The sequence below is a fragment of the Vanellus vanellus genome (assembly GCF_965231255.1).
Source record: "Vanellus vanellus genome assembly, chromosome: 2".
Classification (NCBI taxonomy): Eukaryota; Metazoa; Chordata; class Aves; order Charadriiformes; family Charadriidae; genus Vanellus; species Vanellus vanellus.
Genome location: NC_138906.1, coordinates 84,701,388 through 84,773,476, shown reverse-complemented (window position 1 = coordinate 84,773,476; position 72,089 = coordinate 84,701,388).

Below are 72,089 nucleotides of genomic sequence, written 5' to 3'. Positions count from 1 at the left end.
TCTCACCAGGGCAGAGAAGAGGGGCAGAATCACATCCCTTGATCTGCTGGCCACGCTTCTTTTGATGCAGGTCAGGACACGGTTGGCTTTCTGGGCTGCGAGTGCACATTGTCAGCTCATGTCCAGCTTTTCATCTACCAGTACCCCCACATCCTCCTCGGCAGGGTTGCTCTCAATCCCTTCATCCCCCAGCCTGTATTGATACAGGGTGTTGCCCCAACCCAGGTGCAGGACCTTGCACTTGGCCTTGTTGAACCTCATGAGGTTCAAATGGGCCCTACCTCTCAAGCCTATCCAGGTCCTTCTGGATGGCATCCCATCCCTCAGGCACATGAACTGCAACACTCAGCTTGGTGTTGTCGGCAAACTTGCTGAGGGTGCACTCAATCCCACTGTTTATATTGTTGATGAATATATTGAACAGTCCTGGTCCCAATACGGACCCCTGAGGGACACCACTTGTCACCGATCCCTATCTGGACATTGAGCCATTGACCACTACCCTCTGGGTTCAATCATCAAACCAATTCCTCATCCACTGAACAGTCCATTCATCAAATCCATATCTCTCCAATTTAGAGAGAAGGATGTTGTGGAAGATCACGTCAAAGGCCTTACAGAAGTCCAGACAGATGACATCCACAGCAAGGGCTTCATATACCCACATATATGTCCGAGTATAGCTATCACATTTTTCAAAAGAAATGTTGGACCTTTGCTTTATGGCTTTTAACATAGAAGACAATAACCTGACATGCCATAGCCAAATAAGAGTCAAGTTTTTGCCATACATTTCTGTGGATGCATAGAACAGGCAGCCACTGCATTGTGCTGTTATGCTCAGAGATCAGCACTGTTGAATTGGTCAGCCATGTAAGCTCATCCTTAGAAAGATTAATGTGACACTGAAAACATTGACAGAGCCTGCTGAACCAATGTATACAACCATACTGCACTCTGGCCAAGAGTGAAGAGGGAACACAGTCACACTGAACTACCTGAGAAAGTGATGAGGGTGCTTATGAGGGAAAGCAAAGCTAGATTTAGCAGTACTTTATTAGGTGCTCAGTTCTTTCATTTTGCTAGGTACTCTCCTACAGAGAATTTTTTCCCTATTGCTCAGAGTGCTTCCTTATCCTTCAACAAATCATCCATCACAACTGGCCAGATATTTAATCATATGGGTACCAGCATAGATGCACTGTCTATAGTTATGATATTGCCTGCCTTCTCAGCTTGTAAATTCAGGGGAAAAAAAAAAAAAAAAAAAAAGTAGTTATTCTCTTCTAAAAGGTGTCTGCAGTGCCAACTAGCACAATAATACACATCTAGTATTATATATATATACAAAGAGGAGGAGGTTTAATATATACATAGTACTTATAGATTCCCAGATTTAAGCATATACTTGTGAACAAATGTGTATGCACATGTAAACTTCCAGTTAAGAAGTCTGACAGGCAACAAATCCTTTTCGTACCAGTTATTCAGGCTCCAACCATTCAGCAATATTACCAATGCATAAAAATGCCAATACCACTATTACAACAAACGAAGACGCATGGCTATTGATCGTGGCAACCATAGTTCTATGTTGTTGTCAGTGCAAACGTGCCTTTCTTATCCTTTTACCACCAAGAACCACAAGACCAACAGAGCTGGTTACAGTCACCCAAGCTACGTGAAACCCTGTTCAAACAGTGTAGTTCTGTAATATAGCCACAGTATAACCACTGTGAACTACTAACTATATGTTATGCGTATGTTTAATAACATTCATACACTACATGTATCAAGATAGAGACCAGGCTTTTTTTCCATGAAATGAGGAACAAGCGGGCTAGGTCCTATATCAAGTCAGAGAGTTTTGATGATGGATGATCTTTTGGATCTTTTCTATTGAAGCATAGCATAGAAAAATATGGAAAAGTGCTTGTTGGAAAAACAAGTGTAATAAATGAGTGATGAAGGTTGTCATCCATAGCATTATGTTCACAAACGTGTAGCTGTATACATTAATGTATCCTAGCTATATTAATATACCATAGGTATATTAGGTACGTACCTTGATTATGTCAAGACAGGCTTCGGACAGACCTTATAATATTTGATCTGTGAGCAGAAGTGATGTAGTCTCTGTTTTGGTTTTGTGTTGTTTTTTGGTTTGTTTTTTTTTTTTTTTTTTTTATTATAAGTCTGACTACGAACTGTAGGCCAGGTTCATGGTACAAATACCTGCATCAAGGAGCTAATAAGGTGCATATGGCTACTCTATCACAGCATCTTTCAGCATTCTGTAATCATCTATTAGGTCCTTCTTGAGAATTACTTATATAAAAAAAAAAAATTAGTTTACCTCTGGTTTCCCTACAGTAGAAAATTATTTACCAAACCTACTTCTTACCATAAGTTTAAGGGAAATAAAGGAAACTAAGGTGATGTTTTTAAACTGGTCTTCATGGGCAGTTTTGAGTACAAATCCATATATGCTCCTAGGAAACCATTCACAGGAAAAAGCTGATATTTTCAGTAAAAAAAAAAATTAAAAAATCCTAAGGGTCTGCACTGCATAATATTAAAAAAAAAAAAAAAAAGAACTAAATGTATTGAATGAACACTGATCAAATGATTTTGAAGACTGGCAGTTACTTCTAGCTTGATTCCTGCTAAGCCTGCAAACACATTTACACAACTTATTCTGAAACGCTTTCCTCACTAACAGATCTGAAAAATTCCACCCACTCTAAAGCAATCTTCTTAAATGGCAAGACAGGGCAGAATTTGTTTTCTTCATATTTATAACCATGGTAAATAGTTGATGATAAAATTTTGTTCTTGAGCTTTCACAATAATTTTGCAAGGTGGTCATGAAGCATGTAAGCACACAATGAAAATGTCAGAGAACATGATTTTTCCCTCTGAAATAAAACATATGGCATTTAATTTTACCTAGTGCGCCTTTTGAAACAAGTGTATAAATTCTTGGGTGTATGTGCAAATTGTAATACAAATATAAAGACACTATTTTTAGTAACGTTTATGTTCTTGTGCATTTAGCACATATGTACAGCACCTGTAGGCAGATAAGCCAGGCATGGTTAAGCCAGGCATGGTTATCACCATGCAAATTAGCAGAATTTTCTTTCTACATTAAGATTAATCTTAATTCTTATTATTATGCAGGAACAGGAGTATTTAAATTCTGTCTACAAAAAGATTAATTATTTTCCAGTTATTTGCGTTCGTTTCAGCAGCTCTCAGTTTACCCCACGTAATTACTTCATAAACAGGAAATTCAATACATTTGTATCAATTATTACTGTGAAGATGAAATATTACTTATTCTCAGTTACACTTCATGAGGCAATGCTTTTCACTCTACATAATTATTAGCAGTTTGACAATAATTACGTAACTTCAGTGAACAGTGCAGAAGTCAGTTTAATTCCTTTATCTTCTCTTTTTAGCATACGATAGAATTCTGTCTTGAACGATGACCTGTATAGTTCAATATGTAATATTGCCTACATAAGCAACTTAATGTGCTGAAAAATGCCTCTCTAATTTTATCCATTGTATGGTTTTCCACATCCACCATCAAATGTATTGATTAGTATTTAGATTAAGAGAACAAGTGGCTTACAAAACCACAAAAATATTTACTCATCTGTTGTGCCAACTGATTTTTTTTTTAAACTTCACATAGGATTTTCAAAACTTTTATTTACATCAAAAGTGAAAATAAGTGAAAATAACGTAGCTTCCCAAGTCCAAAGTACATGAAGCAGTCCAAGACTACACAGTTACTCGAATCGTACCATGCAAACATCGTGGTTTCCAATTCACTCTCATAAAATTTATTTTAAAACTTTACCATGTAATCATAGCAAGAAAGTGTTATTCTGGCAGTTTAATACTCGAGAAAGAAAATATCTTGCCAACTGACTGATCGTTTACACCTGTGAGTAAGCAGTGCACTGGCAAAGAGAGAGGTAACGCTGGTCATAATGCTGTAAGCATTGATCGCCGACTCTCACAGGGACAGGCATCAAAACTGCATGTAGTCTTTTCAAGCATTTTAGTCAGCTGTCAGTGACATTTGACCAGACTGGGGCCCTAGCAATAGCAACCACCACCACAAGTCTGAATATAAAGCAGCTTTTATTAAGGGAACATGCAAGAAAAACATATGCAGCCCAGGATTATAAGTAGAAAATGTATAGTTGCAGGTAAAAGAGGAAACATTAGTTATACAAAAAATTGTAAATTAGTTAAGTGATAAAAATTTAAGACTATGAGCACCTGGTATAGCACTGACACGGTATTTCTACTTCTGAAGTCATGATTAGACACTGTTCCTGGACTAGGGGAAACTTTCTGAATTAGAATTTGGTTGTATTGGAACTCCATCAGTTGTGTTTTGGAGTCACATAAAAACACCTTATGTGCTTTACAAATACGCTCCCTGAAGCAGTCATCAAGCGTTGATTATTGTATTTTTCCTTTTAATTTAATTAGGAACCATAAGGAACATGAACAGCACTTGAGTGGTTAGCTTAAAAACCAACATTAACAGTCGAATAAAACTTAGCACTTTGCAAAGAAACATGATCCAGCACAACTGCCAGTAGCAAGAATATCTCATAAACAAAACCAAACTTACAAACAAAAAAAGTAGTTTCCAATTCGCGGGGGGGGAGAACCCACAACACTAAAAGCCTCTCAAAATCCAATGCCTTGAATAGTTTCTAGAACCTTAAAACCTGTAAAGTAGCCTAAATTGTTGGACTCTCTGTTTCAATATCAATATTCCTAAACTAGCTCTGTAATTGTGTATTACCTCCCCTGCCACTTCACTTGAGCTTGAACATTACCACCATGCTCTACATACTTCGGTGTTTTCTTGTATCACAGATGAGTGTCACTAATTAGTAGTCTCATCTTTGAGAGTTGCAGAGTATTTCAATATTGGGTTTTTGTGAGCAGCAAGGAAAGGTGTAGGGCAAAAGAATCTGATACAACGAACAGATGTCATGGTTTAACCCCAGCTGGCAACCAAGCACCATGCAGCCACTCCATCACTCCTCCCAGTTGGGATGGGGGAGAGAATCAGAAGAGTAAAAGTAAGAAAAAAACCTCATGGGTTGAGATAAAGGCAGTTTAATAAGTAAAGGAGGAGCCCTGCACGCAAGCAAAGCAAAACAAGGAATTCATTCACTACTTCCCATCAGCAGGCAGGTGTTCAGAGATCTGCGGGAAAGCACGGCTCCATCACACATAATGAGTTTGGGAAGACAAGATGCAGTAACTTTGAATGTATTCACCCTTCCTTCTTCTTACCCCAACCGTATATAATGTGCATGACATCATATGGTACAGAATATCCCTTTGATCAGTTGAGGTCAGCTGTCCCAGCTGTGTCTCCTCCCAACTTTCCGTGCATTCCCAGCCCACTTGCTGGTGGGGTGGTGTGAGGAGCAGAAAAGGCCTTGACTGCTCAGCAACAACCAAAACCATCAGTGTGCTATCAACACCATTCTCATCCCAAATCCAAAACATAGCACTATACCAAATGCTAGTAAGAAAGTCAACTCCATCCCAGCTGAAACCACGACAACAACGTTCCTTTATATGGGAGTGTGATTACACACAGGAATTCTAGAATTTATTCTGTTTTAATAAAAGTTCCTCTTGTAGTTCCTCTTATATTTCTCATATATTTGCCACTTCACAACAGGTGAAGGTAGACAGATACGCCGGAGGAAACCAAGCCTTAAGTATAAAAGTCTTGACAGAGCAAGACAGAAAAATGCAAGCAGATCTCAAGGCTAAAAATATGCAAAATAAATACTGTACAGATACAGTAAAAATGCAGATAAAAACAATATTGCCTCTTTTTTCCCTTGAAATCTAATTTCAGGTCATCTACACTAAAAGTTTTAGACAAACTACAGTAAAATTACAGCAGGATTCCAAAATTAGGCCTCTATGAAAGGCAAAGTATTAGAAAAGATCCTGTGGGATTAGAAGTTTTATGTATTTCTCTCTCCAATTCTAACAACATCATCTCATTTCACCAGAAAAGAAGAAAACTTGGAAGTAAAAGATTCAAGGTAAATTACCAAAATCCATTGTCAATGGTTTTTGGCTCTTTCAGAAGTCCAAGGTAGGCAAAATTTGTCATTTAAACATGGTTATGTAAAAGCACCTGGCTCCCTGATAAAGGGCAGCAATTTTACAAGTAATTTTTCCACCACTTAATGATTTATAATTACTGGTAGGAAGAAGAGAAGAACCATCAGAAATTCAAAAGAAAATATAATTAATAAGAAGGATGAGGCATACTAGCATAAATGCAACTGTCAAAAGAAGTCACTATGAATGTAGGGATTTATGAAGAGATATTAAATGCAAAATGAAAACAGTTTTACAAGTAGATTTAGCAAGTGATGATTTTTATCACTTAAAATCATGAACGGAATATCTGGTTCAACAACCACTAGTGAAGTGCAATTCAGATTAAACCATTGTTTTGCGTATAAATTTTGTTCTTTAGCAAATTGCTAGAGTAATATACAGCCCTTTTAATTTAAGCGATAATCTCTTACAAATGCCACGTTATAAATGCCCTTGTTGTTTTGGGCTCAGGAAGTTTAAGAGAGAAATTATACTGACATGATATTTGTTGGTTGAGCTGATAAGACAAAAGACCCAAAACTATATATAGAGAGAGTCTTCTTCCTAAACAATTATTCCTGCCTTTGCCCAAGTTTCTTTTACGGTAATAGATTAGATGTGTTACAAGTAGAAACCTGAAAGGGGCCAAGTAGCCTTAAAAGTAGCAAAAAGCGCTTTCTTGTTGGTTATTATGAACAAAGTCTTTAAAAAGCACTTTGTTTTTAGCATATTCTACAGACTGTTACTGAAAAGTATTGGTCTATATTCTTTACCAAAGCAATTAAAAAAATTGTCAGGAATAACCTCATTTTCTGATGGATTCCTAAAGCAAAGACCTTCCGTTTACCTCTGATTAAATGTTAGAGGACTCTTCCATGAGCTTGAAGCTATTTCAAATAAATATTTCCAAGTATGGATATAACTTCAAAGGTAGATGCATCATATCCCTAAAGATACCATTCAACCGAAAGAGTTAGATACTTGCCCAAGTGTCTTTTTTTCTCCTTGATATATTTTTATTGTATTTAACATCTGAGGTAGAAAGAAGTGCAACATATATTTTTTGGTAGTGATGAAAAAAAGTCAAAGATCCAGTTTATAAAAGCCAGTATCACTTTGTCCTCAGTAAAGTAGCTGTGAGAAGTCAACAATAACATTCATATATCCAAAAAGAGCCTTTTTTCTTTACAGATTGGCCGGAACACCCACGCATCAGGCAGCAACTTGGTCAGAGCATCATGGTCTTTCCTACTTTCACCTGAAATACTGCACACTGCTTAATTCCAAAGAAATGATTCCGACCTTACTGTCTGAGCCAGCATGGCAAACTGTACATTCCCGAGGGATTAACACAGAAGCATGTTTATACTTCAGCAGCACGAGGTGGTAGCAAGTGTTAACCGGAGCACACCCAGGAGGCTGAGGGAAGGGATTAGTCCCCCTTACTCAGTGCTAGTGAAACAACATTTGGAATACTCCGTCCAGTTTTTGACCCCCAGTACAAGGCAGATGTTGAGCAACTGGGTCACATTCGGTGGGGGAGACTAAGTCAAGCTCATGCCCTGTGGGAAGGAGCTCTTTGCAGAGGTGGAAGATGAGAGACAATGAACGTAAATGGAAACAAAAAAGATCGTGATTTTATATAAGGGGGGATGGGGGTGGGGGGGAATTCGCTATGGGGTTAATTAAGCAGCAGAACAAGTTTCACAAAGAGATTGTGCAGTTTCCATCATTGTAGGTTTTCAAGACCTGGTCTCAATTCTGTGTTGATCCTGCTTTGAGCAAGAAGTTGGACTAGGTGACCTCCTGAGGCCCCTCTGAACCCAAATTATTCTATGTGTCTAATGCAGAATTATATACATGTATTTTGGCAGAAATAAAGCCTTTGATTTTGGTGGTTATCTTAACCAATCTAATCATTCATTTTAACAGAAAAATAAGCACACATACAGTCTCCCATTACAAACTGCCTCCAACCAATAAGTGCAGAAAATAGGAGAAAAACTTCAGGGCAAACAGCACATGTGACTGGAATCTCAACCGACTCCCAGTGTGGTGCTGCTAAACTACAAGGGGACTTTGTTGGTTTCTTAGTTATAGCTGTTTCTTTTAAACCTGTGCACGTGCACATGCACACGCATATCTACTAGCGTTTGAAATGAAGCGACACAAGGAGTTACACACACACACACACACACACGCGTGTTACTAGCTAGGTTCCATTTTGCAAGAGATCCAGACACGCCACTACATACTACGTTTTCACTCCAGGTTTACTTCTCTTATATTTTTCCCCTGTCACTTGTATTCAAGTCTATCCTCACCAACAACAGGATTCAGCAGTATAGCCATATTATTTCTCCATTATTGAAGGGGATGAACGTCTTGATGAACCAGTCAGTTCATCAGGCTGTTTACAGTACTGTCAATAAAGCAAGTTGGTGAATTAAGTTCATATAAAGAGGGGTGGATAACTCAACCCTGAAGTTCAGGCTCAGGATACTGAGTCAATTCATTATAAAAACAAAAGCAATTTCAATTTGGATCAAGGATTCAATCTTCACTTTTGATATCTATTCCACTTCCAAATTTGAGAGTATGCCATGAACCCGAGACACCCACACACTTTTCTACAAATTAAATATAATTTGAGCATCATGATAAAGCATAAATACTAATTTAGGTGTTCATTTTCAACTCTGGAATCATGAGAAGTTATAGGCAATTTTGTAGTTAAAATAAGTAGACATTCACTTAGACTAGAGTTCAACAGAAGCATATATTAGTACAACTACAAGATCAAATTAGCTCATCTAACTCCCTTTAGACTCCTGCTAAAAAAAGATATTTAATTCTGCATAGAATTAGCCCATGTGCAGATACGAGTAGTGAAAAAAAAAAAAGGAATCATTCATGTTGAGTTATAATTTCATATAAGCATCCTTATCGATAACAAGGATGGAACCCTCTCAACAGGCAAACAAGGTTTGGCATCCTGGTTGTAAAGCAGTAAGTTATGTGCTACAAAAGCTCTGAAGTCAAATAAACCAATCCCAGAAGGTAAGTGGGGGGAAAAGTCATTATTAGAGGGAAGGGCTACACGGATGACACCGAATAAGTCGTCTAATCATGCATGCCTTATTGATAAAGGGACAATTACGGTCAGATGAAAGATATCAACACTAGATTGTTTAATTTTACAGCATAAGATTTATATAAGTCTATTGATATAAGAAATCCCAAATCTGATTTCTTCCATTTTCTATTGCATGGGTTGAAATTGAGAAGGAGTTAACTTATTCTCATTTACAGTCAAATATTGGGATCATGTTATATGTCAAGAGTGCAGCTGACAGTAAGTCTCCCTAAAGCTGTAGCTACCACCTCATCCTGACATTAAGTAGACAGAGATGTCAGATTTGAGCAACTAAACAACAAAAAAGATTTGTGAGAAGCACTGATTTTTCAGGAAGTCACTAGTGAGGTAGGATAGACGAGTTTGACTATAGCAAACAAAAAAAAAATCCAAAATAATATTTTTAACAGAAAAAATGAAAAAGTCTTAATTGTTACATCAGGCAGAAAGCAAGTGAAAGAGAATTGCTACTTTCTTTAAAGATGCTTTCTCTTTTTTAGCATAAGACTCAGCTTTGTATCCTGTCTTCAGTTTAGTTCTGTATTTTTCTGTGTATGCATCCACTATTTATTGTGCTCATAATCCCCATTGATTTGCATGGAATGCCCTCTTCTTCTCACCTTGCGTAGCTTATCATATACGCCTGGAATAGGTTCTTCATTATCATATGCCTATTTCTTTCTCTTTGACAAGCAAGAGTTTTTTCTTAGTTTCATATAATTGTTATTCTAGGTAAATTATGGTTGTTTTCTTAATGCTGTGTTACAAATATGCTTATGGAAAACATAGAAAAAAGTTTGGACTCCTAACAGTTTGTTCATTTCCTCTTTTCAGGTAGGGCTGTTTCAGAGCCTAATCATACACTAGTTTCATTTGTTTGCTGTTCATTATGCTTACAGACTATAGACTGTCGCACAGTAACATAAAGAAAGTGGGAAGCAAAAAAAATAATCCACATTAAAAAAAGCTAGATACTAATCCTGAAATGAAAATATTTTATGAAAACAGATATATCATCAGCAAAATGTAAAACTAATTCTTACATGATTTATTTCTAATAAAAGCATTACAAGAATTTGCAAAACACAATCAATCCTAAGACCAAACCACTTAAAACAGCAAGTCATGATTTTTCACGCCATATCAACTGGCTTGTTGGAAGAATTCATTGACTAAGTAACGGTTCCCAGGAGTCTGGTATCCATTTTCTGGACTATTCAGCTATTTTTTAGAAATACCATAAGTGCAATACAGATATAATGGTCTAATCACTTTCTAATGCATTGCCATGTTAACGATGCAATTTGAAAACCAGCATTATGAACAGATTTATGTGATGTATGCAAAAATTAACTTATACCACTGCTTCACTTAGAAAAACTGCTACCAGCCCATTATGAGAATTGCTGGCTCTGCATGGTACCTCCTGGATGCCATTGGACAAGCAGTAACTTAGGAACTGGGCAATCAACAATATTAATGTACTTCCAAAAACCTAGTTTTTTACTGAAAATTCTACAAAGTGTTAGAGGAAATCTAGGTAAGAAACAGGTAGCTGCTTAAGTCTCCAGTAAGGCTTAGACCACAAAAGATAAAAGCACTATGTTTTGTGGATGAGTTCTTAGGAAAAGAATTGTTGCCTGAACAGCAGTAGAAAGATTTTGCAATTTTTAGCCCAGCAATTTAAGGAAAGCTTCCTTTCTTCTGCTGGCATCCTCCACATCTTTGAAATGGATTCATGTGGCTGGAGGAAACGTACACAAGAAATATACAACTAGTTAAAATGTGTGTTATTTTAATAGGCTTGCCTGGTTTCTAAAGCCAACACAAGGTTACAAGAACTTGTATTTTTTGCTACTTAAACGCTACCTTCTCAGCAGATGAGTTTCCAATTGCTTACCAATTGACCTTATAGCATGATTAGATTATCTATCTATTTTCCAAATCATAAAAGAAGAAACTATAATCGACATAGTTTAATTCAGAAAGATTTTCGAATCACAGAATAGCTTGGGTTGGAAGACACCTTTAAAGATCATCTAGTCCAACCCCTCTGTAATGAGCAGGGACATCTTCAACTAGATCAGGTTGCTCAGAGCCCCATCCAGCCTGACCCTGAATGTCCCCAGGGATGGGGCATCTACCACCTCTCTGGGCAGCCTGTGACAGTGTTTCACCACACTTATTGTAAACTTTAATATTTTTAAAATTTAAATTTATATATTATAAATATCTATAAATATATTATGGATTTTAATATTTAAATATTAAAAAAATGGTGCTGGGAAAGATGTCAAAGAAAGAGGAAAAAAAGCTCTCCTCTTTCACAATGCACTACATGTACACATGCCCAAGTGGTATTCATTCTTGTCTCATCTATAAGAAATCTTAAATAATTGCAAAGGGAAACAGAAAAACCTATTCTAATCCATGTTATGGAATGAAAACATTTTTTAAACCAAACGCATCAATAGCAATGGCAGGGGGACGTTTTATCTCTATCATTACAGCTATGAAAGGCTGGACAAGTCATAAGAGATGATCCCATTCAATTCTGTGCATTCCCTAGCACTGAAGCAGATTTATGTATCCTGCATACTTCAGTTTTGCTAACCTTAATACAAGGGTTTTTCCATTGACTGATAACGTGAATCTTACTACGTGGAGAGAACTGCCGTCTATGACTGCTTCACATCCAAACGCAACATTGCTTTGCCAGTCTTTTTGTTTACCTCTGGGAAGGCAGAGCTGCTTCTGTTTCCCCAGCACTCACTGTAAGTAGCAAACAGTGGCACAACTGCAGCCGTCCCTCACCGTCAGAGCATAGCTTATTTCTGAAAGCAAGTGCTGCTGCTTGAAGCAGGCCCTATGCTGACTTACAAGCCACTCAGTGCATAAAACAGACCAGGGGAAGAAACAAAAAGGTCATAGTGAGAACTGTTTCAAAATTTAAGACTGTCGTGGTTTGGCCTCAGCCAGCAACCAAGAACCACGCAGCCGCTCGCTCGACTCCCACAACCGTGGGAAAAATCAGCAGAAAAAGGCAAAACTCGTGGGTTGAAATGGTGCAATTTAACAGAACAGACAAAGGGAAGAAGAAAGAAAAATAATAACACCGGTAAAGGAATATAAGGACGCGATTACAGTACCGCCGCGCAGCGCACCGACCGGACCCGCACCGCCGCAGCCCGCCCCCAAGTGGCGACTGCCCCCCTCTCCCCGGCTCGCGCCTCTTATAGCGGGGCATGGGTCACGTGGTATGGAATAACTGCCCCCCCTGCCGGCTCCCTGGGGAAATTAACCCCATCCTTGCCGGAACCAGGACAAAGACTCAGAATGTTAAAACCCCATTTTTACAGGATTAAAGCTCATACCCAAGGGAAGGCAAACGGTGGAGAGTTCGAAAGCTGCGTACCAGGTATGAGATGTGCTCTCTCAGCAGAGAAAGGGAGAGGTAGAGAAAGAGGAATCTCTGGAGACTACGTAAATTTGTTATGACCATACAAGTCCATACAAGAATCAAAGCAGAAAACAACATAAAGCACTTACATGTTTTTATAAACTATCATTAAAGCTTGTAATTACATTTGTACTACACGTTTTCCTATGCTGTTATCTTTGAAGTATATTAACACTAATTATTGGAATTTGTGTGCTACATTGCATAGCTAATACAAGATTTCAACTAAAAAAAAAAAATACATACATGCTGCAAGTGGCTATTTGAATATCCAAGTGCAACGCATCTCGGATTTGAATGACTGAGCAGGGAGATTGACAATATGGCCTTCTGAGATCTCTTCAACATTCTTTCTACAGGGATCTCACTTCCCTTTCACGATAGGTATAATATCATCTTAAAATAAGTTTCTGAAAGAGTTTTCAAAGTATTTAATGAGTTACGAGCAGAAAAAAAAAAAGAAAGTATTTTAAAGGGATATAATAGTGTGTTTTGATTTAAACAATTTCCAGAAAACTCTAAAAAAACATATCTAAATATACTAATAATGTTCCCTGTAAAATTAAGTGCTGCAAGAATTTTACAACTTCCAATTTTTATAAAACCACTAGCAGCTGTAATATGTTCAAGAAGGCACCATTTCTTCCTTTCTAACTATGTTCTCAAAGACAGAGTTTATTCTTACTCATTTAATACTTGGAAGATGGCAGGACTGCCACCTTATAAGCTGAGTTCCTGAAAACGCTGCATCTACACAGATGTAACCACTAATAACTAACCCTAATGCTAACCCTAACCCTATAGCCATAGATACATCTATTATATCTAATTGACAGCAAATCTTTGTCAGATCTGTTTTTAGTACAGTAACTCACTCAAATATAGGGGATGTTTGCTTTTGGGTGGACTAGTTCTCTAGTCATATAGAAACAACTTTATAACTAAGCACTGAAAGAGACTTTGGTGAAGCTAAACTCAATTAATTAAACCTAACTTCAAAAGACAATATGACAACTTTTTAGAAAGAAGACAAGAGCAATATAACCATCAAGTTGAGGAAAAATAACGGCCTGTATACTGTATGGGTAGTCACAGATTGCCTATGCACAAGCTAAAATGCTAACAAGACAACCTATAAAGGTGCTGGAATAATGGCTAATTTGCAGTCAGTTAAGCTTGAAAGAGATACATTTTGCTTCCATAAAGCTGTAGAAAAAGAGAGCGCCATAAAAATCCTTTGATCTGAACATTGAGCTCTTTGCTCAATCCTCATTTTGCAACACCCATCACTACCTCTCATCCCTGCTTGTTGACGAATTCTTATAACAGTTAAGAAACCCATTAATCAGCAGCTACCAGAATATATGAACGCTAAAATTACACCAAGACTCCAACTTTTTGTTGAAGTGAGATCTTAAAACATTGAAAAGGTACTAAATATTATCATCTGTGAGGATTTAAATAGGATAACAAGTAGTGATTCCAACAACTCTTTTTCCTCCCTCTGTAAAAATTCCAGAATACCTCCTAGGAGACCTGGGAAACAATTATAAAGGGATTTAATTCAGGTACATGCTGGCTTTCTCAAGGCCTTTACCATGCTTTCTCACACCAATGGTGAGATGTAGATAGTTTGAACAGAGGCACTTCCATGCATCCTCAAAGCTACTGAAACACATATCGCAGAGACCCGGCAGCCACCAGTGAAAGCTTCACATCTCTACTTCCCCCCAACCAGCTAAATCCAATTATTTAAGATCAGCACATAAAGTGCTTCCAGCAGGTACTTCCGAGTACTTCTTTTGGCTTCCACATACCTTATAAAATTATGTGCTTCCTTGTGGGTAGCCAACAACCAATCAACCATACACCAACTCGTAGGTAAATTCTTACGCCCATCCCAAAAAGACAAGAGAAAGTGAGAAGACAGCTCAACATTTACAGTTAAAGTAATGTGAGAGCACACCAGCTGACTGGTTTAGCTTTTCTGAATCTAGAAGCACTGTTTTGTTTGGGGTTTTGTTGTTGTTTTTTTTTTTTTTTGCTTGTTTTTTTGTTTGTTTGTTTGTTTTTTTAAAATACTGCATTAACCAAAAGGGCATTTAAGTAATGAGCTCCTTTTCCAGTGACTATTACCCCGTCACTGACCTCGGAGAGCAAATACAACACAGTAAGGCAGGTTCCATCTGCAGGGCATACATCCTCATGCTATATTTCCCCAATCGGTTGACACCTTTCAGAAAGGTCTACGTTCCCTGATAAAGAACATCTATCCCTCTCTCACAGCCCATTCAGCTTCATCTTGCTCAGACAGTGACAGGCAGTTTTGTGCACTGGAGACTGATCCCTTGTAAGCTCTGAATCATGGGGCTGTCTGAACTTGTTTTCCTGCTGACATTATCCCAGGCAAAACTTCCCCGTAAAACAATACTGTCATGCCAGAATAACTCAACAATTAGAGAAACACAGCGTGGCCTTGTAAATAACCAACATGACAGACAGCTAGGGAAGAATAAAGAGAACCATGTAAATTTAATTCCTCTTTTCCGTGCTCATCTGTGGAAGACAAGAACATGTCAGCTGCTTCATATGAGCCTGCGACAGTTTGCCTTCTGAAAAACAATCCTTAAAAACAAAAATCAAAAGGATCACTTATGAAGAGTATTTTAAAGACAAAGCAAAGGCAAACAAGATAATATTCTCAGCAAAACAATCTAACAGTAACTTACAGTTATTTCAACTCTGCACATCTTCCTTTCTGGAGACTTGCACACGTTACAATCGGGTAACAGTAATTCTCCATTTTGACTAAGAACTAGTAAACACAGCCATGAGACATTACATTACATCCTTATTACTAGGTCATGGGATAAAGCTGAACCACAGACCCACAGAGGAGTTCAGAGACACAATGGCAGGAGTGGAAGCCCAAATAATACCCTGCCCAAGCTGCTCCCAGGCCCATCCCAGGAGCCATCAGCCCATCAAAGGCCCAAATCCACAAGCCCCGAGGAGCACGGGGATGCACAAATGCAGGTGGGAACCCAAACAGAGGACTCCCAAGGAACAAACACTCTGTGTGGGCCTCTCTCAGGGCTGTCCCAGCAGAGCCTCAGCCTCATTGTCCAGGCACAAAACCCACTGCGAGAAATCAATAGGAGCAGCTCTGGAAATCACCTTTCAGACTGAGAGGGTTGCTGCCCAGGGGACACACTGTAGGACGCAGGGGAAAAAGCAGTTCAGGGCCACAGGAGTTATTATAGGATGTTTACAGGAGGAACCAAAGGTGGGAAAAAGCAATGAGTTTAGCTGATTTGGATAGGAACAAGAGTGGGAAAATAGAGGGGCAAGAGGATGTAAAGGCCTGGTCATATATAAATAGTTGGTTGGCCAGGACACTGATCTAGCCATGCCCTGTGACCGAGTAGCTCAGCCTGTCCTGTCTTCTTATTAAACTGCTTTCTACCTCTTTCCTGAGTGAGGAGGCTCTATGCTATGTGCACAGGTGTGTATGGGGATGTGAGTGCAGCAACTGGGGTTGGAGATCCTGTCTGTGATGCCTGTGACTGGAGCAAGCTGGGTACACGAGTGAGCGTGTGATCATTAACAAAGATCAAGCCAGATGAGCTGGTGAGTGGGTGAAGTGACCTGGGAGGGAGGAGGTGAGGGCAGCTCTGGGTGCGAAAGCATCTGTGTGTCTAGGGGCTAAAGCAGAGGCAGGTCAGCTACGGGACCAGGGGAGTCCTGGCCAGCTCAGGGTGGGGGGAAGGTGGTGCATGCACACATGTGTACATACATCTGCAGTCTGTACCAGCAACTGCAATAGGGCTGCAGCCTCAAGGTGCTAGCAACTGGCAAGACTGGGATCCGGGGATAGCTACCAGAAAAACTGAGTGAGCCAAGCTGCTGGAGGGATCCACCTTGTGCGTACATATGCTTTCACCCATGGACTTCCATCCTGTCCAGCAAGAGAGGGAAGCAGGATGAGACAGTTGGTGCTCTGAGTGTCTGTCTGACCTGCGTGGCTGGCCATGGATATGTAGTGTGTGCTGTGTGTGCCCTTGTGGGAATACATCTTCAGCCTTGCCCCTAGCTGAACCTGGGGATGTGGAGTTGCAGCAGCCTCTCAACTCTCAGGCTGTTGGATCCTGAATAAAGTATTTTCCTTTAACAGTTCTCAGTTGCTCTCTTTGAGATTACTACACACCTCACCTCATTAACTTAATGATAAAAATTAGGGTGTTTCACAAAATCCATCATATCTAGAAATCAGAAGGAAAATATTCCAAGTATATAATTGTATTAAAGTCCAAGGATTGTTAAATGACATGATCCCACCACCAGGAGGTACACACTGCAGTCGTTGTTCCTCGAAGAACTTTTCAGAAAAAACACTGTTCGGTGCTCATCATACCAAAGGTATAAGTTTAGCTGGTAGCATACTGAGTTCATTTTATTTTACTTTTTTTTTTCCAGCTCCTGTAGACCACAGATGTCATTTCTTTAACAACAAAATAACCTGCTCACACACTCTTAATACTTTCAGCACTACAGCCACCTGTTTTCAGTTAGTCTGAAGATCACTTTAAGCTCAGTTTAAGGTAGTAATTTCTAGTAAAACAGGGTTTTCATTATTTAATACGAAGACAAGTTTTCATTAGGTCAACAAAAAAACCTGAAAGCACGAGCAGCTTAGGGAAGTTTTTATATCATCTAGCATCCTAGACTACAGGCAGTATTTACAAGAGGAAATTCATCCTAATGTGACTGACAAGTAACAACAAAAGGAAACCATACTCTCCCAAAGTCAGGCATTTAGTAATATTTTGTCTAGAGCAAAAAGGCAAAACACTTCTGCTCTGAAGAGCCAATTAACTTCAAGATATCCATATGCAATGCTTCATAAGAGTACATACCATCCTTACCAGGATAATATGCAATATCAGCTTGACTCCCTAGGTTTTGTGTATATGCTGCCATTTGAGAAAGTGTTAACAGGGGGTAGCTCAGTAGACTAAAGCTTTGAAGACAGACCTTCAAACCTTAATTTGGTTTTTCTTGCCAATTAAAACCAAAAGTTCTACATAACAGAAGCAACCTTTTACTGCGTACGTGTATGTCAGTATCTGGCAGGAAGGAAGTGAGATGCTGGTTGTGGCTTGAAGACTTTACTGTAGTTCTAATACCACTAATACTCTTGAAGATCTGAAGTTTCAGCTATCTATTGCTACTTCCAACTCTTCTAATTTGATTTCCAAAATATTTCACCCTAACTGAAAATACTTAGATCTTTCCAGGGACCATTCTTCACCTTTCAAGTCAGTTGCCGAGGGGAGCTGCTCTGGAGCCAGCCTGACCCACAGCGGAGCGGCAGAGCTCTCAGCGCACAGGCAGTTTTCCTGAGGTAGGGAAACACCAGGGCAACAGAGAGACCCACCAGGAGCCAGCAGTTCTCATGGGAGACCCTGAGGAGGCCTGGGCATTGCCAGAGCGACCATGACCATCCCCACACCAACAAAAAGCAGCCTAGGGAGAGTGAGCAACCAAGAGCACTGCCGACATAGCATGAGGTGTCAGCCAAGGCATGGCACCGCAGTTTGCGCAGCAGGGCAGGTGGCAGGGCATGGTCACCTGGTCTCTGCCAGGATGGTGGGTGTCCTTTCTAATATTTTTTTTTTTTAGGCTTTGCAACAAGATAGTGATTGAAGACTGCTTATCTGATACCTTAAAATGGTCCCTGAAACATTCTTGTTGCTGAACCGTGCGTGAATGAGAAATGTTTGGAGGAACACCAGTGAGAACAGGCTTAACACCAAGTGGATGGTTTGGTATGTGTCCCTCCTGTCCCACTCCCCCCTCCTCACAATAAAGTTAATTTAGTTCCAGAACTCAGAAAATTTCCCAGGCAATGTTATAAGCCACCACTGTAAAGATCTCAGAGTTAATCATTCGCTGCTGTTTGCTGTTTAGCTTAAGACTGTCTCCAACTGCTTTCTAGGTTGTAACAATAGCAAGTAGCAGCTATTTCTTTGGGATGACTTTTAGGATAATAAGTACATATTTGTCTTCAGGATAAGGAATCTACAGGAAAAAAAATTAGGATTCCTACCCAGCTCTAGGGATTCCCAGATCCCAGGTGGTAAGAATTCAACGCTTTCAGAGACGACAAGTATTCTCCCCACCCCTCACCCTTCCAGAAAGGTTCCTAGCACTTAACTACTAATAGATACATATACAGATAGATGGATGAAAATGCTCTAACCAGAGATGAAATACAATACAGGTATCAAGTAGAACATTACTCTCAACAACCTAGCAATAAAGCAGAAGAAAAAAAATATAAAGATTAAAACCCCCCAAAATTTAAGATGCATAAGAATGTCTGTACACACAGAAGTCCTTCTAATAGTCAGTGATAACTATCTACACATTACATAGCAGTATATTTCCCTGCTCCTGTTGGCCTATTTTAGAATGAATTCCTGCCCTTAAAAGAAGTTGCACACTATGTTATCAGTGAGCAGCAGTAGAGGCTGTCTATACATGAGGCTCTTGGATTTTCTGCTGTGTTCAAGGTACAAATTCCTGCTGAAGCTGCTTCCAGTATTACCAGGCATGACAATTTCCTATTTTTACAGTAGGTAATTACAGTCCAGCCCAGTGATTCTGAAACACAGTTAACTGAATCTTGGCATTTGCTGTAGTTCAGTCATAACCCCTGCTGCCAGCGTGCGCCACTGGAATGGGATTCATCCAATAAAACATTTATCTGAAAGGTTTCAGATGTGCCCATAACACTTTCTAAAAAATAGGGCTTTTTTTAATATGCAGTCCTTCAGAGACATCTTGAAGCATGGGGGCTTCTTACCAGTTCTTTTCCCACTAGTTCTCTCTCAATTAAATTGCTTGTTCTACTGAGCTTCTTTGTATATTTTGATAGAGAAGCATTTGCTCTTTGTAGATTTTTCAAATAATTTTATCTGTATGTTGGCAGGAATGTATCTTGAGAAAAACAGGAGAGAGAAAAAAAAACATTTCCTGGTAAATAGTTTTTTACATACACTCTAATAAATGAAGAAATAATCGTCCCTTTTCCATGTTAACAAACCAAAAATGTTCTCAGCAGAAAAACATCATTGTGGACAGACTTTTTAGCAGGGTCTGTTGCAATAGCACAAGGAATAATGGTTTTAAAATAGAGGGTAGATTCACATTTGGTAAGGAAGAAATTTTTTTTTATAATGAAGGTGGTGAAACAGTGGGACAGGTTGCCGGGAGGGGTGGTAGATGTCCCATCCCTGGAAACATTCGAGGTCAGGCTGGACAGAGCTCTGAGCAACCTGATCTAGTTGAAGATGTCTGTGCTCATTGCAAGGGGGTCAGACTAGATGACCTTTAAAGGTCCCTTCCAACCCAAACTATTCTGATTCTATGACTTGCAATATAGAGACTTGATTTGAGCGGTTTCCCATTATTTCACTTCCATAGTTTTAAGACACTTTTGTTTGCCCTCCATTACAAAGTATATGCTCATAGCTAAAAATTGCCATTTATGAAGAGCAGAAGGTGATACTATAATCCACTGAAAAAAGCCCAGATTGCTTTTTACTTAAACTCGAATCTTACTCTATGAATGCTGCAAGCGTCCTGCTAGTGTAAGTCTCCACAGATCTCAAATATGCTTCAAGACAAGGCTGTTAGTTTTTTCCTCATTTGCCACACTGGGGGACACAACTGCTTCTTTCTATATCCATCTCTGGCATATAGATCCATCCCACGCTTCTTAAGGATTTCAGAATCCATTATAAGTTATATTTCCACAGTCACAGTGAGTATTCTGGGAAGAAAAATATTCTATTAAATAGATTGGAAATTGGGATACAGGAAAGCTAAATAACTTACCCAGAACCACATGGGAAATTTATGGCAGAGCACGGAATTGAGTGTAGGTGCTTAACCTGTGTTCCCAGCTGAATGTATTATGTAGTGAATATTAATGAAATACTCAAGACCCCAAATGGTACAAGTTTAAAAGGATGAACTATTTTGAAAAATCTGATGTTTGGGCATTTTCAATAATGAAAGCTAACATTTTAACAGAAGTGGGTCAGAAAGTTAACACGATCACACTACAAACTTGCTAGTTACTGTGTCTGAAATTGAAGGTTTTTCACAATAGACAAGGATGCTGGAGTACTAGTAGGTCCTTCACTCTGGTCACCCTACAGGACACTGCTATGATGACTTCAAACATAGTTTGTTGTTAAACGTTAAACTGGACCTCAAATTAAGGAAGTGTCAGTGTAAACATTTGCATGCTTTAATCTTTCTCTGTTGAATTTTTCCACAAGCCTAGCACATATTTCCAAGCTTTACATTGGAGTCAACGTCTCATATTTTTTTCACGCCAAAGGATACAGACTTTCAACACAGAGTAGAAGAATAAATAGCTTGAAAAGAACACCATGATTCACTACACAGAAATCATTATTGCAGTAAGAAACAAAAGTGTATCAAAGGTTAAAGAAAAATAAACCCCCTATAATTTCCAGAGCAGGAGTTTTGCTATTTCTGTGAGAAAGAAAAAACGTATAAGGATTACAATTTGAGAATGTTTTTTGCCTCTAGAGATTATCATATTCCAGACATGTTACTGACAACAGATGCAGACTGTATGCTCCTATACTTATTTAATATTCATTTTCATCTTTGTGCAAGATTTAAAACAAAAGCTTTATACAAGGATTTAAACATCTAATTATTGATATTCTGTAAGAGAAGACTGCAAAAATCATACTTTTGTATTAATACATCATACTTCCAAAAACCCCGAAAGGTAACAAACACAAGCTATTACAAGCACCTTTGAACCAGAATTATGGCCACTGCAATCTCAGTATCTCTTATGACACAGAGTCTCAGGGAAAAATAACAGCTATGGGAGAAGGACTCATTGTTCAAGAGCGAGTGGAGCCTTTGCAAGTTACAAACTAATCAGAATAATTCCCAGACAACATGCTGTGATATTTGCATTGTCAGCTGGTTATTATGATTTATTGGAAAAGTGGGACACGGACATAGCAGTACAATGGAATCACACTGTGATAGCTGTAGTAATCTCATTACACAGCTTTTGCTTTTTCAACCCAAACTCTGCACAGCCATTGTTTTCCTTTTCTCAAAGCACACAGGGCAAAAGAAAAAAAAAAAAACCAAACTGAAGTCCCATGTGTTTGCATCCATAGCTTTGTGTAGTCACTGCTTTCTTCCTCTTTTTCTGTTTTTAAAAAGAGGAATGCTTTAGCAAATCCACCATATCTTAATACTGCCTTTGGAGCAGTTATGATAGTGAAATCATTAATAAAGCTAAAGTATTATGTATTTTTCCCATTCTAACTTCCACATTCTCTCTAACCACAGTCAATGCACCAGAGCACTTCTTTTAATTCAACATACATGATAACTCCTCATGTCTCACCATCTATTTAGGCTTTCATTAATGAAAAATGTGATCCACTTTTTAAAGGCTAAGCCTTATTTGACTTTATCTCATCATCACAAAATAAAGGTGTCCTTCACAGGTTTTCAGTTAGCCTGATATCAGATATTCTTAAAGGTGGAGGTGGTTTTGTTTTTCAAACTCGGTTCTGCTAGAATTAGAAGAATTCTACAATAAAAAACAGCAGCCGGGAGACTATAATACTATATACACAAAATAACTATTTATATGGCAATAGTACCTACAGATTCTGATTCATATTCAGGGTTTTCTTATATCAGTCACTGAAGAGTCATAAAAAAAGGGCTTTACACCAAGAGAATCTAAAAATAACAGAGCTGATGGAAAATACTTTAAAGATATTAATGTGAATTTTATTTGGTTTTTTTTTTATGTTTGTAACTCATTGCCATCGTAACCATTACATTCTGTGAATCTGAATACATGTTCTTACAGATGTAAACACCACAGGGTACAGAACTGGTCTCGAGTTTTGAAAGTTACTAATTTTAGCAGCAGTCTGCTTTCAGGAGTAGTCCCAGAAGCTGCTTCCACCTCAAACCCTGTGGACCAGGATGCATAAAAAAATGCTGAAGCAGAGATAAATCTCTTTTCTCTTCCCTCTGTAACAAACCAGGTGTTGATCACCTACAGATTGGTGCTTCGCCTATCCTTGTGCAATCACCATGCCACTAGGTATCAGTAAATACCATCAGAAATAGGTGCTACCAATAGATGACACTTGTACCTTTTCACTGGAGGGATGTAACCAAGCATTTAGGCAACATATAAACTGAAGCCTGTAAGAGCAACTGCAAAAAACTGCACGCATGAAATAATTGGTAATTAAAATTCAATTTTTTTCAGCTGAGTTACACTATAAAGTTCTGACAACAATGTTTTGTTTGTAAGTTTTTTTGTGACTTAGATGTGGAAGGGACAGTCTATAGGCTTCACATCCTATGCATTTTACTATGCATAGAAAATGCCACGAACAGCTAAGCCCTCAGGCAGGAAAGGAGTCACCGGTCTACTGACTGCTTTTGGGGCTTCTAATGAAGAGTGCTAGCAGTCAAGCACAACTACATCAGCATGGTTGCAGAACTCAGTACTGAGTAAAACAAAAAAAAGTGGTCAGAACAGAGGATGTCCATCAGGGATGAGGCTACAGCGTGAGCCTGGGATAGTGTAAGACACTATACTCTCCTTCACACATACATACAGCCTTTCCTTGAGGGAATGGGCTGTCTCTCCTTGCATTCGTAACTAAACAAATATTACAGATGTGGAAAGTATTTCCATTTGTGAAAAAAAAAAATGGCCACAACACTTCAGAACCTGTACTTTTAAAGGCATGTTCATGCACTGTGGCAGCAGATAAGCATTTGGTGTGGGGTGTTGCTTTTCATTTTTTTGAGACAGCCAGTCACAGCTTTTAGATCGCTCCCTAGAAAAAGCAGCTTTCAGATATAACGATTCTCTGAAAAGCATAGTACTTACAAAACATACCTTGCAGCAATCCTATCTCTAACCACGTCCGCAGCCCCTCGTATGTTTCTGTGCATCAGCAGCAGAAAGCACATGCTCTCCATTCACTCAATTTGGGATGAACACTTAAAAAAAAACTTCTGAATACAGCAGACTCCAGATGTTTCAGATTGCTGCGTGGGCACAGAGTGGGGCTATTCAGTTTCACAGCAAGAAAATAAAATACAGTAAATTACCTTGCCAGGACATCAAAGTAGCACAGATTACTGCTCTTCTTCCATAATCATCAGATGATTAAAGAGCATTTACCTCATTAAAACCTCTTACAAGGGATCACCATTATCCAACTCTTCATTTACTCATTAAGCTACATCTAGGTTTTTACTTCTATAATTGCAATTTGATACAAGCTCTTTAGTCCTAAAATGTTTTGCTTTTTTTTTTTTTTTAAGAAAGGAAAAGGGCTTTATCACCTACCGAGTAAAAACATTGTTTTCATTGAAGAGACCTTGAATTTAAAGCTGTATAATTGCAACGTGAGTTGTGTTTAAAACAGACCAACAGTTTGTAAAAAAAAAAACAACAAAACTGATCAAAACAAACAAACCAAGATAGAAAAAAAAGCTCACCAGAGACAGAAGTTGGGCACAGCAACCCAAATCCTCCTCTGCAGTCGCTCGGAGCCGGCAGAAGCGCTGCCAGAAAGCGGTGGTAGCGCGGGTACAGAGCACTACTGCTGCTTTCTCCCTCGCTGGAGTAAAAGCTCTCCAATATAATACAAAGATAACTAAACCTCTGAAGAAGGAAGTGTTATTTGCCCTACCAAAAAAAAAAAAAAAAAAAAAAAAGAAGTAAAAAATAAGTGTATTAAGCCACACGATCCACAAAGTCGGGTAAACACACAAAGTCTGCGGGACACGTAACAGTACAATCTGGTGTACTGGTGCGGACAGCAAGTGCTGCCCCTGTGAGGCACAGCCACATGTAAGCTATGACCAGTTGTTTTACCTGATGAAGGCATCCAAAATCGTCTCTGGAAGACTGAAATATACCCTTGAAGCGCAGGCAAACAAAAACACGGAGAAAAGGGAAGAAGAAAGGACGTGATGTCCACATCCAACATTATTTCTAAAAATTTATACTAAACCTAATCTGCAACTACAGATGGATTTTAACGGTTTCTATATTAAAGAAGCATTTTACGGGGAGCGCGTGCCCCGGCGGTGTCGGCACCGGCGGTCGGTGCGGGGCGGCCCCTGTGTGTGGGGGCCGGGGCCGCCCCGTGCCGGACACAGCCGGTTCCCGCCGGCTCCAACGGCCCCACCGCAGGGCACAGCTGAGCCCCTCAGCCGCGGGCGGGCGCCGCGGGGAAAGCCTGTGTCAGAAAGGGCAAAATGCTGCCCGGCAGCCGGGGCTGAGGGAAACCGGGGGAGAAACGGCCCTGCGAGCCCCGAGGGGAGAGCGGGAGGAGAGCAGGAGGTGCTCCAGGCGCCCCCGCAGAGGTGCCCCGGCAGGGAGAGACCCCGGCGGGGCGGGTGTTTCCCTGCAGCCCCTGGGAAGGGCTCGGGCTGGAGCGGGGGAGGAGCGAGAGGGGGCGGCAGAGGGGAGCTGCCACAGACTGACCGCAGCCCCCCACTCTTCCCCAGTGCCACCTGGGGACAGGTAGAAGAGCCTGGAGTTGAGCCCAGGAATGGGCTGAGGAGGAAAAGTCTGTCTTTAAAGTCTGTCTTTGTTTCTTACTGTTCAAACCTATTTTAATTGTCAATATATTACTCTTCTCCAAATCGTCTGTTTTGCCCATTATGCTAACTGATAAGGGATTCCCCCCTCTATCTCAGCCCACGGGCTTTTCCATCATACTGCCTCCTCCCAGAGGGGGGATGAGAGTGCAGCTGGGTGGGCATCTGGCAGCCAGCCAACAACAAGGACCTGCATCTGAATGCCCTGTTGATACAACCCAAAATATCTCTTTTTCCTCCAGAACTGTAGGACAGAACAGAGATATTCTGGCCAGCAGGTCAAGGGAGGTGATTCTGCCCCTCTACTCTGCTCTCATGAGACCCCACCTGGAGTACTGCATCCAGCTCTGGAGCCCCCAACATAAGGGCATGGACCTGTTGGAGCACATCCAGAGGAGAGCCACAAGGATGATCTGAGGGCTGGAGCACCTCTCCTGTGAAGAGAGGCTGAGAGAGTTGGGGTTGTTCAGCCTGGAGAAGACGAGGCTCCAGGGAGACCTTATAAGTGGCCTTCCAGTACTTAAAGGGGGCCTACAGGAGAGCTGGGGAGGAACTCTTTATCAGAGAGCACAGTGATAGGACGAGGGGTAACAGTTTTAAACTGGAAGAGGGTAGGTTGACATTAGATTTAGGAAGAAGTTTTTCACTGTGAGAGCAGAGAAAGACTGGAAGAGGCTGCCCAGAGAAGTTGTAGAAGCTCGATCCCTGAAAGTGTTCAAGGCCAGGCTGGATGGGGCTTTGAGCAACCTGGTTTAGTGGAAGGTGTCCCTAACCATGGCAGGGGAGTTGGAACTAGGTGATCTTCAAGGTCCCTTCCAACCTAAACCATTCTATGATTTAGCATCATGCCTCGGGCATAGCCAGGAATCCTAAAATTCAAGAGTTCTGGTCCATATATAGGTAAAAGTAGTCATTTCACACAGCCAAATTGTTTGCCTTTCATTGCAGTTAACTTCCATTTTCACTGTATTCAGGCACTGAGTATTAATCAAATGGTGTTAATATGTTTATCTATATATTTAATCTGATTTTCATGATTGAGACAAAATGCAAGATCTTAAGCAAAACCATTAAGTTAAAGTGCCTTTATTTCCAGTAAAAGACTGTGTATGACATAGTTGTGTTAACTTTTTAAATGCAAGTACTTGCGGTAGAGTGATGCGAACCACTTCAGTTGAAACCAAGCTGAAATACTAACTCTACCAAAACATATCCCCATTTTTTTTTTAAATAAAAATATTGCTTCAAGATTAATTTGCCAAAATTACTTTGCAAATAAAATTTTAATAAGTAGCTAGTGTGGAAGTGCTTTTGAGTCAATGTGAAATATTTTTCCTAGTATGCACATGAATGAGGCTATATACGACTAAAGTTGTTAAGTAAATCAGATCATTTACATTGCTCCTTTTGTATTAAAATGTTAAATTCTGGCCTTGCACTTAATTACCCTCCATTTCATCTTTATTTGACTGTATTCACATTGCATTTAGTTTTCCAAATGGATGCATACTCTAAATGCACAATTACCTCTAAAGTGCAGAGGCCAGGAAAAGAGAGAAGTTGCCGAAGACAGTTATTTTCAACGCCTTTGCCAGAGTGCAGGCTCGCCGTGTTTCTACAATAGAACACTAAGCCTTCCATTGTGAATTTCAGATGCTGGCCAAGACTACTTTTCTTAAGTATTCCTTATTGGGCATGCATGCTAATCTTCAAGTCACTACTTTAAAAACCAATGACTTGGTATCAGACAAAAACGTTTGACCTACAGGAAAAGAGGGTTAAAGATGAGCAATACTCAGGAAAAGGTTGAGAACAAATTGCAGTATCAAACAAACAAACAGAGTGCTGAAAACAAATCTGCAGAACGTCCTTACAGAAATACTTAAGCTACTGCTGAATAGTGGGGAAAATAATAATGCGGTACCTATTTTTAAATAGTGCTGCTAAAAAAGAACCTAGAATTTACAGCCTGGTGAGATTTGTCCCATTACTGAGAAAACTGATAGAGAATCTAATTAAAGATAGGATGGCAGAACAGTTGGATAAATATAACTTGATAGACTCAAGCCAGCATGGCTCCAGTAAGGGGAGGAGGGGGACAGGGGAAAGGAATCTCACTCCTTTAAGCCAATAGAGATACTCTTTGCAAACACACACAAACAGGGGAGGGGGAGTAGAGGAAGGTGGGCTTAATTAACTTCAATTTTCAAAAATAAATAATTAAATCTTTCCTAAAGGACTATTAATTTTTTTAATTACACATAAGAATATTAATTATTTAGCTTTATGTCACCAGCTGTGTATTATGTAGTTTTCTAAGGGGCAAATATCTTGATTTAGAAACTAATTAAGCAATCGGAAATAAGGTTTAAAAGTTATTCCTCAAAACAACCACAGATATTTTTAAGTAGAAAAATCTCATGGGTCTGTGCAGTTAATGATTTGGAAGAGGAAATAGCTAGCAAACGGATGACATTTTCCAGTGACACCACACTGTTTCCGTTATAAAACATTACGGTGATCTGGGAGAAAACCAAGATAGAATTGCACACTTATACCCGGGGACTGAGCAAGATGATGGCAGATGAAATCTAACTTGTCTGTTACCAAGTGTGAAGATGTTCCCAGTGAACAGAGGATCAGAAATACCCAGACTCATGAAGAACCAAGAACAAGAGGATTTTTGTTAAAAAAAAAAAAACAAAACAAAACAAAAAAAACAAACAAACAAAAAAAACCCCACAAAAACATCAACTTGAGACTTAGAGTTGGCCATAAACTTGCTGAGGTTAGTTGTTGGATATTAGGAATGCAAACAGAATGCTTGGGTACATTGAAAAGGTTAGCTCTACACAGAGTGAACCCAGAAGAAATAGGCGAACATAAGCAAAAGAAGGTGTCAGAACAACTGTCTGATATTTTCAAAATCATAAGTGAAATTTAAGATAACCATTCTTATTGAACATATGGAAACTAGGCATCCGAAGAGCTGAAAGCTTAGCAGTCTCCACCTTGATATTTCATCTATTCCACGTAATGACTGGAATTTATTATCTGAAGTCTCCTCCTTCCTATACTGACGTCTAAGTCATTTTTGAGCACAGCCAGAAATGCAGCATATTCATGGACACTGTAGAATGGTTTATCATTGCTAGCTCTGGCAGTTTGCCAAACTTTAATCTAGCACAGATATGCCTAAACTGCATTATGATGACTGTAGGAGGACACAGAAGAGATCTGGAGGAAAGAGAAAGCCATTCATTGGTCTTAAAACATTTATTTCCCAGAAATAATAAACACTTTAACTGCACATATGGCTACATTTTAAACCTAAAAGTTTGCACACAGTGAAGCAGGAACAAAGAGTATTCTTCCAAAATTTCTGTAGAGATTGGCGAGGTAAAACAAAGGAGAGAAAGCTACTGGGTAAAGGTTCCAAATAATCTGGAGTTGTTGCCACTGTCAACCAAGCAACTTGGGTATGAGAGTAATTCCTCTCCTCTACATCCACCAAAGAAAGCAGGAAAGCAGCAGAGACTCTGGCTGATGAGTTTTTTGGGGTAGTGAGGGAGCAGGAAGGGTAACCCTTCAAAAGAACCACAAGCCTAACCAAATTTGGAGAAATAACCAACCAACAAGTAGAAACCTCAACTAAGGTTAGGGAGAACATCCTTAACAGTTAGAATACCATGGGAGGAACCACAAACACATTCAACAGATAATGATTTCCAATGTCCCCCACCAAATGTAGATGACACCTTGCAAAGCGTTTGGCAGCCCTGAGTAGCCCGTGACCCAGAGGGTCAGGCTTGGTCTGGTACCCTGCTGCACTCAAGCAGTGGGTACAAGGACCTTCGCAGTGCTATTTGACTGGTTGCATCCACATGCACATTTTGCACAGCACTCACTGGGATGCCACCCTTCTTTCAGATCTCAGCAAGATCCCCTTTCACAATTCACAAGCTGCCACTCCAAGATCTTGTCAAGCCATAGGAGCTTTTCCTCAAACTCCTCCCCAGCTCTGGCCCAGACAGTCACAGGGAGCTTAAACAAGAGGAAGGTGGGATAGAATCTGCTCCTGTTCTCAGATGCCTGGGGCAGCATCTCTCTGGATGCGTTTGGGATCACAGGCTGGGGAAGCTCTGTTTATTCCCCCTTTATTTTACTTATTCTACATAAAAAAAAAAAAAAAAAAAAAAAAAAAAAAAAGGAATAAACAAGTTCCCAGGAAAGTTAAAATAGCCCATGCTGGAAATGAAGCAATGCTGTAAGTTCAAACAAGCTTGGAACCGAATTAAATAAGCTATCTGTGTCAACAATTAGCACTGAGAACACACATAAAAATTCAATAACAAAGAGAATAATTAGGGAATTCAGTCTTCATTACCAATTGCCTGAAGGTTGTCAGGGAGTTCCCAAATATTCATAGGTCTACTTTTACCTGCATGGTTATGCCTCTGGACAGAGCATATTGGCTTCTTGGATGCCTTCAGCAAGTACTGGAGGCTTTTAGTTTTTTTTTTTTATTTATTATTGTTGTTTTTTTTTTTTTCCCCAGTTTCCCTACCTGGTTACCTCAGAAGTTTTTTTGGTTTGTTTGTTTGTTTTTTTAACCCTTTGGACATACTCTTCTCCCTATCTCCCGTCACCCTCCCTTTCTATTCCTAGTTTGTCTTCTACAATATTTGTTTGTTGGGTATCTGTAATCTCAGAAGGAATTTCCATTTTCTTTACCTAATTGGAGCCATCTGGTCTGACTGAAGAACTTGGCAGGTATACCAAAGAGTACGATCAGCGCAAGAAAACAAACTTGGAAACACCCCTTTCTGAGATATGTTAACTTACAGTTTCTGGATCTTTTAAACTAGAGTTAGTGTCTTCGTCTTGGTGTGTGATAGCTCTTGAAGAACTTATTTCATGAATTTGTCTAATCATTCTGTGCAGTTATACTTTGCTGTTCCACAATGACTGCTGGCAAGAGGATCCCACAGTTAAGTTGTACTTTGTGTGACAGATACACCTTTCTGTTTGTTCTATACCTGCTGGTTTTTTTGTTTTTGTTTTTTTAATATATCCTTCATTCTTGTATCATGAGACATGAAAAAAGAACAAAGTGATTAATGCAAGGTCATTCTTCATACCAGACAATCTTTCTTCCCTGAGTTAAAGATTTAGTTACTTGATCTTTTCTCATACTGAATTAATTGAAAAAATCTCCAATTATGCTTGCTGTTGCTATCGATAGCTAGGGGACTGAATTATGAAATTCAGTGGCAAACATTAACTTCTTTCTTTTGCTTGCCGTAGGAAGAAAAGTAGTTTTAAACTCCAGTTAGACACAAGTCAACATTCTCAACCAAACAGCTAACTCAAATTAGCCAGGGTAGGTTAACAGCACATATTTTGCTGTACAGACATGTGCCAGAAAAGCAAATTCTTCTGTTCTGAACTCTTTTAAAAGCTTTCCCTTTGAAAGGATGATGGTAGTTATAATTAAGATTTTTAAACAGAGATGACAATGTTAACATGCTTCTAAAAACCTATTTTTTTAAACAATGTCACTGAGTAAACCCACTTTAACTATATGTTTATAATGATCATGCATTATACATAAACAAAATCACAAAATCACAGAATTTTCAGAGTTGGAAGAGACCTCTAGAGATCATCTAGTCCAACTCCCCTGCTAAAGCAGGATTGCCCAGAGCACATTACTCAGGACTGCATCCAGGCGGGTCTTGAAAATCTCCAGAGAAGGGGACTCCACAACCTCCCTGGGCAGCCTGTGCCAGTGCTCTGTCACCCTCACCGTAAAGAAGTTTTCCCGTGTATTTGAACGGAACTTCCCGTGTTCTAACTTGTGTCCATTGCCCCTCGTCCTGTCACTGGGAACCACTGAAAAGAGCCTGGCTCCATCCTCCTTCAACCCACCCTTTAGATACTTGTACGCCATAATAAGGTCTCCCCTCAGCCTTCTCTTCTCCAGGCTAAAGAGTCCCAGCTCTCTCAGCCTTTCCTCATAAGGCAGATGCTCCAAGCCCTTAATCATCTTAGTTGCCCTTCGCTGGACTCGCTCCAGCAGTTCCCTGTCCCTCTTGAACTGGGGAGCCCAAAACTGGACACAGTATTCCAGTTGTGGCCTCACCAGTGCCGAGTAGAGGAGGAGAATGACCTCCCTCGACCTACTGGCCACACTCTTCCCTATGCAGCCCAGGATTCCATTGGCCTTTTTGGCAACAAGGGCACATTGCTGGGCCATGGATAATTTACTGTCTACCACAACCCCCAGATCCTTCTCCTCTGAGCTACTTCCCAGCAGGTTCACCCCTAACCTGTACTGGTGCCTAGCATTCTTCCTCCCCAGGTGCAGGACCTTGCACTTGCTTTTGTTGAACCTCATTAGGTTCTTCTCTGCCCAGCTCTCCAGCCTGTCCAGGTCACGCTGGATGGCAGCACGGCCCTCTGGGGTGTCAGCCACTCCACCCAGTTTGGTATCATCAGCGAACTTGCTGAGGATACACTCTGTCCCCTCAGCCAGGTCATTAATGAATATATTAAACAAAATTGGACCGAGTATTGACCCCTGGGGGACACCACTGGTTACAGGCCTCCAACTAGACTCTGTGCCGCTGATCACAACCCTCTGAGTCCTGTCCCGCAGCCAACTCTCAATCCACCTCACTGTCACCTCATCTAGCCCATACTTCCTCAGCTTCCTAATGAGGATGTCATGGGAGACAGTGTCAAAAGCCTTGCTAAAGTCAAGGTAGATGACATCCACGACTGTCCCCTCATCCAGCCAACCAGTTATAACATCATAGAAAGCTATCAGATTGGTCAAGTATGATTTACCCTTGGTAAATCCATGTTGACCACTTCCAATAACTTCCTGTTCCTCAATGTGTTTGGAGATGACATCCAGAATGAGTCGCTCCATTACCTTCCCGGGGACAGAGGTGAGACTAACTGGTCTGTAATTCCCTGGGTCCTCCTTCTTGCCTTTTTTGAAGATCGGAGTGATGTCAGCCTTCCTCCAGTCCTCAGGCACCTCTCCTGTTCTCCATGAGCGTTCAAAGACAATGGAGAGTGGTCTAGCAATAACATCCGCCAGCTCTCTCAGCACTCGCGGATGCATGCCATCAGGGCCCATGGACTGATGATCAGATAATTAGGTGGACTGCGAACTGGCTGAAGGAGAGAAGCCAGAGAGTCGTAGTCAATGGGGCAGAGTCCAGTTGGAGGCCGGTAACCAGTGGAGTGCCTCAAGGGTCGGTACTGGGGCCCATATTATTCAATATATTCATCAATGATTTAGATGAGGGAATTGAGTGTACTATCAGCAAGTTTGCTGATGACACTAAGCTAGGAGGAGTGGCTGACACGCCAGAGGGCTGTGCTGCCATCCAGAGAGACTTGGACAGGCTGGAGATTTGGGCAGGGAATAACTTCATGAAATACAACAAGGGAAAGTGTAGGGTCCTACATCTGGGCAGAAACAACCCCAGATTCCAGTATAGGATGGGGAGCTACCTGTTAGAGAGCAGTGTAGAGGAAAGGGACCTGGGGGTCCGGGTGGACAGCAGGATGACCATGAGCCAGCACTGTGCCCTTGTGGCCAAGAAGGCCAATGGCATCCTGGGCTGTATTAGAAGGGGGGTGGTTAGTAGATCGAGAGAGGTCCTCCTTCCCCTCTACTCTGCCCTGGTGAGACCGCATCTGGAATATTGTGTCCAGTTCTGGGCCCCTCAGTTCAAGAAGGACAGAGAGCTGCTGGAGAGAGTCCAGCATAGGGCAACTAAGATGATTAAGGGAGTGGAGCATCTTCCTTATGAGGAAAGACTGAGGGAGCTGGGTCTCTTTAGTTTGGAGAAGAGGAGACTGAGGGGTGATCTTATTAGTGTTTATAAATATATAAAGGGGGAATGTCATGAGGATGGAGCCAGGCTCTTCTCAGTAGCAACCAATGATAGGACAAGGGGTAATGGATTCAAGCTGGAACACAAGAGGTTCCACTTAAATTTGAGAAGAAACTTCTTCTCAGTGAGGGTGACAGAGCACTGGAACAGGCTGCCCAGGGAGGTTGTGGAGTCTCCTTCTCTGGAGACATTCAAAACTCGCCTGGACGCCTTCCTGTGCAACCTCATCTAGGTGTTCCTGCTCCGACAGGGGGATTGGACTAGATGATCTTTTGAGGTCCCTTCCAATCCCTAGCATACTGTGGTACTGTGACTTGTGAATGTCCAGCTTGGCCAAGTGGTCTCTGACGCGGTCCTCCTCAACTGAAGGAAAATCTTCCTCTCTCCAGACTTTCCCCTTTGCCTTCAGAGTATGGGATTCATGAGGGACAGCTTTAGCAGTGAAGACCGAAGAAAAGAAGGCATTCAGTAACTCTGCCTTCTCTGTGTCTTCCACCACTAGGGCACCCGTCTCATTCACCAGTGGGCCTACATTTTCCCTAGTCTTCCTTTTTCTATTGATATACTCAAAGTATCTCTTCTTATTGTCTTTAACTGCAGTGGCCAAGCTGAGTTCTGATTGAGCTTTGGCCCTTCTCATTTTCCCCCTACATAGCTTTGTTATATCTTGATAGTCCTCATAAGTTGCCAGTATAATTCCAAACAACAGTATAGTTCCAAACAATCTGCAGTTTACTGTCTAGATTAGGTAACTTCCAGATGGAAACACCTCTTAGTTAGAAGATTTATGAACAGACTAATGAAAGATGAACTGAATTGACCTATACCACAAGAAACCTCAGCTGAGCTGAAACCAGTAGTCAGCTCTCATATTTCCCACTATTTCCTCAATTTCAAGTCAATTAAAAAGGTTAGCATTTGTTGTTTTTTTTTCTTCTGTATATGTGAACAGATTCTTCTTTTTCTTATAAAACCACACTGATTTGTTGCGGAAATAATATGTATCATTTAGTACTGTTTGTATTTTGTGTATAAACCAGTGAACTGAATTCAATTTAACAATCTAAAAACGTCCAGTATCAGACCATAGTACACTTCTAACCATCAGAAAACTATTTTACTTTACAAAATAATGGAATTTGATTTTTTTTTTTAATAGAATAGTCAATTCTGCATTTCCAAAGGCCTGTTACTCTAATCCATTTCAAGTGCAAAACTAATTGGCTGGGGGTGGAAGGGGTGCCTTCATGCCCTCCGAGAGTACAGAAACCCAAGAAGCATTTACTGCAGAGGATGAACTGTGAGGAGAAAAAAATGAGGGGGGAAAGAGAAGAGCATGTCAAAATTTTACAGAATTCTGAATCATAGAGTGGTTTAGGTTGGAAAGGACCTTGAAGATCATCGAGTTCCAACCCCCCGCCATAGGCAGGGACACCTCCCACTAGACCAGGTTGCCCAAAGCCCCACCCAGGCTGGCCTTGAACACCTCCAGGGATGGGGCCTCAACAATCTCTCTGGGCAACCTGTTCCAGTGCCTTACCACCCTCAGATTGAAAATCTACGTAATGTTTAATCTGAACCTGCCATCTTCCAGTTAAAGCCGTTCCCCCTCATCCTATCGCTACGTGCCCTAGTAAAAAGTCCTTCCCCAGCTCTCCTGTAGGCCCCCCGAAAGTACTGGAAGGCCGCAATAAGATCTCCCTGGAGCCTTCTCTTCTCCAGGTTGAACAGCCCCAACTCTTTCAGCCTCTCCTCATAGGAGAGGTGCTCCAGCCCTTGGATCATCCTCATAGCTCTCCTCTAGACACGCTCCAGCAGGTCCATGTCCTTCTTATGTTGGGGACTCCAGAGCTGGATACAGTACTCCAGGTGGGGTCTCATGAGAGCAGAGGGGAAAATCACCTCCTTTGACCTGCTGGCCACACTTCTTTTGATGCAGCCCAGGATACGGTTGGCCTTCTGGGCTATGATCGCACATTGCTGGCTCATGTTGAGCTTCTCATCAATCAGCACACCCAGGTCCTTCTCCTCAGGGCTGCTCTCCAGCCATTCCCCGCCGAGCCTGTATTTGTGCTTGGGATTGCCCCGACCCAGGTGTAGGACCTTGCACTTGGCCTTGTTGAACTGCATGAGGTTGGCTGGGGCCCACCTCTGCAGCCCGTCCAGGTCCCTCTGGATGGCATCCCTTCCCTCCAGCGTGTCTACCTCACCAAACAGCTTGGTGTCACCGGCAAACTTGCTGAGGGTGCACTTGACCCCACTGTCCATGTCGCTGACAAAGATGTTGAACAGTACAGGTCCCAGTACCGACCCCTGAGGAACACCACTTGTCACTGGTCTCCACTTGGACATCGAGCCGTTGACCGCATCTCTTTGAGTGCCACTGTCCAGCCAGTTCTTTATCCACCGAGTGGTCCATTTGTCGAATCCACGTCTCTTCAATTTAGAGACCAAGATATCGTGTGGGACAGTGTCAAACGCTTTGGACAAGTCCAAGTAGATGACATCATTTGGTCTTCCCTTGTCCACTGCTGCTGTAACCCCTTCGTAGAAGGCCACCAAATTTGTCAGGCATGACTTGCTCTTGGTCAAGCCATGCTGGCTGTCACCAAGCACCTCCCTGTTGTCTATGTACCTCAGCAGAGTTTCCAGGAGGATCTGCTCCATGATCTTGCCAGGCACAGAGGTGAGACTGACGGGCCTGCAATTGCCTGTGTCTTCCTTGTTTCCCTTTTTGAAAATAAGGGTTATGTTTCCCTTTTTCCAGTCAGCAGGAACCTCACCAGACCGCCACAACTTCTCAAATATGATGGCTAGTGGCTTAGCGACTTCATCTGCCAGTTCCCTCAGGACCCATGGATGTATCTGATCAGGTCCCATGGACTTGTGCACCTTCAGGTTCCTCAGGGGGTCTCACACGTGATCTTCACCTACAGTGGGCAGTTTCCCATTTTCCCCAATCCTCTCCTTTGCATTCTGCGTCATGGGCAGTGTGGCTGCAGTCCTTGCCAGTGAAGACTGAGGCAAAAAAGTCACTGAGTACCTCAGCTCTGTCTCTGTCCCAGGTAACCAGTTCTTAAGCTTCCTTCCAGAGAGGGCCCACAGTTTCCCTAGTCTTTCTTTTCTCGCTGACATACTTAAAGAAGGATTTTTTGTTTGTCTTAATGTCCCTGGCCAGATTTACTTCTATCTGGGCTTTAGTTTGTCTAACCCGATCCCTGGCTGCTCGAATGATTCCTCTGGCCTAAACCACGACAACCTCCCAAGCTACCTGCCCCTGTTTCCACTCCCTATAAGCCTCCTTTTTCCTTTTGGTCATGTCCAGGAGCTCCTTGTTCATCCATGAAGGCCTTCTGGCTTTTCTGCTTGCCTTCCTCTTTGTAGGGATGCATCGCTCCTGAGCTTGGAGGAGGTGGTCCTTGAATATTAACCAACTTCCTTGGACCCCCCCTTCCCTCCAGTGCTTCATCCCATAGCACCATACCTAGCAGGTTCTTCAAGAGGCCAAAGTCAGCTCTCCCAAAGTCAAGGGTGGTCAGCCTGCTGCATACCTTCCTTGCTGCCTCAAGGATCTTGAACTCGACCATTTCATAGTCACTGCAGCCCAGGCTACCCTTGAGTTTGACATTGTCTACCAGTCCCTCCTTGTTGGTAAGAACAAGGTCCAGCATAGCTCCTCTCCTCATTGGCTCCTCAACCACTTGGAGAGGGAAGTTGTCCTCAATGCAATCTAAGAACCTCCTAGATTGCCTATGCCTGGCTGTGTTACCCTTATGAATGAGGTAGCCAGATAGGGGAACTAAAAAGAACAGACCTAAAACCTCCAGCACTTGCTGAAGGCGTCCAAGAATGATGCCTTCAGATCCCCCACAACCTGAAGGGTTGAATACAGCCATCTCTTTCCTGTCTTCTTCCAAATTATGAAGTTGCTTCACTTTTTAAATCACTAGATAGTTCTGGAAAAAAGGTAAGTCTGCATAAGTAAAGTCTAATCCCCACCTCCCAAAACAAATCCATCATATCACACCAGTAATCTAACAGAACCTAAGTGGATGAGGTAAGGGGAACCTTCTTTCTCTTAAGCTTGGAAATGCAGTTTGAAAGAGGTGAGGGGAATACCTGTCGTTAACAGGACACAGTGTCATGGGTTAACCCCAGCCAGCAATTAGAACCACACAGCAGCTCCTTCCCCCGCCATCTTTCCCCCTCCTTCCTCCAGAAAGGTGGGAGGAAGAGGAGGGGGGGGGGGGGGAAGGAAAGGGAGGAAAAAACCTTCATGGGTTGAAATAAAGACAGGTTAATAGAAACAATAACAGAAAAGGAAAAATAACAATAGTGACACAGGTCATTCTCCCTGCCTGGTGAATTGTCACCATTTCGAGCAGCAGTCACAGATCGCTGCCCCCCAGCTAACTCCCATTTATATACCTAGCATGATGTCTATGGTAAGGAATATTTCATTGGCCATTCCATTGTTCTGTCTTTGCTTTATGGGAAGGTGAAAAAAGTCCTTGAATAGTGTAAACATCACTCAGCAACAATTAAAAACAATAGGTATTATTGACATCCCTTTCACAACAATCACTAGAAAGAAAATTAACTCTTTCCCAGCTGAAACCAGGACAGTCATTGCTAGATTGATCCTGAAGGTTTCTACAAGGTTGGCAGCTTCACACAAACTGTTGGCTGAACAGAAATAGAGAGGACTGCTTTCTTACATCTCTCATTCCCCTAGTTAGCCTCCCCTGATCCCGAGTAGGGTAAATAAGCATGTTACAAAAATTCAGTGTTATTTTGTCACTTTCGATACATTCTGCATCCTCTTCAAAATTGTTCATATTCATGGTAATAGAACAGAAGCTCTATAAATTTTCTTTGTTCGATGCAGTGCTTAGCACTTCATATGTGCAACCATTTAAAGCTGGTATTGAATGGAAGGAAGATTCAAGTGTTTTTAATGGGGCTGCAGAATACGTAGGAAGCACGTCTGCAGTACTCCCTGGAGTGGAATACAGAATATTGAATGCAGTCATTCAGCAGCAACCATAATGAAAGGCCTATAGCTGTAGCAGCATCGCATTCCGATTATGCGGCATCACACAGTACAACAACAGTAGTTAAGGGTGCAGCTGATCTAACTACGTGCTGGGACACTGCAAATGTATAAGCATCAGCAGGATTTAATGTCTCTTATTTTGGAAGTGTTACAATTCTTTCATAGCATGCTATGCGTCAAAACCATCCCAAGGAATTCGATTACAGGTGAAACATTAAAAAAAAATAGTTGTGTGTATGTCCCTTGCATTTCTCTGGAAGATATTCAATTGGAAAGATTAAATCATTTGAAAACCTGAAGAAGCAGAGATATAACAACGCATACTATGTTCTAAGGCTGTGGTGTTACAGAAAACTTCAGGCAGAACACAAAAAAATTTAAACAACTGAATTGTCTAGAAACATAAGCCAAACACTGTGTATTTTAGCTTACACAAGCCTGTGAAAAATTAGGTATAGTCTAAACTTGTAGCTTCCTGTAATGCTAAAGTGCAGTAGATTAATGTTGGAACATGTGTTAGAATTGCACTACAAGGTGCTCAGGAGAACCTCTTAATGGCTCTCCTTCTCAAAGAGCCAGGTCTTGAACATAAAAGTCAATCAGCAGGAAATGCCATAAAGCTTACAGATAATGAAGATAGATAGAAGTTGTCTCAAAAATAGGTTAGCCAGCTAGGTGGCCAGATTAATTAATACTTAATGACTCGCATACATGTCTCTGCTTCGCTCTGCATTCACAAAACATTTGAAAGTGTGACTTGGTGCCTACTTAAAACTACATTTATAGATTCCACAAAACACAAGAAAACCCCGTGCTTATCCTCTAGACTCTTTTCTTTTACATACAAACAGGGTGCACGTTTGTTGGAAGATGGAAACTTAAGATATCTAATCAAATTATGTCTCTTATCCTTCCTAGTTACTCCTTTATGATTATTCTTTTACAGGTATTATTCAGCAGAGATGGAATATAGCAAAGATTCAGCAAAACACAACCTTTTCTGTTTATGGCAATTCTAAAGCTTGGTTCCTATCACATACTAATTTTGCTGTCTGTATCAAAGCCCAGCTGACTGTATAATTGGATCAGACACTCCAAGGATAACGTAAGTTAAGTAACAAAACTAAGTCCTAGCACAAGAGCTGGAAAAAGAAAAAAACCAACAACCAAAAAAAACGTATCAGGCACAAGCAAATAAACTGCTGCTGCTGCTGCTAATTATCCATAATTACCCAGAAAGGGTGTTGCTTCAGAAAGATAAAATAAAAAAAAAAAAAGAGGAGGTGGCAGAGGAGGGAGAAAAAAACCCCATTGATAAGAAACACAGTCATATTTGACAATATCTGCCTTGAAAATTGTTTGGAAACAAAGAAAACCATCATTTTAGATCCTTTCTAGTAGTTAAAATATTTTTTCCAAGGTGTTCGTGTACTTGCCACTAACTTTCCTTTCTTTACTTCCCGAAGACCAGAAAGAGAACAACGGTGATAAATTTTTATACAGCTTTAGGATCTCAGACATTTCATATATGGTTACTTAATTTTTATTTTAGAAAGTACTTATGATAGGATAAATCTTTTAGATTTTGTTTATACTACAAATTCTTATCTACAGCTCAAGTCTTCAGCTGGGAAAAAAAATCCAGTTAATTCAAAGACTCTTTCATGTGAGCAGAGTTTAATACCCTGCAGGACTAAGCTGTCATTAATTAATGATATTTAACACACTTGTAAGAGGGCCCAATCTTTTCCAGTAGCATTCCAGATTGATATAATTTGGTTACATGACCAACAACAGAAACTGGACTGTGTTTTGTTTGTAACTGTATAACATGAAACAGAATTAACAATTAAAACAATAATTAGTTAATAAGACCTGCACATGACACCATCCCAAAGTAAAGTCATTTTAGTTTCTTTAATTACCATCAGAGTTTTTAAGAATTTTTGACTTAAAAACAGTAGTCTTTTGAGCTGAGATGAAATTATGACAGTTTCATAGGGAACTGCATGTGGATGAAAAAAAGCTCCAAGATGTGCCAGTGTTAGTATCAGTTGGACATGCATTTATGAATTCAGTGATACACGAACATGACAGAAGCAATAAAACATGAAAAGAGAGTACCTTGGCTGCATTTTTGTTTATAAATTGAAAATAAATACAAAAATTGAGACTAGAGCATAGCTGCATTATACCCAATATTATCATTTTTAATATTTTTTCAACACAAAGTGAAAAAGTAATTCAAAATATTACTGTTTTGGTATGTTCGTGCAGGTACTGAAAACACACTGGAAGAAACAAATGTGAAATGACTTAAAAGAATCCCTAATGCATTTCTCACTCTGCATGCCCAAGTTTTAGAACACCAGTTTTTCTTTGTGAACCACCTTTTCAGAATCAAACAATGAAGTCTAAAATTATGCATACAACAAAAGTCTGAATTTTCAGAAAGGACTAGCATTTTCTTCTAGAACATCCACTAGGCTGACATGAAAATGTTTCCCTGAATTAAGCCAAAAAAGCTCAAGAAAGTGAGCAAATAGCTTCATTCATACAAGAAGCTATTCTTAAGGACACAGACAGCCACATAGGTACATGTTTGATTTTCAAAGTACCATCCTATTAACGATGTCAAACTACTAACATTATACACATTTTCTTTTCTAACAAAAGCTTTGGTAACCAAGCTATTTAGGCATATGTTTACTTTTAAAATCAATAAGATTTAATCGCACACTTAAATATTTGGTTGAATTATCATTACTTCATAACAAGAATTCTATACGGGCTCTTTAGAAACAGAGAAGTCAGAGTCCTTGCATTGAACCTTAAGGCTTTGATCAGTATTTTGTTGAAATAAAAGGTTGTGTTTTGGGTTGTTTTTTTTTTTTTTTTTTTTAAAAAAAACTAAATAAACAAACAGTATTTTCCAAAAAAAAAAAAACCAGTCAAACATCAAACAACCACTGATTCACTTAACAGTAATAGCCTTTAGGGCCAATATTATTTGTGCTGTACAGTCTCCACAAAAGAAACAAGGCTAAAGAGATCTAAAGTCTATAGAGCTACATTCAATCCTGCTAATATTAAAAGAGAGAAATAGAAGCCACTAAAATAATATTCCCATGAAAATTATAGTAATTATCTGAGGCCCACACCTATAACTTTTATTTAATTCTTATAGGAATAAAAATGAAGAAAAAGCAGATAAGAGAACCTGTTGCTGGTAGGAAAACATCTTAATAGAATTAATGCCCTAAACATGACTATCAGCCACCTCATATGAACTAAACACAGGGGTTTTTGAATCCTCTTTGCTCATAGTCTTCAACCAGAAGCTTAAAGAATCAGATTCTCACAGAAATCCTTCCTAAGGTCTCCTGGAAGTCTGCCAAACAAAACCAGGTACATTCAAGCTGTTCAGTAATAACATTTTGGCTGCGCTGGGGTAGCTCGCCATTACCCTCACACCAAAACCTCAGACACACAAAAACCCAAGTGACCCCAACTTCTCCTAGCAGCCCCACTGCTCCCACTATGCAAAACAAACAAAGGGCTTCAGAAACAATTACATAGAACTCACCTCCACTCCTCCAACTCATCGCAGCAGTGCTCAGCGACATAGAGAAAATCCCAGGAGAGTCCACAAGTCTCTCCACCAACTCAAAACCTCCCCTAAGCCACCTGCCTGCCACTACCTCACGTAGTGCTACCTCTCATATTGCTCCCAGCTGTTGCCTGCTCTGCAGGTTAAAAGAACAGACAAGAAGTAATTGCTTTTCTCTGATCTAGCACATCAGGTGTCCTGCTTTAATTCATTAGTCTCCATAGTGAAAGCTTTCTGCTATGCTTACTCCACCTGCTTTTCAGTAAAATGAAGGTATCCAAGGAGTTACACTTTAAATTGTCCCCGGGAATATGGCTGTTTGCCCTTGTTCTCTGTTGTCTGTTTCTAGAAATTCTAGTTAAGATGAAAAACCAGTGAATTAGTATTTGGAAAGTAAAAGTAAGTTAGTTGGTGGGGTTTTTTTTTGGGGGGGGGGGGGGAGGAGGGTGAAGAGACATGAGAAACAAAAACTTGGTCAAAAGGGAAAAATTAATTGCCCTCATTAGACTGGAGACTATGCTAAGGAAGCACTGACTTTGGATGAAGTCCAAATCAGAGTTTCTTTTGGCTAAATAAAGAAAAGGAGTATTTATAGTCAGATGTAAGACAAATATGTAGTTTACATAAGATGGTATGAAACCATAATTTAGATAGGTCAACATCTGTTAGAAATAGTTCCTTTCAATCCCCCCCTTAAAAAAATTGAAGCTTAAATAAATAATACCTAATGTCACTATGATGTGCATATGAATGAAGTTTTAATACCTAATAAAATACAACATTCATGCTTTCTATGGGTTATAGCTTCACCATAGCTTCATTGGGTTATAGCTTCACCACAGCTTGGTTATAGCTTCACCAAGAATATATAGAGTAAAATGGGACAGCAGGGGTATGAAAGAAAGGCTCTCACTCAAGATCAGTTTCCATCTTGTTTATTGTTCACCACGCAACTGCTGTGCTGAGTTGTTGATATAATACCTTCCACTGTTAAAATGGACTTTAATTCTTCAAATAAAAATAGTAACCTTATAATAAACTTAGTATATATATATGTGTAGAAGGAGAGTATTATCTTTTAAATACCATCATATATTATAGTGAAGGCCTATCAAGTCTGTTTTACTCAAAGGTACTCCATTGTAATATCTCTAATTTATTTGTGGCCATTTAAGGGGACGAACCAAGAGAATAAATCAAGAAACACAGAGTTTGCTTGGACGTTACAGCAGAGTTCCTTGATAATTTGTGTTTCCTCCTTCATACCAACCAAAAAAATAGTTGTTTTCTAAAGAACAATATTCTCATTAGGTATAATCCTAATCAGTGCCAATTACAATGTTTTTGGCATCTGACTACTGATTTCATGTGCATTTTATGGCCCTGCAAACTCCCGTGAGGCTCGCAGTTCTCTCTGATGAAGTATTTCAACCTGCCCTAGAATCACCTCTAAGAAATGGTCCTAAGTAGTCCTGTATAACAGGACACCTGATTTGTAAGGAAATTGGCACCATAAGCAGCTCAATGTTCCTGTTCCAATTCATGATAAATATTTCAGGTGATTCCTTTCCAGATACAGAAGAAAATACGTCATCTGGTTTTAGAATAGCTGAAAAAACTCTCTGACAATTATCCATCTTTGTGAGGGCTTTAGTATGGATGTGGGTGTGATTTTCACATCCTGTGCCCTGCCAATATTCACCTCTCATAATATTCTGTCTTCTCTGTGCTGATGCAAGACCACACCAAATATTTTTGGTTCCCAACAAATAAATCTGATGGAGTGGATTGGTTGGGTAATAGAAAGCCTATAACAGCACCCTGCTCCCCTCCCCCCGCCCCCCCTTCAAAGTTTTCAGCCTACAGGTAATTCTTACAGAATGAGGGATAAGCGGCATTTTACCCTGACCATTAGCAAATGAGCAGAAAGGCTGCTTGGGGCCATTGTCAGTTTGGTGGGAATTAAGTAAGTCCCGAAGCCATCATAGAGGCCCTCAGAGCACTTACGCAGTTTACATGTGGCAAATGCCACAGTACACAAGGAGGAGTTTTAGCTGACTTCTGTGTGGCTAATAGGCTCACCAGGAATTTACCAAGGAAAACATTTTCTTGTAGTAGAATAAAGAATGTAGATTATAAAATTTCGACTTATTATACCTTAACAATTGCTGTCATCATCTTCTGTGGTTTGTAATATAAATGAAAGAATGTCAGAACTAATAAAATAAGAAAATGCAATAAAGGAATTATAGGAAAGTGGCATAATTCACAAATAGATGACCATATTATGTCAGTGAGACAGAAAATACATCGCTGTATGCTTATTCATATTTTTCCTGCTCTTGACAGTGACAAATTGTCTACCTGGTGTTGTGTTGGTTGGACCTCTTATTAGCATGTTTAATACTAATTAAAATTTTAAAAGATCTCTTTGCTTTATGATGTGCTGTACTAATTCCTGGCCAAACAATCAGAATATGCCATAATGAGCAATTGATTGCTTTAAAAGAAAATTCTGTGTGATTTTTCTCAGGGACCAAATCTGACAAACATAGAACTAGGTTTGACTACTCACATATCTTACTCAGGCAGTCATTTCAAAAAGCAGATACTGGTCTTAGTTTCTTTCAGACAGTCAAGAAATAGCCATAGTCAAATCAAAGCAAAAAAATAGTTTTCTTTTCATATGTACTTAGAATGGAGCTACTTGCCTGTTAATAAATTCTCTTGCATCCATTCATATACTTAAGCAAATTACCCTCGCCCAAAAATACTTCTTTATTGTTTGCTTTATATGTGAACCTTTTTTTCTCTTCTGATATTGGTTATCTACCATTCCCTACTTTATCTTCTGTTCCTTACTTAAGAAGAAACAAACCCAAAACAAATGAAAAACCACCTCTACTATAGTAACTACTTACTTCCAATACATTTTCCCTCTTCTTTTCCTTTATCAAAAAAGATGTTATATTTCTGATTTCTGGTGACATTCTCAAAGCATATCAATATGTATAAAGTAATTGCAGCATTCAAAGACAGCAAACCCCCAAAAGGGTTGTAACTAGACTGCAGTCTGAAAACTGTAAATAGAATGCTTTTTGTTTCACTGCCCTTGACGTGTTTTTTTGTATAATTAATATATTTTTATTTCCTATTTTGCATCTTGCTTGGTTGTGGTAGTGTTTCAAAAAAAATGTATTTGAGGTACCAAAAAAATCACTGAAAAATACAATTTCAAAATGGCACCAGAAAATGATAATTCCAACCTTCTATTTATTGAGGAAAAATCATCCTCAGACAGCCTGGGGGATCCTGGACCAAATCCACCCTCCCCAGAGCTCTGAAATGGGAGTGTTGTTTGGAGCAGATTCAGGGATGGCTGCGACATGGATCATGGCACAGGTGGAATCAAAAATCCCCACTAGAGTCCACCTTAACAGGAGAAATGCTTTACTTCTGCCAAAATGTGAAGGGATACTAATTAAATAGTGAGACAGAAAAAAGACCTTCAAGTCTGTCTTTCAAGAGAAAGAGGACACTTTTCAGAGAAAGGTGTTTAAATCTTAGATCACATAAGAAAACCAGCCACCACATTTAGAGAGGAATATTCACCTTTAGAGGTACATTTTTATAGCCCGATCTGCAGCATAACTCACCCATCTTGAAAGGCAGGAACTCTTCTGGTTATTGACAATGATAGATCAAGGGAGGATTTCATAACTCTGCCAGATTCAGAGGTTTGAAGCTTAACCTTCAGTACAGCACCAGACTGTAATTCAGATTAGCTCCTGCCAATAGTTGAGCTAGTATGCTAAATCCAACTAAATCTAAAATATGTGTGTAAAGTGGCTGAGCTCCAAAGCGTAGTCGTCAAGTGATCCTGAATTGCTTAGGTTTTTTTGATGATTGGTAAGTTAAAGAAAATATACATTCATCATCTAAAATAAATGAAAGAAAAAAGAGAAAGTACGTAGAAAAAAACCAAACATACAAACCACTTACAACATCTGGGGCTCCCACTGCAGTGTATATAAAAAATACCAAATTCTTTATGTCTGTTTTGTTTGCTCTTAGGAGAAGAGGGTGGTGGAGGATTCTGTTCATATTCCTGAACAGGTTCAATTCAATGTGCATTGAGCAATGGGGCTGGAAGGTAGAGCGACGGGTAAAGGCAGGAATGCTGCAGCCAGCAGTTAGATTGGTTTGGATTGATGGTGGAAGGTCATCCACGTGCTTGAAGTTTGTGACATATAAATACGCATCTGTAACATCAACTACCAATGGTTTTATTTCCTCTTCTATTTTCTTTTTTGTTTTTCTGTTTACAAAACATGAACAATGAGGTCAGCACTGCACAAGGCACCAGATGAGATTAACTTTGATTTCTTAGTTAAGATGCCTAATATAGGATTGTAATCACTGTGGGTCCTGTCTGTAGTCAATGGACAGGAAAAGATACTTCTAGAGGAGCATTCAGGTCTTAGTGAGCTAAATCCATGCCTGGGTCTCTCTTGGGGCCCATAAGTACTTGTTTTTCGTGTTTGGTTGAGAAAATAATGAAACGAATGACAATTCCCAGCGGCTGAAACAGTTCAGGTAGCAAGTCCATTCTCATATCAACATCTTGAAGAGGAATAAAAGTCTTTGGTGTATTTCTAAAGGATTAAAAGGATAAAAAAATGCTGAAATGGTTCAGGTGATGGTTTTCACCTGAGGACAGAGAGACAAGTCCTAACCTAACAACTTTACCAGTGCTTAGGTTTACTACCCTGAGGCAAAGGCAGCAGGAAGAGGCCCTATCAGAAGTGGATGATCCCCTTCCCTCCTGTCACCAGGCAGAAAGAGGGGACTTAAGGGATAAGGGCGAGTGGAGTCAGATCCCTCCTCGGAGATGCAACCGAAACCCCTCACGGCCCCCCTCACCATCACAATCGCCCTTGCATAATAGGTATGGGGCTTTGGAAATCCATCCAGTGAGTCACCCAGGGTTAGTCACCCATCCCCATGCCTTAGGACTTCCTCAACCAAGAAAGAAAGAAAAGTAATTGTAATAGGTGACTCCCTTCTGAGGGGAACAGAGGTACCTATTTGTAGACCGTACCCATCCCACAGGGAAGTCAGCTGCCTCCCTGGGGCCATAATTAAGGAAATACGGAGAAAACTCCTTTCCCTGGTTCAAACATGAGATTACTACCCGCTACTGATTTTTCAGGTAGGTGGTGATGAGGTAGGTACCAGAAGTCTAAGGGCAATGAAGAAAGACTTCAGGGCCCTGGAATGGCTGCTAGGGGGATCAGGAGCACAAGTAGTGTTTGCTTCTATCCCAACAGTTGCTAAGATTGATGAGAAGATTAACATGAAGTGCCAGCTGATCAATGCCTGGCTCAGAGACTGGTGTCATCGGCAGGACTTCAGGTTCTTTGATCATGGGCTGCTTTTCAGGACACCAGCACTGCTGGCAACAGACAGCAAAAGCCTGTCTCAGAGGGGGAAAAGGGTTTTAGGGCAGGAGTTGTTGGGGCTCATTGACAGAGCTTTAAGCTAGATTCGAAGGGGGATGGGGATAGATCCGAGCTTGCTAGCAAAAAGCCTGAAAGCGGCATGCTGGCACTAGACCTGGAAAAGATAGGGGGTGTAACCAGGCCCCTTAGGAATAAGTCTGGGGGTGGCAGAATTTTGGCTCCCTCCAGTAAAAAGGAGAAAGGACCAATAGCCCAGCTGAAGTGCTTATACACTAATGCACATAGCATGGGCAACAAACAGGAGGAGCTAGAAGCCATTGTACAGCAGGATAATTATGATGTAGTCGCCATCACAGAAACGGTGTGGGATGGCTCACATAGCTATAGTGCTGCCATGGATGGCTATAGGCTCTTCAGGAAGGATAGGCAAGCAAGGAGAGGCGGGGGGGTGGCCCTGTATGTCAGGGAGTGTTATGAATGCTTTGAACTAAATGACGGAGATAAGGGGGTTGAGTGTTTATGGGTAAGAACCAGGGGGAGAGCTAACAAGGCAGATACCATAGTAGGAGTCTGTTATAGACCGCCCAACCAGGATGAGGAGGCAGATGAAATATTCTATAAACGGCTGGGAGAAGTCTCGAGATCGCAAGCTCTTGTCCTCATGGGGGACTTCAATTTGCCGGACATCTGCTGGGAATACAATACAGCAGGGAGGGAACAGTCTAGAAGGTTCCTGGAATGTACTGGGGATAACTTCCTGACACAGCTGGTGAGAGAGCCAACTAGGGAAGGTGCCCTGCTGGATCTGTTGTTTGTAAACAGGGAAGGTCTTGTGGGGGATGTGACAGTTGGAGGCTGTCTTGGGAACAGCGATCATGAAATGATAGAGTTTTTGATTCTGAGAGAAGCAAGGAGGGGGGTCAGCAGAACTGCTACCTTGGACTACCTTGGGCAGACTTTGGGCTTTTCAAGAGCCTGGTTGACAAAGTCCCCTGGGAGGCAGTCCTCCAGGGCAAAGGAGCCTAGGAAGCCTGGATGTTTTTCAAGAAGGAAGTCTTAAAGGCGCAGGAGCAGGCTGTCCCCGTGTGCCGAAAGACAAGCCGTCAGGGAAAAAGACCGGCCTGGCTAAACAGGGAGCTAGTGTTGTGACTTAGGGAAAAAAGAGGATTTATAGCCTCTGGAAGGAAGGGCAGGCCACTCAAGAGGACTACAAAGAGGTAGTAAAGCTATGTAGGGAAAAAATCAGGAGGGCCAAAGCCCAGTTAGAACTAAACCTGGCTTCTGTTGTCAAAGACAACAAAAAAAGTTTCTATAAATATATTAGCAATAAAAAGAGGACTAAGGATAATCTCTGTCCTCTAGTAGATGGGGCCGGTAACATAGTGACCAAGGATGAGGAAAAGGCTGAGGTACTTAATGCCGCCTTTGCCTCAGTCTTCAGCAGTAGGACCAGTTGTTCCCCGAGTACCCAGACCCCTGAGCTAGAAGACGAGGATGGGGAGCAGAATGAAGCACGTGTAATCCAAAGGGAAATGGTGAGGGACCTGCTTCAGCACCTGGAGGTGCACAAATCTATGGGGCCAGATGGGATCCACCCAAGGGTATGATAAGGTGACCCGCTTAGTGGATGAGGAAAAAGTTGTGGATGTTATCCACCTGGATTTTTGCAAAGCTTTTGACACCATTTCCCACAGCATTCTCCTGGAGAAACTGGCTGCTCATGGCCTGGACAGGTGTACTCTTCGCTGGGTAAAAAACTGGCTGGATGGCCGTGCCCGGAGAGTGGTGGTGAATGGAGTTAAATCCAATTGGTGTCCGGTCACAAGTGGTGTCCCCCAGGGCTCGGTGCTGGGACCTGTTCTCTTTAATATCTTTATCAATTTGAAAATCATTCTAACTATTTTTAAGTTAAAAAGTATTAATAAAAATTCTGCCATCCTTTAGTTTTCAGTAGATTAAGAATAAATCACTGTTTAAGAAGATGTGGATGAAGATATCTGTGCTTTATTCTCATTTTTGGTAATCTGTACCTTATTTCATATCTTTACTAGTGATCTTTAAGCAGGAATAAATAACTGTTAGAATTTGAAAGTACGGAAATTATTTTTGCAGTTTCACCTTTGGCAATGCTCATCTAAAACTTATGAAACATGCTCCCTCTCTAACAAAATCGGAATGAATGCTGAATTGCATTTATACAAAGAATTGTGACAGAAATCTACAGAAACACATTTTTATGGGGTCTGCAGATGAAATGCTGAAAAACGTGGCTGCATATTGCTCAGACTGGCAGCTAATTAGTGTCATTTGTAGGAGGGAGAAGAAAGGATGAGGAAACTCCACAGGTTTGAAGGAAAGAACATATACAGGTTCTCTACACCTGGAATTATCTTTTAGATTTTGCTACCAAGCTGAGGAAAGCAGAATCCTCAGCCTTCACCTTGTGGACAGCATAGAAAGTGAGTGTAACAGTTTTCCTACTCAGTTTTGCCAGTTTGTCTTAAATCAGAGCAAGTGTGCAATAAGCTAACAAATTCAGTTTCTAGTCTCCTAGATAGTTGATGGAGGTGGCAATTCTGACGCATATACCACGAGATAAGACCAGTAGCTTTGGAATCTAGGGCTTCAAGTCCTATGAGTTGTAACTGTTTTTTTTTCAAATTTCTAGCATTCCCCTGCACAGAACTGCATAAATTTCTGAAAACAAATTCTATTTGTGATGGAGATGTGAGATTCAACATTAACATATGTTAAAGTTCAAGGATAGTAAAAATCACCTTTTCTCATACAGGAATGGTTTAGCTCAAATACAACAGAAGCCTACAAAACAAGTCCTTATTACCAAAAAGGTTATTTTCTCTAGTGTTTGAAGGACGATGGGTGGAAAGGGTTTCTTTTCTCCCTCATTTTGTTTCTCTTTTTCTTCCTTTCTTAATAAAGTTAGATCCAGAAGGAAAGAGGAAAGCCATAAAAATATGCAATTTTCAAAATAATGCTCAATATATTATAAGGACCATACCTTGCCAAATATTTCCAATACTTTATTTTACAATGTATTCTTCTCAGGCTATAGTCATTCATTCTGTGCTAGCTACAGGTGACTCAGTAAAGAAGATACCAAGACTCATCTGTAGTTAAGTATTTATGACCACTTTTCATGAAAATTAATAGTGCATGGATTCAACAGAATAGCTATTCCTGTAAACAGTACCTAAGTTCAGTCAATACAATTCAGGTAGAAAAAGCATTCTAATAAAAGAAATAAAATACAGTTTTCCTGAAGCAGGTTAGCCAGTAAATATTTGCAGTCTACGTTTTCATGAATTCCAAGTTTCACACTTGGCAATAACTATGATTTTGCTAAAATAATATATGCTATACGTTATGCATTTCTGAAGTATAGTTATCTGCTACCACATCTGTGGTAATATGCATTTCTATGATTGTACAGGTTTATCATTTTGTGTTAAAATATGGTGAGACTTATGGTGTAATTATTCTTGTTCTTGGATGGGACAGTATGACAGATGGAAATGTGAATGCAGTTTTGATGATTTAAGCCAAAATCTCCAGACTGGAGTCTCACATAAACATTTTAAAGCTGAAGGATTTCTCCTAACATAATAGGGCTATTAAACTATATCAGAATTAATCTAAGCATAAACTGTCTGAAGAATAGTTCTGATTTGACCACATGTGAAAAGGAAGTAGCATTTCTTGAAGTGTTGTGATAGTCTCTTCCAGTTCATTGCCTAGATTGAAAGTGTTTTCCTTACACAAAGGAAAAGAGAACACTCAACTTTTTTATATCTCAGAAAGCTCAGTTCCAGTGAACAAAATTAATTCAATTCTGTAATGCAAACTCTGCAGAGTTTAGTGATCTGGGCCCAAAATGCTATTAACACAGTATTTATAACTCAGCTATAAAAGCCTAAATCTAGAGATCATGGCTTTTATTTATTCTGTATTAGACAATATGGCTTTAATTTTTTTCAAAATGAAAAAAAATACAGGAATAAACCTTCAAGTGTATACATTCTTGAGAGATACAAATCAAATAAAAAATCTACAGGATTAAAATATCTTCATCTCTTTACTACTATAATGGACCACAAAGAATTCCATAAATCAAGGTTTGAGTGAACCTGGAGAACAATCCTCAGAATACATGATGGGGTATGGGTAATAATGAAAAAAAAGTTTAAATGTCAATACGATAGAGAGAAAGAGAAGAAGAAGCTCTTGAACTCACTAACCTTGAATGCATCAGACTTACCTTCAAAACCAGCTTGTCTACAGGAAAAATTATGCCTGAGTAAAACAGGATTTGAATTTAAAATAGATTAAGTATTATTGAACAAGTATCCTTATAGATATTTTTGCTACAGAAAAAACGGTGATTGGTTTTTTGTTTTGGTTTAGTTTGTTTTTTTTTCTAGTTTTCTCATTCTAAGGTAGAGTGAGGTAAATCAGAATGGTCATTCTTGTTCTAGAATGAGAGTATGGGAACTCATCTACAATGACATTTTCCACGCTGGCCTACCTTGGGTCCCTGTCTGGAAATACGTTTTGGGTCACAATTTTTGCCAGTCTCTTTGTATGCAGGGTAGCAGATGGCTGCCTCTGTTGAGGCAGCAAATCTGGCTCCAGTTACCCAAGCTGTTCTATAGAGGAAGAGGAGACACACTGTCTCTGTTGCCATGTCTGGTCTCATCCAAGGTAAAGATGGCAGCCATGCAATGGCTGGTTGAGGTTATTTAACTTGGTTCCATAATGCGTACTCTTATCAGCTTTCCTCAGCCCCAGGCCCCAGGAACTTCATCAATTTTTTCTGACTGTGTGAAGTAACCAAATTGATGATTAAAATGGCAAGACATAATACAACACTTGCAACCGAAGTTACAGTAGTAAATATTTAGTAGCTAAATATTTTAATCTTCACATTAAAAAAGCCTTTTTGCCCTTCTTTCCTTGAGGTCCAGCATCTTTGTTTCTCCCATTCCTACTTTCTCCCCCAAATCTCACAAGCAAACTAGCATAGAGTGGAGAAAATTAATACATTACACCTGGTCATTGCTGCATCACCTCCACAGTTATCAGATACTGAGTTTTTCAAAAGTTTCTAGTAACTCATTTCAAACAATAGCATTGATCAAAACTGTATTGTATATTTCAGAGCCACCATGTGGTGTAAAGAGTTTGTATGACTTCCTCAGAATGCCATCATGAGGACTTGAAACATTTTTGATCATAGATGTTCTGACTTCAAAGGTTTGAAATTGATGAATATCTGGACAAAAGTACAAGAATCACAATTTTTTTTTTAGCTGTAGCTGATTCTCAAAGAGAACTCCATGTTGTGGTGTGTAGTGGCTCTGTGCAGACTAATCAAATCCTTTTGTGTCCAGGTTTAAGGCTATACGTAGAAATCCAGACCCTCAGCTATGGTAACTCCATCAAAATCAATGTGCTATGCTTAAACAATGATTCAGGCACAGCACACCTTCCTTTCTTCTTGCTTTATATATAACCTAAAGTAGAGGTAAGCATGTTCCAGAAATGACTATTGAATAAAAGGATGGAGTTTGCATAATCAGGTCTTCTTTACAGATAAAACATGTTTCCTTGCTTACTGATTAAGGGAAAGGTTTAGCAAACAGAATAAACAGGATTTTTTTCCACAAAACTATAACTAGGAAAGTTCTAGGGACTTTTTGTTTCAATTTGGAGACTGTAATGAATTTTTTATTATCTTTTTTTTAATTCCATGTAGGTTTGTTCTTGCTGATAACATGATCTATTGTTCTCTGAGCTATGGTGAGATTGCCATCCCTTAAACAGACAGCACTTATTGGAAATTAAACCTCTACTAATGTATTATAATTATTACTTCAGAGTAATTTGCTGCTCCAGCAGGGAGTCAGAGCTAATCTGATGGTAACGTTTCTTCTGTGGAGCCGTTAATATTTCTTCTATGCTGAATATCCACATAATGGATCTAGCCTGAGGCTGATTAATGATCTTGGTGCTGGAACAGTGATTTGTAGCTAAATCAGCCCTCACTGGAAGAGATTCAGTGTTACTCCAGTCAATACTGTTAAATAAGTGTAAACAGTCACTTTGGTTAGCGCAAATGTAATCTACTGAGGTGTGAGAGAGGCAATAAACTGATGTAAATAAGGGAACTTCTGCCATTCCTGCATTTCATGTGTACATAAAACAAATAATAATAAAAAAAAGTTAAAAAAAAAATCCCATGTTCACAGCACAAAAATAAAAACCTGTGGTAATACTGCACTGAATTACCATTTCCTAAATACTGCAAAAAGGAAATTGAGCAGCATGGATAAAAGAAATTGGTATTTCTTCTTCCTTTATGGACATAAGACAAGGGGAGTTAGACATGTCTGTACACCTGCAGGGCTATGGTATTATTGGCATCATGGAGATGCCCATGTGGTGGGGTGGCTCCTATGACTGGACTCTTGGAATGGAATGATACAGGCTTTTTAGGAAGGACAGGCAGGGGAGACGAAGAGGGGTTGTTGTTGCCCTCTATGTCAGTGAACAGCTGCAATGCATGGAGCTCTGCCTGGGGATGGATGAGGAGGCAACCAAAAGCTTATTGGTCAGGATCAAAGCAGGGACAGACCATGTTACAGTGGGAGTCTGCCACAGGCCACCTGACCAGGAAGACCGAGCGGATGAGGCCCTTTATTGACAGATAGGAGCAGACTGACATTCACAAGCCCTGGTCCTCATTGGGTACTTCAGCCACCCTGATACCTGTTGGAGGGACAACACAGCAGGGCATAAGCAATCCAGGAGGTTCCTGGAATGCATTGATGATAATTTTCTTCACCAAATGACAGAGCAGCCAAAGAGGAGAGGTGCCATGCTGGACCCTGTTCTCACCAAAAAGGAGGGGCTGGTGGGGAACGTGAAGCTCAAAGGCAGCCTTGGCATGCAGAATAAAGCCCTGGAGGGAAGAGGGGCCCAAGAAAGCTGGTTAATATTCAGGGATCACCTCCTCCAAGCTCAGGAGCGATGCATCCCAGCAAAGAGGAAGTCAAGTGAAAACAGCAGGAGGCCTGCATGGATGAAAAAGGACCCCTTGGACAAACTCAAACACAAAAAAAGAAGCCTACAGAGGGTGGAAGCAAGGATGGATAGCCTGAGAGGAATACAGAGAAATTGTCCAAGCAGCCAGGAATCAGATTAGGAAAACTAAAGCCCAGATAGAATTAAATCTGGCCAGGGACATCAAGGGTAAGAAGAAAAGCTCCTACAGATATGTCAGTGATAAAAGAAAGACTAGGGAAAATGTGGGTCTACTCCAGAAGGAAATGGAAGACCTAGTCACCCAGGATATGGAGAAGGTTGAGGGACCCAATGACTTTTTTGCTTCAGTCTTCACCTGCAAGTGCTCTAGCCACACCACCCAAGTTGCAGAAAGCAAAGACAGTGACTGGGAGAATGAGGAACTGCCCACCGTAGGAGAAGACCAGGTTTGAGACCACCTAAGGAACCTAAAGGTGCACAAGTCCATGGGATCTGATGAGATGTGTCCACGGGTCCTGCAGGAACTGGCGGATGAAGTTACCAAGCCACTGTCCATCATATTTGAGAAGTTGTGGCAACTATTTTTAAAAAGGAAAAAAAGGAAGACCCAGTGAACTACAGGCTAGTCAATCTCAGCTCTCTGCCTAGCAAAATCATGGAGCAGATCCTCCTGGAAACTCTGCTAAGGCACATGGAAAATAAGGAGGTTATAGGTGACAGCCAACATGGCTTCACTAGGGGCAAAAGGCACCTGATAAATAGGCCTTCTACTGTGGGTTACAGCTTCGATGGATAAGGGGAGAGCAACTGATGCCATCTACCTGGACTTCTGCAAAGCATTTGACATTTTCCCACATAACATCCTGGGCTCTAAATTGGAGAGACATGGATCTGATGGACGCACCACTCGGTGGATAAGAAACTGGCTGGCTGGTGGATGGTCGCACTCAAAGGGTTCTCGTCAAAGGCTTGATGTGGAGACCAGTTCCACAAGGGTCAGTACAGGGATTGGCACTAACATCTTTGCTGGTGACATGGACAGTGGGATTGAGTGCACTCTCAAGTTTGCAGCGACACAAAGCTGTGTGGTGCAGTTGACATGCTGGAGGGAAGGGATGCCATCCAAGAGGGACCTGGACAGGCTGGAGAGATGGGCCTGTGCAAACCTTATGAAGTTCAACAACGCCAAGTGGCCAAGTGTAAGGTCCAGCACCTGGGTTGGGGCAATCCCAAGCACTAATACAGGCTGGGCAGAGAACATATTGAGAGCAGCCCTGAGAAGGACTTGGGGGTGTTGGTTGATAAGAAGGTCAACATGAGCCGGCAATGTGCACTCTCAGCCCAGAAAGCCAACCTCATCCTGGGCTGCATGAAAAGAAGTGTGTCCAGCAGGTCAAGGGAGGTGATTCTGCCCCTCTCCTCTGCTCTCATGAGACCCCACCTGGAGTACTGTGTCTGGCTCTGGAGCCCCCAACATAAAAAGGATATGGACCTGTTGGAGTGGGTCCAGAGTAGGGCCATAAAGATGATCCAAGGGCTGGAGCACCTCTCCTATGAGGACAGGCTGAGAGAGTTGGGGTTCTTCAGCCTGGAGAAGAGAAGGGTATGGGGACACATTATAGCAGCCTTCCAGTACCTAAAGGGGGCCTACATGAAAGTTGGGGAGGGACTCTTTATCAGGGAATGTAATAATAGGATGAGGGGTAACGGTTTTAAACTGAAAGAAGGTAGATTTAGATTAGATATTGGGAAGAAATTCTTTACTGTGGGGGTAGTGAGGCAGTGGAAGAGGTTGCCCAGAGAAGCTGTGGATGCCCTATCCCTGGAAGTGTTCAGGGCCAGGTTACATGGATGGAGCTTTGAGCAAACTGGTCTACTGGGACATGTACCTGCCCATGGAAGGGGGCTTGGAGCTAGATGATAACTTTAAGGTCCCTTCCAACCCAAACCGTTCTATATGATTCCTTAAACATGAAACTGAAGGATAAGTTTAATAAGTTCATCTTTGGGAAACAGGACATTGATGTTTTGAGCCCGTTTTCCTTGTAAATTCTCTATGTTTCAGAATAAAAATATTTATAATACTATATCATGATGTCAGTTAACTATAGTTAGATCCCATGGATATAAATATAAAAGGAAAAGAAATTATGGTCACCTCCAACCACATTTTTTTGCAGAGATACTTTTGATTTATTGTTCCATATATCTGATTGTAATACAACTTCTTGAAAAACTTTTTCTGTGAAAAAAAATATTTCAAAACTCGAAATATATTGATTACATTTGTTTAGCTACTTCCTGTAATAACCTTAAATTTAATATTTTGTACTGTGAATTAATATTAAATGTTGCATTTTACATGAACTAATATCACTTTCTTCTTAGGATACCCAAATATTTCAAATTGTAATTTTGGATTTTTAGTTTATTTTCCAGGTTTCTTCATTTTCAATCTATTTCTTTTTCTTGAAAGAGCAGACAAAGAAGAATGAGAAGGAAAGGTGAGGTGGGGCTCCCTTCCACTGTTTTCTAGCTTATGTCTGTTGGAAGGCAATAGATGTATAAAAAATATTGTTAATTTCAGGCAGTGCTACAGAAAATTGAAAATGTGTCTGAACAGAAAAGTTCTCAGATTCTTTTTAAAATATACATGTATATATTTTTTCCATTCTTCCTTTCAGTCTGCAGAAATTTTTTCTGAACATCATTTAAGCACATTTCTTTATAGACTCATATTACCATAATGAGATGTATAACAGGCAATAAAGTGTCAGTCCATCAAGGCAGACACCACTGCAACAGAAAAAATCTCAATCTTAATTTGATGAAACCACCAACTGACTTCTCTGAGGAATACCTCCCTGCATTATTTTCTTTTTTTCTGCTCCTGCCTAGGTGCCAGGGGAGCCCTGCCCAGTCCCAAGGCTGTGAGGAGCCAAGACTAGCTGTGCACCCAGGGAGCCACTGGCCCTTCTGTACAATTCCCTTTGCAATGACTTCTCCTTTCATGCCCAGTCCTGCACCTCAGCCTCCACTCTGGCCCACAGCTGCCATACAGTGTTTCTGAATGGTTTTCAACTTTACCAAGGGACCTTGTTTTAAAATATTTGATAAAATTACCTTTTCCCTTTTTCTCAAATCCTATTCTCAAGCAAGAGAACAGTGGCAGTTCTTGGGGCAACTTTGTGCAGTTCGTCCATATGAAAAATTAATTTGGATCATTTCAGTACCTGAGCAATTGTACTGGCCGAAAACTCCAGGTTGTGTTAAGGCTGAGTATTGTTATAAATGGAAATCTTCAATTAGACAGCTGCACCAAAGCACAGATGCACTGCAGAGGTGTTTGTGAAAAGTCTTATTTGTTACACAACGCACCTGCAAAATGATCAGCACCAAACCTTGTAGCCTTTGAGGGTCACCGATCGTCACACAGTCAGTAAATTTTAATATAAAAATACTTCACTGGGGGAACACTTTATGCCATCCCAGGGACAGATACTATCAACCGTAGCAAAATGCTCTATTTTCTTTGCTTTCTGAGACAACTTTTCTCACCTTAAAGCTTGGTGCCTGTATTTTGGATTCACTGAAAGCTACAGTTTTATTCTTAAAGATCTAAAGATAGATACAGTTCTTGGCTCTCTAAAGACAGATTCAGTTCTTGGCTCAAATTCTGGCTTTTATTTTTAAGCTATTTTGTTAGAATTTTTTTAACTTGCTCACATTTCTTAGAAACCTAAATAATTTTACTTTTGAAATCCAAACATAGTGTACCAAATCAGTCAGCTTGTAAGACCACAAAACGCTGTTACAATAATAAATCTTCTAGTCTCTATCATAATAAATCATCTTTGTGAGCCAAATGACGCTTGCTGTATATGGAAGTGTCTTCTATATACAGAGACTTGCCAGACATATGTCTCAACCAGTGAGTTCTTAGCTATTATTATGTGAATATATAGTAGAAGAAATTAAATTTAGTAGTTTTTAACCAGATGGACTAAGAAGAAAATACATAAAAACAATTAACTGAGAAATAAAGAGTTCAAGTGCCTTTGCAGAGGCCAACAGCTGGAAGATTTAAGAATTTCCTGAGAAGAATGCCAGTATGTGGCTTCCTGTTACATATATACAGATGCACCACTTCCAGTTATGTTGCTTTCCTTCCTTCGTAGTTACCTTCCATAGTATCTTTCTTACAAGGATTCCTAGCAAAGTGTTCATTGTAAGTCTGGGATCACACAAGAGAAACAACTTCCTTTCCTAGAGTTCTGTTTGCGTGTAGAGCTGCACCCAGCCTCTTAATTCAACTTTGTTTGTAAGTAAAACCAAGTTTCAGGGGTTTTTATAAATAATTTTCATTAATATCTCTGCTGTTATATACAAGTATTTAGCATTAAATATATTGTTTAAACACTTTTCCTTATTGATTATGTAGTTCAGCTGCTAAAACCATGAAATTAAACATGTAGCCCTATAGCTTGGTAAATAAAATACTGCCATCACTGGTAACAATGTACTAATGCTGTAATAGTTCTGCAAGGCCTCAGGACCAGAGCCTGTGTGTCTTGGTTTCTCTGGGCTTCCCCAGGTTTCCCAGGATCTTTGGTTTAGCTTCTTTTGCCGTATTAGCAATCTGAGCAATCAGATTATTATTGCCTGATTTATTTCAGTTTTACTTAGCTTTGAACTGCATGTTATGCCCATTGTAATATGTTTTATATATTTTGGTAGGCAATAAGTAGTGACAGTGTCCAATTACTCTGTGTAAAATGAACTATCACATTAGATAAAAATATGGTGGAGTAGAGGCATATAACGATAGCAGAAGCCTTGCAAGTGTGAACACAAGATAAAACCAGAAGCTATGAACAACTCAGTGAGCATTGCAGCCCATAATCAGAATGCAAACTTGGGAGATGGGCAAAACCAGCTTTAGGAGTAACAGAGGGAGCAAAGAAGAAACATCCGATTTATGCAGAACATACCATATACAGTAATTTCATACACAATGTGACCACCAAGGGGCAAAGACAGGTGTAGTTGCTCACAGGAGGCATCCAAGTAACAAAAAAATTCCAGGAGGACAAGATAAGCACAAGGGACTACAAACAGGCACAACGTCCTCCTGAGAACACAAGAAAGGTGGCAAGACAAAACAAGCAGAATCAGGAGCAGAGACTCCCCTTTTTTGGAGTGAGGCAATTGCATGAAAACGTCCGATGAACTCTCAAGCTTGAACACCTGGACCTCAGTGACAAAGAGCCACCAAAGACCACAGACATCAATGCTCACTATACTCATCAGCTCAAACAATTAAATGCTTACAGCTAATTTAATATATAAATGTTATATAGTTAATAGTACTGTATATGTAGTGATGATTAATAATGAGTATAAATTAACCACTGGCAAGTCTGCTGTTAATGAAAGAACTTAGTAAAGCTATTTTTAAGGTTTAAAATTAGTCCATTACATCAGCGTTCTAAATATTCCCATTATGGGGATCTCTGATTCCCTAGTTGATAAATATATACATATATCCATATTTAACATGCAGTCATAGAATGGCTTGGGTTGGAACGGACCTTGAAGGTCATCTAGCTCCAACCCCCTTTCCATGGACGTGGACACTTCCCAGTAAACCAGGTTGCTCAAATCCCCATCCAACCTGGCCTTGAACACTTCCAGGAATGGAGCATCCACAGCTTCTCTGGGCAACCTCTTCCACTGCCTCACCACATTCATAGTAAAGAATTTCTTCCTAATATCTATTCTAAATCACCCCTCTTTCAGTTTAAAACCATTACCCCTCGTCCTATTACTACATTCCCTGATAAAGAGTCTCTCCCCATCTTTCCTGTAGGCCCCCTTCAAGTACTGAAAGGCTGCAACAAGGTCGCCCTGGAGCCTTCTTTTCTCCAGGCTGAAGAACCCCAACTCTCTCAGCCTGTCTTCATAGGAGAGGTGCTCCAGCCCTCTGATCATAAGTGGTTCCTCCTATAAGAACAAACAGTGAACTGCATAATACTAGCCTGACATCATAATGGTGGTTTCACTTCGGTGTGATTAAGAAGATTTCAGTAAAGATGATAATATTTATACAAAGTTATAAAGTTTTAACAATAATTACTAGTTAAGCAGAAATAAGATGTCATATAGATGAGAAAGTATAGGTGAAGGAAAATAATTTCAAGCAACATTTGAAAGAAAATAGAAAATGGATGAAACAAAACAGTAGAACTATTTTTTCTAATATTATGGAATATTCCATTCTTATGAAAGAATATATTTAATTATCAGAGATCTTTAAATAATGGGAGTGAGACAGTGAAGAAGAATGAAGAGAAGGTATCAGTGAAAAAAGGTTTTTTACCAGTTTGTAATGTGTTTCAGGAACAAAGAAGGCAACTCTGTAATTGGATCTTGATTGAATGGGAAAACACTAGAATTATCTCAGGGATGTCATTGCAGACAACTGAGAAGTCCTGAAGCACAATATAAACGTATCACAAACAAAGAAAGTACTCTGTCCTTCAGTTCTTTACTGGACATTGTCCTACAGTGTTAAATGTGTTGAAATCTATTTTAAAAATTTACCTATCCAGAAAAAAATCTTTTAACAAAACCAGTTGAAGAATATATTGTATTTCAGTGATGTTTCTCTGTTGGCTCCTATAACCTCTGGCTCAATCTCCATAAGCCCCTGGCTCATCTCCATAAGACATCAAGTGTGCTGCAGTGTACCCAGCACATCTTCAAGCTACAGGCTGAGGGCCCTCACTAGCCCCCCACCCCTCTAACCTTGGTGTGGCATCCCACAGCTTGTACTGGCAAGCCTGATATTATCCCCCTTCCCCTTCAAGCCTAGTTTAAAGCTCTGTCAATGAGCCCTGATAGCTTGTGAGCAAAGACCCTCTTGCCCCTTTCAGAAAGGTGAATCCCATCTGTTGCCAGCAGGCCTGGTGCTGTGTAGGCCATCCCATTATTGAAAAACCCAAAACTGTGACGGTGACACCAGCCACAGAGCCATATATCTAAAGACTAGGCCCATCTCTTTCTTCCATTGTTGATTCCTGCAACTGGAAGGAGAGAGGAAAAAATAACCTGTGCTCCAGATTCCTTTACCAGCCCTCCTGAGGCTCTGAATTCGCTTTTGATTGCCCTTGGAGTATGCATTGTGGCTTCATGCCCACCCACATGGAAAAGCAGTAATGGGTAGTAGTCCAAGGTCTGTACCAGGCCAGGAAGCTTCCTAGTAACGTCCTTAACCCAGGGGCCGTATGGAGGCACCAGAATTGCCTAAGAGGAGGGTTTGCCTGGCATATTGCACACTCTGTTGCCTTCAGAAGGGAGTCACCTACAACTATAACCCATCTTTTCTTCCTCGTGGAGATGGTTGTGACACAGGGGGTAGGCCTTTCTGACCTTGGCAGCACCTCTGGTGAAAATGGACCATCATCCACATCATCCATTAACTGATCTTCCACATCCAGAGTCTTATACCTGTTGTACAGAGGCACCTGGGAAGGCGCGGTGGGCAAGGAGGGGACTTGCCTGCCACCTGGAGCATCAACTTGCCTCCATTCGCCCCTCTTCTTTAAGCTACTGCCTTCTGCCTGGCAGGAGGAGGATACAGGATCCCCTTGATCTTGTTGGGTTTTTTTTTTTTGGTTTTTTTTTTTTTTTTTTCTGGTGGCTGTTCCTGTTTCTGCCTCAGGGAGGGCAAAGCATGGTTCCACCAGTCTATTTCTTTCTCAGACTCCCAAACTCTAAGAAAGACCATCTCTTCCTCAGGGACTGCCATACAATCTTGCTTTTTTATTTTCTTTTTTTTCTTTTTTTTTTTTGGTTTTTCTTTCTCCTGGTGATGGCACATTAATGTTTCCACATCATGCATCAGCCTTTACTTCAATCCAGCACAGGAAGGAACAAGGCTAGCAGTTCCACCTCTACGTTGTTCCCAAAAAACTACTGAGAAGGGATAAATTCATAGCCTAGGAAAACTAATGAGCTACAATTTTTCTCACACTTTTATGGTTTATTCTCAATATTGATGTAGGGTCAGGTCCCTGACTCATATCTACATAAACTCAAATTAACAAAATTAGAGCTAATACCTTATGTTAGCCATGAATTGCTTCCTCGGTAACTGGCGAATTCAGTAATGGAGAGAGGTTAAACTAGCATAGCACTTTGGAAAGAATATTACTACTGAGTAAACATTACAGTGAAACCTGTCACAGAGTGATACATTTTTGTATGGCATTCCTTTCCACAGGAAACTGAAAAGAAGATTACATTAAATTGTCAGGAAGAGAAGATTCAAGGTGACATAATGTAAATGGACTAAGCGCGTACTGTTTCTAGTTGGTTTAAAGCCAGAGATAGATTTTGTAAATGTAGAGAAAGCAACTTACTGATAGAAAACAAGTTTTGACTGCTACATTAGGTGGCAACACTCCTTTGAAATGAAAGTATCACTGTGCTTATCTAGTAGAACAGTCTCAACTCACATTTACTAATATGAATTTCTCGGCTAAGAGACACTGGGTTTGATTTCTGTTTGCTTAAATAAACAACATACTTACGAAAATGTTCAGTTATTTTGTGGCAGAATTTGAAAGCCTTCATTTCCAGTACTAAAACTGATTTGACCAGAAGAATGAAACAACAAGGGATAGCTTAATTATACTAATAATTTTAAAAGTTTTGATTTAGATATGAGAGAAAGGAGGGATAGCAGATTATACATATGTACTTTAGTATCTCTTACTAAGCTTGTCATATGAGCTGGCAATGTGGACTTGCAGCCCAGAAGGCCAACCTCATCCTGGGCTGCATCAAAAGGAGTGTGGCCAGAAGGTCGAGAGAGGTGATTCTGCCCCTCTACTCCGCTCTGGTGAGACCCCACCTGGAGTACTGTGTCTGGCTTTGGAGCCCCCAACATAAAAAGGATATGGACCTGTTGGATTGGGTCCAGAGGAGGGCCATGAAGATGATCCAAGGGCTGGAGCAACTCTCCTATGAGGACAGGCTGCGAGAGTTGGGGTTGTTCAGCCTGGAGAAGAGAAGACTCCAGGGAGACCTTATAGCAGCCTTCCAGTATCTGAAGGGGGCTTACAAGAAAGCTGGAGAGGGGCTTTTTACAAGAACATGTAGTGATGGGATGAGAGGTAATGGTTCAAACTGGAAGAGGGTAGATTTAGAATATATATTAGGAAAAGAAAATTCACTATGAGGGTGGTGAGGCACTGGAACAGGTTACCCAGGCAAGTTGTGCAGGCCTCATCCCTGAAGGTGTTCAAGGCCAAGTTAGATGAGGCTTTGAGCAACCTGGTCTAGTGGAAGGTATCTCCGCCCATGGCAGGGTGGTTGGAACTAGATGATCTTTAAGATCCCTTGCAAATAAAACCATACTATGATTCTATGATTTCTAGAAAAAACTTTCTGCAAATTATGTGTCCTCCAGAATATTGTTTCAAGCATGCCTTTCACCACTGTTGGACCAGCGGTAGTTGGTTGATGGCAGTTGGGGAAAAATTCACAAGAATTTCTAATATATAAATGTTTTTCTCAGTAAACAAAACCTCCAGTTTTTATAGCCAGATGTACTCCCTCCACCCCGGAGAAGAGATAAGACAGAGAAAAAAACAATGATTATAGCAAAGCAGCAATAATAATGACCTGTGATGTGTGGCTAGTGATGGCTTCTGTTGTTTGTGTTTGTTTTTTCTTTGATATGCTCTTCTCCTTGAGAGGATGTTGTGTATACTGCTGGAGAAATATATCAGATGTGCATTGAAGTGAAAGATAATAGGGTGAATTGACTTGCGAAGTAGTGATGCGGATATGAACGAGGTGTGAGCACCCGAATCTCCCCTTCTGTAAAAGAAACTAAAATAGAAAGCAAAGGAACATAAAGGTTTGAATGTAGTTATTAAAAAAATTTCTTTCAATGCTCGAACAACAGAACAAGCCTCTCTTGCACAATCCAGATACCATTTTCTTAAACTGGCATTAGGTTTTCCCATTATCTGATTAAAGAATGGATTCTTTAATCAAAACTGTGAAATACAGCCTCAATTTTTTTTTTAACTAACAAACCTAACTTACTTCAAAATATTAAGACTGCAAAATTAAGAAATATTAAGAGCTGAATTGTTCTATTCATTGTTTTCCACTTTGTACACACTATGACACTATCACATACAGCTGTTTTCCACAAAGTCCCTGTCTCATCCAGTGAATGGGATACTTACTCCATACATCTTTTTCTTACTATTTCTTCAAAGTTTCATGTGATAATCAAACAATGATATCAACATTTCTGTAATTTGAAATGGAAATAGTTTGATTTTACAACTGTGAAAAAAAGGAAAAGATTGTCGGAAGTATCTAGTAAGTATAATCAACTGTATTATTTTTCAGAACACTTCTGAAAATAACCTTAAAGGTTTAAAACACAGCTCTGGTTAACTTCAGGCTTTATGTGTCAGGCCTTCTACAAATCATTCATTTTAAGTATTCAAAAATTAATGATACCCAGTTGTTAAAAGTCCCATTCAATTTTTCAGAATTGTACAAGAAATCAGTGACTGAGACAGAGAGAAAATACAATTGTTTATGATAGCCTGTAGGTCCTTACCAATTCACCTTTCACCATGTCGGGCAAATATACTGAAGTGCTACAATAAATACCTTAGTCTGTTCCATGAATCTGATTACTCTCTAAAGAAGGCTGTAAAACTAATTGCAAACTAAAAAAATATTCCAATAATAAAGAATATTTAAACTTAACCTGAAGTAAATGCACAAAACAAACACAGCAGCAACTAAGCAACTGCATTTCCATAGTATTTTCCAAGAAGTTAAAAAATTATGATGACTAAATTTTCCATAGTTTGTACTCATGGAATGATTCAGGCTGGAAGGGATGTTAGAGCAGGGTCAGATATGGGGTCAGATCAGGTTGCTCAGGGATTTATCCAGTTGTGTCTTGAAAACCTCCAAGGATGTAGACAGCAACGTCTCTGGGAAATGTGCTCTGCTGCTGGAGTGCCCAAAGAGTAATTTCTTATCCCTCCTCTTATAGCCAGTCTGATCCTCTCTTGTTTCATCTTACGTGTGTTGACTCTTGTCCTCCCACCAGGCACTGCTGTGAAGAGCCCGGCTCCGTCTTCTCAGTAATCCACTCACAGGTGGCAAGGGGGGGAACAACAGGGAGGGGGCACAGAGGTGCTGCTGTTAGGTCCATCTGAAGCCATCCCTCCAGGCTGAATAAGTCCTGGTCTCTCAGCCTCTCCTCACAGGACAAGTGCTCCAGACCCCAGCCAGCATGGGGATCCCTCTGCTGAACTCACTCCAGTTTATCAATGTTGTCCCTATGTTGGGAGCCTAAAACTGAACTCAGCATCCAGATGTGCTCTCATGAGTAACAAGTAACGTTCACAAACCTGTCGGTTTATCAAAAAAACAATCAGGCTGGTGAGGCATTGAACTTGGGAAATATTACCCTTGGTAAATACTGGTTTAATATAGATTTTTCTAAACTTTGAGTAAGTAAAATAATTAGGCCTGCTTTTTGTATAACGAAATAGTCAGAATGATCTACTTATTCCATGTACCTCATTAATGTCCAAAGAAAAACAATTCAAATTTATAGATTTTGTGGCATGTAAGCAGATCTATTAATGCTCCTTTAAACAAGTATATATTTTTAAGTGAGTTGAGCACCCAACACTCTGAGTTTAGTTGGTGTTCCCCTGGACAAGGGACAGGGACAGTTAATGTAAGTGGCATGTATGACTACGAAAATTGAACAGCTGTTTTACAAAGAGATTAATGTTTAATAGCATACTGCACTGAATTTAGATTTATTGAGAAATACTGACTTCACATTATAATGGCTGAGTTACTTTAATACAAGTAAACAAATTGTTTTTGTAAAATTCGATTCCAGATTCTGAAGTCAGTTAAACAAAGATAAATCTACCAGTGGGATGGGATGTACACGAGTACAGGTAATAGAGCAATTCGCAGCTCCACGTAACTTCAGGGTGCTTGACTTCTAGAATTGTACAACTAGAATCTCCTCTCAAGACAATTTAATCTCATTGAAAGCAATCATAATTTGAAAGGTGGAAGAAGCAAGACCATTTAAGCTTTACTAAACATTATTTATAAACTTGTGATTTAGAAATCCATACTAAAATTGAAGAAATTAGGAATAAGAAGTTAATTCAGTGGTCAAATGTAGAAATGCCATATATGGAGAATTTAGGAGACCGTGTCTTCAGAGTCCAAAATGTATAAACATTTGATGGTAAAGAGACAAAACAATATATGAAGATAAAGGGCACTTTGGACGACTTATTATAAGAGCAAGACGTGCTGCCTTGTACATTCACATAGATGTTGCACACAAGGAATGAATAAATTGTTCTTAACATCCACTGGGGATAGAACATGAAGTAAGAGGCTTAAATTGAAGCCTTAAGTTTGATTAGACATTAGTAAAACCTTTAACTGTAAAGACAGTTAAGCACTAAATTAGATTGAGTCTGTGAGATTTCCATCACTGGAGGTATTTATCAGGATTTGAAATACCTCTGTCAGGAACAGTTGGGGCAAGAGGATGAAAAAGATGGTCCCTTTTGGGATTATATTTGCCATATAATGCAAGATTATTTTTTTCTTTGATGCATCTTAGGAAAGTAATTACTTTATATGTTGCATGCTGTGAAATCTATGTTATTCTACTAGAAGAGAAACCCCAGTCGATGTCCTGAGAACCATTTTTCTAGATGCTGTAAAAATAGGAAACAGCCATCTCCCAAAGACTTCCCCCCACCAAAAGAAAAGGAAAAGCAGGATACATAACAGTATTTGAGCAGAGCGTGAAGATGGAGATAGCTAATACAAAAATGTTAGTGTTAGAAGCACAAGGTTACCTGTATTAGCCAACTTTGATGACTTCAAAGGTTTTTATTAACAAGTGGGAAAAGTATTCATGAATTCATGTGCAGGCTGTCTACCTGACTATTATTAGCAAGCTAATTTGCAGTCTTGTAAGCAATTTCATGAGAGAAGCCAAAGACTAAATAGGCCTGGGGAATTGCCCCTCAAGGTTGTTCATATCTGGTGGGGACTGGGAAAAAACGTTCACTGCTGCTTGCACCATACTTCACTTAATTTAAATAAAGGATTTACAGGGTTGTCATTGTGCAACCCTTCATGAAGAAGGTGGTTACGTTACCGATGATTCTGAACTACCTCAGATATTGGGCTGCTTTTTAAAGCTATCTTTAATAAGAAAAAATACAGGGAAATGTTATGGACAATTAGGAAGTAATGAAGACCATGTCATTGCAGCTGATGACAAAAGATATTGAAGGGCATTGCAATATATTGAGTCTGGATGTTAATTTAATAGACTACTGCATTTTTCAGAGGTTGGATTTATCTTATGTAACAACTCCATTAATAATCCAAGAGAAGGCATAAACAGCACATTTGTTATAGGAGGTGTTCCCATCACTGGAGTGAACAGAGACATTATGAAAAATAAACTAGAGAGGAGACGGATCAAGAGAGGAAATACAGTGAGATTCACTGAGAAAATATATAATCCTAGAAATGTGTGTGTGGAAAGCATTCCCTTCTCTCCACAGGAATAGGTATCACACTTTTTGAACAGATGGGCCAACCCTTACAAGTACCACTTCAGGGTTATACTTACGTCAACAGTCATTGAAGTTAGTCTTAGGATCAACCCAAAAGCATACTGGTGGGAATCATTCCCTGTACTGATCTGCCAGTCAAGAGACAGTCCAAGTGCAAAGCACACTTGCCCCAAAATGCATCTTGCCAACCATTCCAAGTCCCATATATGCTCCACAGACTGAAGGGAATGTCAGAGTTAGTAAGTGGCATGAACCAGGTGCGTAACCCATTTGTGAAGTAATATGTCTCACACCCAAAAGCTACGATCTTCTAAAGTTTCTAAAGCTATGTGTTTTTTTTAACTCAATTAATTTTTATTTTATTTTTTAAATGTCCCAAGCATCAGACCAAACTCCTCTCAAACTTCATTGTTTTTCTCAAGTCACACCGGTAATGTCAGTCATACACGCCTCGTTACCTGGCATGAGGGCCTGCCGTTTATGGCTGCTCTAATACAACATGCTCAGAAGGGAGATGTAAGACAGAGACACAACCTTTCATTGTATCTGACACTCATCTGTGCACTTAACAGTAATCATGCTCCTACAGAGTCACAATCTTTTGAAAAAAGCAATATGGTTCTAACATCAGAATCAAGACTGCCATCCATTGCCAAGACATACTATCATGAATTATGCATTGTGTACCTCATTTGCTTCAAAAAACGATTGTGTAAATCAAAGCTTTTCTGTGTACCCAGTACATAGATATGAAGCACTAACCAAGTATTACGCTACCAGATGGTTTAGGTTTGTTCTTTAAAAAATTACTCCACATATAAGTACAGCACAGAAATCTGAAAATAATAACTCTACAGAAAAAATCAAACTTTATTCTTTACAAGTGTTTAAATACAACTTTTTTGCAGAACTGAGTTTGAAAGCCTAGAAAGCAGCAGGATTTTATTAAAGAACTGTCAAAATGGTGAAAATTACCATATTCACTTTCAATTATAAGGGAAGGGCATCAAAACAAAGCTGTTTAATATCAACCAAATAGGATTGAACCCTTGAACGCTAACTACAATGCAGCAGTAACCCCTGCAGCCTATACCTCGAAGTACTACTCAACTGAGCATGATTAGAACAAACTGAGGACGGCTGTCAGAAACAAGATTTACCTTTCTGTTTGATATATTTATGGGTTTCTTCTGCTTCCCTCCTAATAACACCTGCAATTGACTGACTACAGAGAGAGGATGTTACAAGCCTGTTGTGTCAAATTTTTACAGAGTAACTGTAGAGACCCCTGGGAAGCAATGATTAGGTCACAACAAAGGAATTTTCTTAGGAACGGAATGTGTCTTGTGAAGATCTGCCTAGCTGAAGAGCTGGAATGACATGCCCTAGCAGGCAGACACATACTGTGATACTTTCTGTATAGGAATCAAGTTCCAAGACAAAACTAGTTTAGACTTGGGCCTCACTAGTGTCATTTGTAAGATGGTCACAGAACCTCCGTGTCTCTAAGAGTTAGAAATCTTCTAATTCCAGGCTGAGTTTACTCAAAGTCTCTCTCTCTCTATATATATATTCATTTGCTGTTGGGCCAGTAATGCTTTTTACATTTCCTCCTTCTGTTCACTCCCACCACATGATATAAGTAGAGACAGTGCCTATGTTCTTCTCCCAGGCCTTATTTTCTTTAGGGGAAATATGTTCCCTGTTGTTTACCATTTCACCAATTCATTTGGGCTGGAGGGGACCCCAGAAGGTCTCTAGTCGAGCTTCCTGCTCAGAGCAGGGTCAGCCGTGAGGTCAGACCAGGTTGCTCAAAGCTTTACCTGGTCAGGTCTTGAGAAGTCTCCAAGGACAGAGGTTGCAGAACATTTCTGAGCAGCCTCTTTCATGAGGTGAGTGCCCTCACAGTCATTTTTTCCCCCCTCATTAAAAATCAGAATCTCTTTTGTTTCAATCTATGACCATTGCCTCTTCTCCTCTGGCTGTGCACTTGCATAAAGACCCTGTCTCTGTCTCCTCAGTAACCCCCCACAGGTACAGGAAGGCTGTTCTTAGGTCCCCCTGAAGCCATTTATTCTCCAGGCTGAACAAGCCCTGATCCCTCAGCTCCTCCTCCTTCAGAACTGATTTTTTTATGATCCATCCACCCACCACCACCTTGAACTCATTTATCTATTTTTGGGTTTGCCTTATGTCTCCATTTTTGCCTTTCTTCTCTCTGCCTTACAGACCATTTTGGTTTGGTTCCATGCTCTCTGTTATCTTCACTGAAAATCAATGCAAACCAGGATTTTCTGTAATTTCTGCCTAATTCCCGTTACGCAGCAGTCCCACTACTTCTTTCATATTTTTCTGATTTTATGCATATTGCTGGAGAAGCTATGCTTTTCATTTTAATTCCTTTGCAAACTTGACTTTTGGCAGTTCCTATGTTATTCATTACTGAGCTGTATAACACAGACTTAATTTTCTTTTTCCCTTTCTAATCAGTCCCTTTTTCCACTGTCTGCTTAATCCTAATATCTTTCAAGAGAGCTACTCATCTGAAATTGCCTATATATTTGTTCCTCTCATAATGAAAGCAAGCCCTAGATTAAACCAAATCAGATCAAGCCAAAATGAAACTCAAGTAAACATAACAACACTGAACCAAATTATGCCAAACTAAGCTAAACTAAAGAAGAGAAATTAAAAATATCTGCACGTCAACAACAGGGATATTGGCTGTGACCCTAGCTGAAATACACTGGTGTACCTCCAACTGGAAAATCTACACAGAACATACTGTCAGGATTATGATCTGCTTGTTAACGGGAGTAGGAAAGAGATATCAAGGAAAAGAAAAAGAAGACGACTCATTTATTTTTCAATGTTTATATTTTTAAAGGGCTTTGTTATTCATTATTCAGTAGCTCAGACTATCAAATGCTAAGTGTAACACACGTGACTATTTGCTAGCAAATCAGCTAAACAAAGAATCACAGAGCAATATTACAATTTGCTTTGTTTGTTCCTGATTAAATGACCACTATCAGTTTAGAAGACAGCATTCGATGGGGAAGAACAAAATATTTTAGTCAATGTAAAACCTCTGTATATTGGAATTTATTCTGAATCAGTTTGAGGTGCACGTCAACCTGTGAGTCTTACTTCAGTCAGTAAAGCACTTCCTTTTCTGAAAAAAAAAATAAATTAGTATCACATTGTTCTCACTGGAAATATATGAAAACGCTTTTGTTGGAACAGGTGGCAGCAGGAACAGGAAATATTGTAAGTGTGAATTAAGATTGTAAACAGAAGCATGAAGAAAGCATTCTCTCATTTGGAGAACACGTGACAGGAAAAGCAGTAAAGATGTAGGGACTGAAACCTATGTGATATGGTGGTTTGTTCCCTTTTGTGATGCCTTACATCAGCTCAGAAACACTTCTGATTTTTGATTTTAGAAATTAAAGGCTATGCCTACTGCCAATGACCCAGGCAAGAGTATGTTATTGCCATGGCTTTAGCAGGAGGAAAGGTATTTAAAAAGACGAATAAAATATATACCTCAACATGGGAAGACAGCACAATGTTACAGGTCATCTGTTTGCAAATTTGTGAGGTTCAAAGCCAAGAAGTTCAGTACCTTATTTGGATATCCTGGATTTGGATTGTTTTCTTAAATTATCTTCAAAGCTTTAAAGTCTGAAAAGCTCAGTAACACATAACATAGATAATAAACTTTCTGGGGCAAACCTGTTTTATTATATGACTGGGCAATATTTAGCAATACAGAGTTCATAATGTAAATGTG